At 37.1% G+C, this 60,948-nt stretch overlaps 2 protein-coding genes across 4 annotated transcripts; both read right to left on the bottom strand.

Moving 5' to 3' along the window:
* Positions 1 to 204: 204 nt before the first annotated feature.
* On the bottom strand, positions 205 to 985 carry LOC126618040 (NAD-capped RNA hydrolase DXO1-like). Its single transcript, XM_050286114.1, has 3 exons — positions 707 to 985; positions 399 to 587; positions 205 to 300 (listed from the first exon to the last, which is right to left on the bottom strand). Exons 1-3 carry the CDS (start codon positions 824 to 826, stop codon positions 220 to 222), a joined length of 390 nt encoding a protein of 129 aa, XP_050142071.1. The 5' UTR covers positions 827 to 985; the 3' UTR covers positions 205 to 219.
* Positions 986 to 26,256: 25,271 nt separating this feature from the next.
* LOC126619880 (DNA-directed RNA polymerase IV subunit 1) lies at positions 26,257 to 38,293 on the bottom strand. Of its 3 annotated transcripts, none has more exons than XM_050288299.1 (20): positions 38,118 to 38,293; positions 37,457 to 37,522; positions 36,437 to 36,563; positions 35,542 to 35,668; positions 35,334 to 35,458; positions 35,031 to 35,102; positions 34,767 to 34,952; positions 33,719 to 33,874; positions 33,508 to 33,603; positions 31,496 to 33,424; positions 31,184 to 31,353; positions 31,012 to 31,078; positions 30,816 to 30,934; positions 30,338 to 30,486; positions 29,348 to 29,607; positions 29,091 to 29,264; positions 28,848 to 28,985; positions 28,089 to 28,351; positions 27,299 to 27,410; positions 26,257 to 26,994 (listed from the first exon to the last, which is right to left on the bottom strand). In XM_050288299.1, the coding sequence occupies exons 3-20, from the start codon at positions 36,521 to 36,523 to the stop codon at positions 26,824 to 26,826; spliced, it is 4,401 nt and encodes a 1,466-aa protein (XP_050144256.1). In that variant the 5' UTR covers positions 36,524 to 36,563; positions 37,457 to 37,522; positions 38,118 to 38,293; the 3' UTR covers positions 26,257 to 26,823. The 3 variants fall into 3 exon arrangements, with proteins under 3 accessions (XP_050144256.1, XP_050144257.1, XP_050144254.1); XM_050288300.1 differs by lacking the exon at positions 37,457 to 37,522 and adding an exon at positions 36,717 to 36,804; XM_050288297.1 differs by lacking the exon at positions 37,457 to 37,522.
* Positions 38,294 to 60,948: the final 22,655 nt, after the last annotated feature.

The raw sequence follows: 60,948 nt of genomic DNA, 5'->3' as shown, positions 1-60,948 counted from the left end.
GTGTCAACTCTTTTTACAATTACAGATTTTACAGAAGCCTGATGAAAATATAAAAGACGGGTTAACTCTTTTAAAGCAATATAAATAGGAAATGGACTATAGACAATGACAACCAATTCCTTGAGAAAACCAGACAAGACTGAGGTACAATCTAAATTCTGCAACTATGCATGTCAATCTCTAACAAAAGCTATTGAAGACCCTGTGTGTTTTTACTTTTTAGGTAATAAAACAGTAATGTACCCAAAATTTGAGGAGCTTCTCTTTCTCAAACTCGTACTCTATCTTATGGTTGTCCAACTGCACAATTGAATGAGAAATTACAGTAAGTTACATAAGAAAACTCAGAAAAGAAAAAAATTGCATGTAACGGAAAGTGAAGAAAAACATATCTCAACCTCATGGCTTGTCTTTAATTCCACATAAAACCTCCTTCCATCATCAGTTGAATCACAGCAATCCATTTCAGCACCCATCAGAATACGATGAACCCCTAATTTTGTTTTGATCACAGAACAGTATTCAACATTGGCATCAACATTATGTATCGGTCCATCGCCTCTTCCTGGATCTCTCACCCAAGCTATCTGATAATCAACAAACAAACAGACGAAAGCTCACATTTTTCTTTCTGTTTATCTATTTTCTCAGCAACAAAAGAGAACCCAGAAAATTCACGAGAGAAATTACGGAGATGAGTCAATACCTGGAGGACTTTGGGGCCGAGGAGGTGAGAGGACTTTCGGAGGGTATGCGGGTCGGGCAAGGACCTGGAAGAGATGGATTTGAGGTCCATGTTGGTGAGCTCCACTTGGATCAGGATCATCGCCTTCACTTGTTCGAGGTCGCCGAAGCACACGGCGAGGGCGAGGTGTGAGAGATTGAGAGTAAGAAGGGTCGCGCCGTCGCGGGTCGCCTGGATTCAAGACCAAGAGAGACAGAGAGTTTGAGAAAGACAGAGAGGAGGCTCGGCTGCGCGAGAATGTTACTAGGTTAGTTAGGGTTACACTGGCGGTAGGGAAGGGAACGAGAGAGAGAAGAGGAGAATGAATAAAAGGTGTGGCTGCTAGTAGCTAGGGTTAACTTAAAGGGTTTTGTTGATTTCTCAAAAAAATTAAAAAACGTTTTTGAAATGTTGAAGGCATGAGGGTTCGAACCCTTGCGCTGCAACTTGAAAATTTTCCCTGAAACCAACTTGGCAACAGGTTTTGTTTTGTTATGATTGTATGACTAAACTATTTATAATATTGAAAAAAATAATTAAATATATATATATCGGTTCGGTTCGATTTGGTTCGGTTTCCAAACCTCAAAAATCGAAACCGAACTGACCAGATTTGGTTCGGTTTGGTTTGACAGTTTCGGTTCGGTTTTTTTCGGCCTCAGTCTGGTTTGGTTTTCAGTTTTTTTCGGTTTTCGGTTTTTTGAACCCACCCCTAGATTTAATTGATATTTAATGGATTAATTGGGTAATTAATCCATTAATGAACCAAGTAACATTATTTTGGAGGTTACCTTGCAAAAAGGGATTTGATTAGATAGACTTTGAATTGTTTACCTCTATTTTGGAGCATTTTTTACTTGGTTGAGGATGATTGCCCGCTGCTCGCGCGTAGGAATCCCAGTATTTTTTTCAAGGGAATTTTTGTCCTCTTTTGTCCAAAAATCCACGTGTTGCCTAGTGAATATTTTTGGCTCCACACACATCGTCTCTTCAATTCATCCATCTTCAATCCTTGAGCTCTATGTTTTTAGCCTTGCAACCTATTTGTGTAGTTATTTTATCAATCATGTTGTCATTGCATAAGTCTTTAAATAGTGGAAACCCTTGGAAAACAAAAAATCTCGTTGCGTAACATTATTTGATTTATCTCTTCGAATATGCCTTTTACGAAAATTGAACCCCTTCCTCAAAGCATAAGCTTTGCATACCTGAAAAGCTTCAACGTCTGAATGCACCACCATTCCAATTTTCAGATCTTCTTCAAACTCCATTGCCTCAGCAACATATCAATTGAAAAAAAAAATTCAAAGATTAGACTAACATATTAATTAAAGATTCATAATAAAGAAGGTAGTAAACATAGCATATACCCTAATTCATATTATAAATATAAAAAACCAAACACCCGAACCCAAAAACCCCCAATTAAAAGTAAAGAAAATAACCCTAATACAGCTATATATGTGGGTTATTCATGTCACATGATCAAAGCAACTATTGTATAAAGAAAGAAAATAAACTTACATATTCTTGGTTGCTTTCCATGATAAAATTGGAGTGGGTGCATAACCTGTTTTTTTTTAAAGAAAGAAACGAAACTAGGAAAGAAAGAAAGGGTATGGAGTACTGAAACCTAAGACCTACGGAAAAACAAAGTGGGGTAGGGTGGGGGGGGGGGAAGATTTGGGAAGAAAAAAAAATAGGGGGAAAGAAATAAAAAAAAGAAACATAACATTAACATATATAATATATTAATTAGTTAAAAAAATAATTATAAAAATTTTAAATATAAAATAATGATAAAAGATTATATTTAAGACTTGCCATGTAGCGAGTTTTGAGTGGATTGTAGTGCCACTTAGCGAAGTCTAGTGGCAAGTCAAGCCCCACACAAATTTTTCTCCTCTAAATGAGTGATCTATTAAAACAAAAACAAAAAAACAAAAAAAACAAAAAACTAAAACCCCTTCTATAAATCCTTAAAAATGCACATCCTTATCCTTGGCTGGAAAGGGATAATAAATAAATAGAAAAATAAAAGTGGCAACATTTTTTCTGGCTAGTGTCAACATTTTTGGATTACACAAACACAAACTAGTATCGCAAAAACCCCACAAATTATTAATTTTCTTTTTATGTACACTCAAACCTTAACAGGGTCTGGACGTCATGTAAACAAATTCACCATTATGTACCCAGGGTTGGCAGTGGCGAAGCCAGAAATTCTCGAGGGAAGGGCGAAATTTAAAAAGTTCAGGGTAAAATGTGAACATTCATTCCAGGTCTAAGTCTAGGATTTGCAAGAAGATTATTTGCACTACCCATAATATTCATAGGAGAATTTGCTCTAACCAAAATATTCAAAAGAGGATTTGGACTACTCAAAATAGTCGAAGTAGGGTTTAAACAACAATATTATTTGAATGATGATTTAGCACCGTTTCTTGTTGTATTGTCCTATTACTTTTAGTATAATTAGCAAAGTTTTAAAGGATGCTAAGCTCTAGTTAGGTGATGAACATGACTTTACACTTAGGCGAGGACCTAGGCAAATTTGAATAAATTTATTATATACCGTATAAATAATTGGCTATTTATTATTTACCATATAATATCCGAAAAACATTGATTATAAAACATATAATATAAAAATATTGACAAATTTTCTTTATTACTTTGTTGAATTTGATGGTAAGAGAAAAAAAAACAAATAATTACGAGTTTGTAATATTTGACAAATTATTTTTTAAAGCTCATATAAATTTATAGTGAATTTTAAGATAAATAACGGTATCAAACAAGTGGCTTAAAAAATATTGAAAGAGTGGTCAAATTAATTGGACAATAATTAAAAAACAAAACAAATTCTAATATAAATAAGTAATAGCAAGTTAGGTGGTACAAATTGATTGGCCAATAGTTTAAAAAATTGTAATTGCACATGGGTGAGATGGGGGAGAGAGAAAGTCTCTCTTTTTCCTTTCTCTTCTTCTTTGTCAGACAGAACCTCTCCATTTGCAGAAGCTGCGAATTGTAGATCTTTGTTCCTCCCTTCTTTGGCCTAGGTTTTTTTTTTCTTGGAAAAAAAGAGAGCTCGCGATCAGCCCGTGGTGCGATAGAGCAAGGAAACTCAAAACGCCAGAAATCACACGAAATTTCATCACTTCCGACGAGACCGAAGGGACGGAAACACTGATTCTGAGCTTGATTTCCGGAAAGGGGAGTGGCGGCCGCCATTCCTCGCCCTCATGTAGCTTCGCCACTGAGGGTTGGTCCTAAGTTTTTAAATGTTCGGAGCAAAATTTTAAATGGTGTTCTTTGTAGGTTGATTAATAGACATTATTCTTTTTACAAACTAGTTAATTTGATTAAGAATGATGATTAAAAAATAATATGTGGACCAAAAAAGAATTATTGCCGAAACTTATGCGATCTAGAGAGCACACTTGAATACATAAATGATGTCAAGATTAAAAGTCAAATTAAAATAAATTACAGAGCCATATATGAGAGATGAATACCTTCTAACACTCAAAACCCTAAAAATGTACCAAAGATATAAGCATTTGTGCAGATTGCACTTTGTTTAAATGTTGAATTTATGGGTTTATTTGTTCTTATGTTCATGTTTGTATGAATGGCTAAGATTAGAACTAGCTCATAGGCTTGATGAATGACGATTGTTGTAGCATTTGTGTCATATGTTGTACACGTGTTGTGCACATGAGTTGAGTCATGTTGTAGGCGTGATTGGGTTTGCAACGGTCACCTTGCTCATTCCTCTTTGATGAGTAATTGAATCCAAGAGGAGCAACACACTCCATATTCTCACTTCATTCATCAGCTTAAATAATTCCTCATTGATTTTCAATTTTCAATTTATAAAATCAAAGCCTAATTCGAATACAAAATACTAACACCTTTTGGCGGCAACACGATTGCAAAAATCAAAATGAATTTTTTTGAGTTTGGATGTTAATTTGATGATTTGTGAAAAAAGTTTGACGTTAAATCACTAATGAGATGAAGAAAGAGAGTTTAAAATTTTTACTAATTTTTTTTGAAAAAGGGAAGACTATTCATTTGCTAGTTTTCCTTTTCATTTTTAACATATATATATATATATGTGAACTACAAATAATTGTGAAATAATTTGGTTTCCGTTGTAAAAGAAAAATGCTCACGTGTCTGCCAAATCATTTAAAAAATAAAGAAATGAGAGGCATAATGAGTGATCAAGCACACAAACTCATACATACTACAAGACAACAATTATCACTGTTGCTAAAGAAACATTTTGACGATAGATCGATCAAACTATTTACTATTTATACAAATATAACATATACTCATATAAAGTACCATAACATATACTCACGTTTAGTATGCTGAGATTATGTTGAAAATTTTTGTTGCCTTGTAAAAGAGGGTTCAAGTTTGAATCTCCTCGTCTCTAATGTATATTTTTAGTTTTAGTTCATTTCCTAGCTTTCATTTCTTCTCATTTTAGGCAACTTAGAGAAAAGAGGAAAAATGAAAGGAAATTCGGGACTTGCTATTGGTTGAGATGACATTGGAACAATCAGCAAGTGTGAAAATGAGGAGGCCAGTGATTGTAAAGGTTAAGTCATTAGCATTACCATTACTTTCAAATCTTTATATCTTTATATGAGTTAACATACTTTCAAAGGTACTTTCATTTCCTTGATTGAAAGTTTTTAGCATAAATTGAAAAGTACTTTTTTCTGCCAGGCGTTTTTAGAATTGTTTGTTGTTATCAAAAGACACTTTTATTCTCTAAAAGTAAGAGTGATGTTATTTAATTTTTATATATGTTCCTACGGAAATGATTTTGACACGTCATTTTCCTCCTTTGATACTCCTTTTCTTGTAGCTTTTGAGTAGAATAAATCATCAAGTCATGAAAACATGAGAATGAGCGTAGCAGGTAATAACGAGAATGTGAAAACCACTACCTTTTCACTATATCACCTTTTAATAGACCTACTTTTGTCGATGTGTCCCCCGAACTTGTATTGAGTTGTCAATTTTCTTCTTAAACTTTAATTTTAGCCATTACCCCTCTAAACTTTTATAATTAGTCAATTTTCCTCTCATACTTTAATTTTAGCCAATTACCCCCCTAAAATGTTATAAATAGCTAATTTTCTCCTGACGCTAGATTTTAAAAAATTTCATCCAATTTTTCATTCATTTTGATCACGAGAACAACACATGACAAGTGGATGTGGACGAAAAGAATGAAAAATTGGATAAGTGAAAATTGGACGAAGAATTTGAAAATCTAACGTTTGGGGGGAATGACTATTTATAAAACTTTAGGGGGGGTAATAAGCTAAAGTTAAAGTTCAATGGGGAAATAAGTTCAGGGGTTAATCGGCTAAAAATTAAAGTTCTAGGAGAAAATTGACAGCTCTGTACAAGTTCAGATGGCAAACTGACAAATACCTCTTTAATAAAAGTAGATGACAAGTTTACCTATTGGGCAATGACATGTTTATCCAAAATCTTATATGAGATCTAAAAGCAATACCTAATTTGTTTATATATGTTAATTGAAAACAAGTGTCCTCCTTTAATTCTTGACATAGATACTTTCTAGTGATGTATATCACTACTACAATATTAGTTTTAGGTGTCGGACAATTCTGGCGGTTAATAAGTCATTCTGACGGATAAAAAATATCCGACACATAATTTATTTACTGTCGGATTAAAGTTACTTTCTGTCGGATATATCCGACATAAATTACTGGCGGATTTAACCGCCATAAAATTATTATAACCCTCAGTATTTTTGAATTCTTTTCTTTTTTAATATTTTTAACATATTCTGGCGGTTTTTAAGTTAATGGTGACGGTTATAACCGACATAAATTGACTATTTTATTATTTTAAAATGTTATATTGATTAAAAATAAATACATAAATAAACAAATGGTTTAAATCTTTTTCTTTTCACTCACGGTCTCGTTACCTAATCTCTGAATGTTTTTTTTTTCTGCGACTTTTTACACATGCTATCTCGGAGTATATACAAACATATTTGACAGTTGGATCGTTGAAACTAGTTTCGTAGAATACATATCCTATCAAATTGATAGATTTAACAAACACTTAAGAGTTAATGGTATACTTCCATTAAGTATAAAAAATTATCCACTAGTGTAAATATTTTAAATTGAAGATCGAATTTGTTCAATGCATTCTTATAGGGTCGAGGAGTGTAGCTATAAAAAAAATCATCAAAATCGGAGCTAAAATAATCATTAAATTGTGATTTTTCATATATAACCGTTGAAAACTATTGTTTTATTACCTAATATCTGAATGTTTGTTTTTTTGTGATTTTTTAGGTATGCGATCTTGGAGTATATACAAACATATTTGACGGTTGGATCGTTGAAACTAGTTTCGTAGAATGCATATCCTATCAAATTGATAGATTTAACAAACACTTAAGAGTTAATGTTATACTTCCATTAAGTATAAAAAATTATCCACTAGTGTAAATATTTTAAATTGAAGATCGAATTTGTTCAATACATTCTTATAGGGTTGAGGAGTGTAGCTGTAAAAAATCATCAAAATTGGAGTAAAAATAACCGTTAAATTATGATTTTTCGTTTATAACCATCGAAAACTTTTGTTCTGTTACCTAATCTCTGAATGTTTTTTTTTTGTGATTTTTTATGTATACGATCTCGGAGTATATACAAACAAATTTGACGGTTGGATCGTTGAAACTAGTTTCGTAGAATGCATATCCTATCAAATTGATAGATTTAACAAACACTAAGAGTTAATGTTATACTGTAAATATTTTAAATTGAAGATCGAATTTGTTCAATGCATTCTTATAGGGTCGAGGAGTGTAGCTGTAAAAAATAATCAAAATCGGAGCTAAATTAACCGTTAAATTATGACTTTTCGTTTATAATCGTCGAAAACTTTTGTTCTATTACCTAATCTCTGAATGTTTTTATTTTTTTTTATTTTTTAGGTATACGATCTCGGAGTATATATAAACATATTTGACGGTTGGATCGTTGAAACTAGTTTCGTAGAATGCATATCCTATCAAATTGATAGATTTAACAAACACTAAGAGTTAATGTTATACTGTGAAGATCAAATTTTTTCAATGCATTCTTATAGGGTCGAGGAGTGTAGCTGTAAAAAATAATCAAAATCGGAGCTAAAATAACCGTTCAATTATGACTTTTCATTTATAACCGTAAAAAACTTTTGTTCTGTAACCTAATCTCTGAATGTTTGTTTTTTGTGATTTTTTAGGTATGCGATCTCAGAGTATATACAAACATATTTGACGGTTGGATCGTTGAAACTAGTTTCGTAGAATGCATATCCTATCAAATTGATAGATTTAACAAACACTTAAGAGTTAATGTTATACTTCCATTAAGTATAAAAAATTATCCACTAGTGTAAATATTTTAAATTGAAGATTGAATTTGTTCAATGCATTCTTATAGGATCGATGAGTGTAGCTGTAAAAAATTGTCTAAATTGGAGCAAAAATAACCGTTAAATTATGATTTTTCGTTTATAACTGTTGAAAACTTTTGTTCTGTTACCTAATATCTGAATGTTTGTTTTTTGTGATTTTTTAGGTATGCAATCTCGGAGTATATACAAATATATTTGACGGTTGGATCGTTGAAACTAGTTTCGTAGAATGCATATCCTATCAAATTGATAGATTTAACAAACACTTAGAGTTAATGTTATACTTCAATTAAGTATAAAAAATTATCCACTAGTGTAAATATTTTAAATTGAAGATCGAATTTGTTCAATACATTCTTATAGGGTCGAGGAGTGTAACTGTAAAAAAATCATCAAAATCGGAGCTAAAATAACCGTTAAATTGTGATTTTTCGTTTATAACCGTCGAAAACTTTTGTTCCATTACCTAATCTCTAAACGTTTGTTTTTTGTGATTTTTTACGTATGTGATCTTGGAGTGTGTACAAACAAGTTTGACGATTAGATCATTGAAAAAAGTTTCGTACAATGTGTATCACATCAAAACGGTAGATTAAATAAACACTTACGAGTTAATGTTATACTTCCATTAAGTATAAAGTAACATTTTGTGGTATCCAATAGTGTAAATATTTTAAATTGAAGATCAAATTTATTCATTGCATTCTTATAGGGTTGAGGTGTAACATCCCACATCGCCCAGGGGAGCGATCCTTAAATGTATATTCCCATCCCTACCTAGCAAGAGGCCTTTTGGGAGCTCACTGACTTCGGGTTTCGTCGGAACTCCGAAGTTAAGCGAGAAGGGGGCTAGAGCACTCCCATGATGGGTGACCCACTGGGAAGTTGCTCGTGAGTTCCCAGAAACAAAACCGTGAAGGCATGGTCGGGGCCCAAAGCGGACAATATCGTGCTACGGTGGTAGAGCGGGCCCGGGAAGTAGTCTGCCCCGGGCCGGGATGTGACAATTCGTATCAGAGCCAATCCCTGGCCGGAAGTGTGCCGACGAGGACGTCGGGCCCCTAAGGGGGGGTGGATTGTAACATCCCACATCGCCCAGGGGAGCGATCCTTAAATGTATATTCCCATCCCTACCTAGCACGAGGCCTTTTGGGAGCTCACTGGCTTCGGGTTCCGTCGGAACTTCGAAGTTGAGCGAGAAGGGGGCTAGAGTACTCCCATGATGGGTGACCCACTGGGAAGTTGCTCGTGAGTTCTCAAAAACAAAACCGTGAGGGCATGGTCGGGGCCCAAAGCGGACAATATCGTGCTACGGTGGTGGAGCGGGCCCGGGAAGTAGTCCGCCCCGGGCCGGGATGTGACACGAGGAGTGTCGCAAAAAAAATTGAGTGGTGTTCTATTATTTATATAATTGATTTATTTTAGTAAGATAAGACTTCATTTTGTTGTTGTTGTATGGCAACAGTAGGGTGATTTCCAAACAGATTCCATAATAAATAAGGTTTTTTTATTTTATAAAGAACATGGGAAAATATAAAAAAACGTTTACAAGATACAAACAATTAGTAAATAACAGCAAAATGTTCAATTTTTTTTGGAATATTTTAATTGGATTATCCAAATTAACAATGAATATGACCAAAAAAAAAAGTTTACAAGATGTAGTTAATAGTTATCTATTAAACCAAATAATTATTTATTTTCGACAAAAAAAACAATTATTTATTTAATTTTTAAAAACTTATTCTACTTAAATACATTTTATTTATTTATTTATTAAACTAAACAATTATTTTTTTATTTTTTTTAAATAGTAACACAATTTTGGGAGGAATTTAAAATTTTGGGAGGGAATTTTGGGGGGAATATTGCTAGCATTTTTTGTTCTGTCGGTTTTAACCGACATGAATGAAAATTGTCCGTCGGTTTATATTTTAAAAAATGATTCTATCGATTTTAACCGACAGTAATGAAATTTTTTTTATACCCACATCCGGCCCCTTTTGGTTCATTTCTTTTTATACCCACATCCGCCCAATTTCTTAAATCCCTTTCACTGTGCTCCCAAAATCCCCCACCACAAATTACAAACCCTAGATCTCCCGATCCCTAGTCCGGCCGCAGACTAACACACATTCGCCGCTTCAATCCCTCTCGGAGATGTCGCACTTCGGTCGATCCGAACCTCCGGACATCAGAGACACCTACTTCCTCCTCGTCCTCAACATCACTTTCTGTAATTCCCCTTTTACCCTTCTCCTCATTCTCCATCCCTTTACTGAAAGCCCTAACTCTATTTCTCTCTCTTTGTTTGGTTTGTGTTTACCAGGAACCACCGCGGATGACCTCTTCCCGCTCTTCGACAAGTACGGCAAGGTCGTCGATGTCTTCATTCCCCGAGACCGGAGGATTGGCGATTCTCGCGGATTTGCTTTTGTCCGATATAAGTATCAGGACGAGGCGCATAAAGCAGTGGAGAAGCTCGATGGTTCATCTCTCTCTCTCTCATAGGCCTCTTATGAGCTTAATTAGAAGATAGGGTTTTGTAATGAATTAATTGAATTTGATTTCAGGGAGAGTTGTTGATGGAAGAGAGATTATGGTTCAGTTTGCTTGATATTATGGGTATTGTGTATTTGGTATTTTCTCTCTTGATTTGAAGCTCTACCTCCATCACTTGCATTCTTTGCTTGATTTGAATTTTCAAATCTGTCTTTCCTCTTACCAGTTCGAGTATTGTCCAAATTAAAGCTTCCTTTTTTGATATCTTTATCTTTACTTTCACTATCTGTAACACGTTCCTCTGACTCTGTGGACTTAACATCCTTGGAATTTTTACCGTGGGCATCTGGAGCGACAGTAGAAAAGCCGTCTTTCAATGGTAAATCATATTCATCTCTGGCATGCACTATTTTAATTCTGGTATCATCTTTAGTTGCTGAAACATCTGGTTCACTAACACCAAGTCTTTTTTTACTCTGAACATGATCAATGTGTTTTGTTTTTCTTTCATGTGCTTCCTTTGCACTTCGAACATATTTCCTTGCATGCGGACTTGCATCTTTAACCTTTTGGACATGTTGTGGCTCCAATGAACGATTACCAGAATTTTGCTCGGAAGCTGTTTTGAACATGTCCTTGTACGGCCCCAATGAGGAGCGGATGTAAGCTGTTTGTTTGATATTATGGGTATTGTGTATTTGGTATTTTCTCTCTTACTGTTGCTTCTTCTTCTTCTTCCCCCTCTTGCTTCATTTCTTCTGATATTTTCGCTCTCTCTCGCTCTCTTCAAAATCCCACAACAGGTTTCCAAGATTGAGCTCCGGCGAGGTACCGAATGGTGAATGCAGGGGATAAGGAAAATGCCAAAATATTTTTTTATTATTATTAACATATTTTCTGTTGGTTTTATCTGACAGGAATTCATTTATTTATTTATTATAAATAAAAATCCTGTCGGTTTCTGTCGGTTTTAGAGTATTTTCTATCGGAAAATTCATTTCCTGACGCATGCAATTCTGTCGCTTATTATATCCGTCACTGCATCTATTTTCTGTCGGATTTTGCTTAAAATCCGACAGTAATATACGTTTTTTGTCGGTTTTTGAACCGCCAGTTATAGATAATTTTGTAGTAGTATATATAGTTAGACAGGTATGTATGATTAGCATTAAAGGGGAGATTGATGAATCCATATCATGATCTAAAATATCCATAATATCCCGACATTTCCATCTAAATTTCTGTGTTTTTGGACTATCGATATTTCCGATATCATCGATATTTTAGACCTTGCTAAGTCACTCATGTATCTTACCATGCAATGTATAAAGTGTAAAATATTGTACTAATTCATTATATATAAATGATTATGGTGTGTTTAAACTTCTTTCATTAATTACTACATATTTTCTACACTCACAATGTTTGCCAGCTCACTATATAATCAACTTAAATCAGTTATATCTATCATGCAATGCATTTCCTTCCAATTTTTTGTGATAAACTAATAGATAATTGACTAAATAAACATCCTGCAAAGTTTCAATAAAAATTTCCAAGTTTTTCTTACAATTTTCGTGGTTTTTATTCAATTTTTATCGATATCGATAATATCCCGATATTTCCATCGAAATTTCCGTGTTTTTGGACTATCGATATTTCCGATATCATCGATATTTTATACATTGATCCATATATAGTGAGATAGACAAAGATGATGGTAATACATTCACGATGAACCATGGTGGGAGAATATTCCTTAAGATCAGACTCTCTCTGCGACGTATATAGAAAATTTGGGGTGCATGTTTATAAATGTATATTTTTTTAAATATAGAAAGTTTCAATGCAAAATTGACTCTATATCTTTTGAAAAAATATTGTGATGACCCGTCCCGAAATATTTATTTTCAATGGCGTGAAATTACTTATATACATTTGGATGTTTTGTGTGGTGGTGTGGTAGGTTAGATTTTGGACCAATTAGTGCTAAGTCCTATTATTATGGAACCAATTAGGACTTAGATGGTATTCTCTTTGATTTTGGTCACGTGGACCACACACACACATACACTCACTCCCTCTCCCATGTACTCTTTTTCTCCTCCCTCACGGATTTTTCTGAAAATCCGTACAATTGTACAAATGATCTCCAAACCAACCATACACGTACATATCGACATCAAGAAGGTAAGATTCGAACTCCTTGCAAGTCTCTGAGTTCATATATGCCATTTTTAGATCATGAAACCCTCAAAACCCCTAGAAACCATCACCCCCGATTTGAGTATTGGTCATGTGATCGTAATTATGGATGTTTCAGGGGATTTTAAGCTTGTAGGAAGCTTTAGGATGTTCTTACGAAGCTCGGAGAAGAAAAACCAAGCAAATTGGGCATCAGGAACTCGAGTTTGGCGAGTTTGAAATTTGGCCGGAATTATCGTGCCTTCTCCGGCGAGATTCCGTGATTTTTGGAGCTTGAAATTGGTAAGAATGTGTCCTACTCGTTGTAAGCTTCAATTTGGTATAAGTCATGAGTTTTGGTTGCAAAAATGAAGAAGTTATAAAGATTTTAAGATTTTTCCAGTTTTCGACGACGGCAACAGTCGCTGGAGTTCGAAGGTAGAAGACGAAGAATATTCCGTCAAACTTGACGGAATATTCTAACACCGTCAGGTAGATTTAACGGTTTCTGTTGCTTTTTAACATAATATTCCTAACGGCAGTTAAGGATTCCGTTAGGATTCCCTGAGCGTGGCCACGCGTAGAGCCGTGCCCTTGCCGGTGAGTGACGGAGCGTGAGGGCTCTAAAATTATTTTAAAAATTTGGACGTGTTCGTGGAGTTATGTAGGTCACGATGGTATATTTAAATACCTCATTTGAGTAATGTATGAGAAGTTATTAGCTAGTATTGGTTATGTGCTTTAACGTTTATTCAGTAATTTCGCATATAGGTGAGACCTATCCCGAGGATGAGCGCAGTCAAGGGCAACTCGGGGGCTACGACTCTTCGACATACCAGTAAGTAGGCTTTTGGTTTTCAGTATATATTTATATACTTGATATTTTCCCAGGAAATGTGTTTAAATGAAAGTATGTTTTGAAATTCCATGCATATAAATTTATATTCAGCATATGAATTAGTATATGATGTTTGCATATATATATATAATTGTGGTGCTGTGGACGCTCAGGTAAGCCCAGGTGAGTTATTGAATTATGAATGTGAATAACGGTTGTGATTAATTGAGAAGCATAGAGCTCATAAACTTGCACCTCGGGTGATTGTGATTCAATCAAAGATATAGTACAAGCCTGTTTATGATGTCACCTCCCGCACCATATGCTCATATTGGATCCAATTTAGGTGAACAGTCTTGTCGTACAGACCATCATAGGTGGTTTCGACTCGTAGGTGACTAGCAATTTATTACACAGCTATCATGAGACCGTAGCATTGAGCATAACTATATTACACCCAGTCTTGCCGTACAGACCTTTACAGTGGTTCCAACTCATGTGCAGTGTAGTGCCGTATAAGTCACTTGCGGGGACTCCGGCTAGATTGACTAATGAGCTATGAATTCAGTCGTACAGACCTTTGCAGGGGTTCCGGCTAATATGTTATTTTCCATGAATCTATTTTTACCTGAGTTACTTATTCTGTTTTATATTTTTGGCCTGGCATACCTTTGATTATGCATATGTGAAGCATGAATTAATATATATATATATATATATATATATATATATTTCATTTATGGGAAAGTTATACATGTTTTACGGGGTTTTGAAAAGCTTTGTTTTTGCCCGCTCACTCTTTCTGTTTTGCGCCCCTCCAGGTTTTAGATAAGCTTGTTCGTTGGTGGCTCACGAGGATTGATTGGAGGTTTTGACAGACTATCACAAATGTAGGACATCTTTGGGTGTCGTTTAATTTGTACTTGTTTTTTAGACTGAACTTAGGCTACTTACGCTCTGGTTGTGTATTCACTCATATTCTAGCACTTGTTTTATCTAGTACTCTTATGAGTTGGTTTTCATTTATTCGTATTCTCTATCATCATTATTGCTTCCGCACTGTGCACATGGCTATGTCACCCTCACGCGGGTCTGGGTGTGTCAAATATCATATAATAGTTTAGAGTTACAGACAACATAAAATAGTTCTATTTATTTTTATTTTTACACAAGCGTTTGAAAGAGGAGAATTAGACTTTAAATGCAAAAGATAAATTATAATTTTAACTAACTAAGTTACAAATTATAAAATTAAATGGGATAAGGCCATTAGAAGATAATCATTATTTACATGACAATACTTTAAACTAGTTTTAGTCTATATGCATGAAGATTGGCACTTGCAAGAGGGGACCGGAGGGTGGCAGGCAACATTATTCCACATTACTTTTAACCCTCATTACCTAACTCAGTTGATCAAATTCAAGACCAAAATAGATTATGGCAACCCCTGGCCAATGTCCTGAACATTATTCACAGATGGACCTGTATCCAAATAATTGAAATTATAAACACAAATTAGACACATATCCATCTGTGATTAAGTAGAAGTAGGAGCTGCTGAATATACAGCAGCTAAGTAGTGTTCATGACAAAATAAGGTAGTTGGATAGGGATTATCATCGCGCCGGGACAAATACTATGTATAGGAGACAATGTTGACGGTGTACTTGTCCATGTTAATTAAATATGCATCACGTAGTTAATTGTTAATTAAGACATGGTTATAATAAGACTAAATTGTTTAAGATCCGCTAGAAGATCAAAGATTTGCTGCAAAATAAAAACCAAAAAATAAGATATGTATATGGACAGTGACAAAATCATTAAGTAGTCATCAACTACTGTCACTTTTAGAAAATAGTAAGAGCCAGCCATGTTCTTGTTTTACAAATGGATAGTATAATACTCTATTACGTATTGTCGTCAGATCTGAAAAGGCCACGGGTCTCTTGTCCTTATTTTTCGCTCTGTATTGTGTCTCGGAATTGGATCCACTCCGGACTTTGGTGTTTGAAGTTTAAGGATCAATCCATCTGAATCACTGATTAGTGTCTAAAAAAAATTAAGACTGTTAGTTTGTGTGTGGTGAGCCAACATAATGAGTTAATAGAGAATGTTGGATTTAATTTGTGCAGCCCAGATAAGTTGATCCTTAGGCTCCAGACACTAAGGTCCGAGAGCGGATCCAATTCCTTGTGTCACCTTGACACTTATCCTATTATTATTATTTTTTTTAAAAGACGATTGCATGTATGCTACGCTAAGGGGTGGGGAGTGGGCTAGGCCTCATAATGGGTTAGCAATAATATGGTTCAAATTCATCTTTGGCGAGAATCGAACCTAAAACCTCTCATTTACAAGTAAACAATAGTACTAAGTGGCTATTATTTATTGAAAGAAAAAATTAGTTAACTATTGTAGGCCTATTTAATTGAGCGATCTAAGGTTTAGAGAGAGAGAGGGAGGCCGGCCACTTTAGAGAGAAGAGAGATTGATTTAATTGTGAGGTGTATTTGATTCACCCCATTGTGTCTTTATTTATAGTAGTTGGAAGGGTAAATACCTTTCCCTTTATGATTACAACATTTAATAGGTAATCTAATCCTAATAGGAATATATAATACTTTTCCATATTCTCTAGGATTTACACAATCACATTCCTATTCTAAATAGAATTGCAACACTCCCCCTTGAGTGTGTAAATACTCAACAATCCATCGCATCAGATCTTCAGCAGAGAAGGTAGAATAGTTGATGAAGTCATCGGCACAACGGGTCATCACGAGTCTCAAATTTAATTTGAAGTATGCATTTGTAAAAACTCACAAAACCTCACTATGGTAAAACCCAAGGAATGGGGAAAACCCATAGACTAAGGAGAAAAGTAAGAAAATATGCATAATGTCTAAAACAATCGTCAAACTGGACGAATGTAGTGAACTCAACGGAGTATGATCATCCCAGAATGAGTGCCTCGTTAAAACCTAGTTAGATAGCAAAAACCCAGTGGGAAAAATGCTCTTAATCGTAGGGAAAAAGAGTACATTAAGATCATGTGAGTATGCTTCTAGATACTCCCCCCTGAGTTAGACATAACTTCTTAAATAAGAGAACTACAAGCGATTTAATTCTGATAATTTATGCATACCGATTCCTTAGATGAGCTTTTGAAATGTAGACTTGGGCAATGACTTGGTGAAGAGATCGGCCAGGTTGTCCTGGGAACAGATTTGCTTGACTTCAATGTTCTGATGCTGCTGCTTCTGGTATGAGTAAAAGAACTTTGGCGCTATGTGCTTGGTGTTGTCTCCCTTGATGTATCCCTTCTTTAACTGCTCGATACATGCTGCATTGTCTTCAAAGATCGTCGTAGGAAGGTCAACGACTGATGTAAGACCACTAGTGCTTCGAATATGTCTCATCACTTCTCTCAGCCAAAAGCATTCACGCAATGCTTCATGTAAGGCGAGAATCTCAGCATGGTTAAACGAAGTCGCAACTAGCGTTTGCTTGGTAAACCTCCAAGAAATAGCGGTGTTTCCAACGGTAAAAACATAACCTGTTTGAGAATGTGCTCTATGTGGGTCAAACAGATATCTAGCATCTGCGTAACCAACAAGGCAAGAATCAATCCTAGATTCATAGGGGGCGGCAACACTAGGAGATTTGTAGGTATAGAACAAGCCCAAATCCGTAGTACCCTTGAGGTAGCGGAAAATGTCTTTGACACCATTCCAATGTCTGCGTGTAGGCGCATTGTTGTATCTAGCCAATAGATTCACAGCTAAGGAGATGTCGGGTCTAGTGCACTGAGCCAAGTACAATAAAGCACCAATTGCACTTAGGTAAGGAACTTCGGGTTCCAAAATCTCTTCCTCATCCTCCTTTGGACGGAAGGGATCTCGTTTAGCATCTAGAGTCCGAACGTTCATGGGTGTGCTCGAAGGCTTAGCTTTATCCTCATTAAAGCGACGTAACACCGTTTGGGTGTAGTTCGATTGATGTACTAAGATTCCATCTGAACAATGCTCGATCTCCAGGCCTAGGCAATATCGAGTTTTTCCAAGATCCTTCATCTCAAATTCCGATTTCAAGTGTGCAGCAATTTCCTCAAGCTCTTCGGGAGTACCAATGAGGTTCATGTCATCGACATAAACTGCAACAATTGCAAATCCAGAATGTGACTTCTTTATGAACACGCATGTGCATAGTTCGTTGTTCACATAGCCCTGACTTGTCAAATATTCACTCAGACGGTTATACCACATCCGCCCGAATTGTTTCAATCCATAGAGTGACCTCCTCAACCTAATTGAGAGAGTGTTCCGTGGTCTAGAACTATTTGAGCCAGTCAATGGAAGTCCTTCTAGAACTTTCATGTATATTTCCGTATCTAGATCCCCATAGAGATACGCGGTTACCACGTCCATAAGCTGCATATTCAGTTTTTCGGAAACTACCAAACTGATAAGGTAACGGAACGTTATAACGTCTATTACGGGGGAATATGTCTCGTCGTAATCAATTCCAGGGCGTTGAGAGAAGCCTTGCACTACGAGGCGTGCTTTGTATCGCACTATTTCATTCTTCTCATTACGCTTCCTCACGAAAACCTAATTGTAGCCAACAGGCTTCACACATGGTGGTGTAGGGACGACAGGTCCAAACACTTTACATTTCGCGAGCGAATCAAGTTCGACCTGGATTGCTTGTTTCCAGTTTGACCAATCGGTTCTACGTCGGCATTCATCGACGGAACGTGGTTCAATGTCATCGCTAAGCATAATGTCAGTAGCTACTGAGTACGAGAATACGTCATCGACGATCATCTCATTCCTATTCTAAACCTTATCCAATACTGTGAAATGGACCGAAATCTCACGATTCTCGAGAGGCCATCATGTTTCATCTGAAGCATCACCGTAATCTAGAATAACCTCATGCGTTGGAACGAATGAGTCAGTGATGGTCGGATTCAAGCTAGGGTCACTAGTTGGTGCCATTTTCCTCTTCCAGGGTTGTGAATCCTTTGAACCAGGGGGTCTGCCACGCTTCAGGGTCGGAACAGATGATTAGCTAGCCGCCAATGTACCATGCCGTGTGAAGGGTGCGGCCTCCCCACCTTCGGGGACAGCTCGACCTTCCCAGACGGGCTGTTGATGTACACGGGGTACATCTATCCTTGCAGGTGTGTTTACAGCGGGTATATATGATCTTGTCACCTTTGCTAGATCATTAAAAGCATCCGGCATGCTTTGAGCAATGCTCTGAAGATCTATAATTCGTCGCACCTCAGTTTCAGACTGAGCAGTGTGGGATCTAAATGAGACATAGTGGGAGCATACCACGACAATTCGCGGCGTTCTACAAGAACGTTAGCATGCTTATCTCCCCCTAACGACGGGAAGACTGTCTCATCAAAGTGACAATCTGCAAAACGTGCGGTAAAGAGATCTCCTGTCAAGGGTTCTAAGTATCGAACAATTGATGGCGAATCATAACCGACATAGATTCCCATTTTTCTCTGAGGACCCATTTTGGTACGTAGCGGCGGTGTTATTGGCACATAAATGGCGCACCCAAACACCCGTAAATGCGAGATGTCAGGCTCGTATTCAGTGACCAACTGTAACGGTGAATGTGGTTGGGTAGCGATGGGCCTCAGGCGGACCAACATAGCTGCGTGTAATATTGCATAGCCCTAGGCAGATACCGGTAATTTGGTTTTCATAACCAAAGGCCGAGCTATCAATTGAAGGCGCTTTATGAAAGCTTCTGCCAGGCCGTTTTGGGTGTGAACATGGGGCACATGATGTTCTACATTAATCCTTACTGACATGCAATAATCGTCAAAAGTCTGTGACGTAAACTCTCCAGCATTATCCAGTCGAATCGACTTAATCGGATAATCAGGGTGGTGAGCCCTTAGCTTAATGATTTGAGCTAGGAGTTTAGCAAACTCGGCATTGCGTGTGGACAACAAGCAAACATGTGACCATCTTGTCGATGCATCAACCAACACCATAAAGTATCTAAATGGTCCGCAGGTTGGTTGGATAGGTCCAAAAATGTCCCCTTGAATCCTTTGAAGAAATTTAGGAGGGTCTTGATTAATCTTTGTATGGGAGGGTTGAGTATTCAACTTCCCTAAAGAACACGTTATGCATGGCGAGACTGCAACGTGTGGATGTAACTTATGCCCGTGTGAAGATTTGAGGATATGGCGCATCATGTCACGTCCAGGATGTCCCAAACGGTCATGCCAAAGCAACAAAGTGTCCTGGAATTCAGGCATAGAGCCGGCCACACTGTGGGCCTCTATGTTGCGAATGGTTGTGATGTACAACCCACTCGACATACGTTCCAACTTCTCGTGAATATGCTTCTAGCCATATTTGTATGAAGTGATATAAAGAAATTCAGAACCATGATCTTCAGTGGTTTCAAGATGATATTTATTATCTCGAATATCTTTAAAACTCAGCAACATTCTTCCGGAACGTGGAGAATAGAGTGCCTCCTTAATGGTCAATATTGTACCATTAGACAACATGATATGTGCCTTTCCGTATCCTTCAAACAAGTTAGATGAGCCTGAGAGAGTTGTCAAATGAGCTTTCTTGGGTATGAAGTTAGTAAAATAACGTCGTTCACACAAAATGGTGTGCGTAGTTGCACTATCTGCCAGACAACTAACTTCCCCACTAGACATACCTAGAAATAAATTGATTGAATTGGTCACATGCATAAATATAAGTACATTCATTCAATTAAGCAATTTGAGAAAATAATATCCATTCCAATAACAATCCATAATTCAAAACAAACCAAAACCAAACAAATGATTCCAAATACATAGAAAAATTGTTCAAAATTAAACCATAAACCTAGCAAAATAGGGGGTAGGGGCCGGCCACTCTTAGTGGGTTCAGCCACTAGGGGCTAATGCCCTAAAACATGTCTAATTTAGTCTTCCATAGGTGCTGATGCTTCATGGAAGTCTGATATCTCCATTGATGTGGTTGCATCGTCCAGATGATCCACATGTGCAAAGTTAGACTCACAACGGGAATGATACTTGGCAATAGCCTCAGGGGAAGCTCGGTATACGCGTGACCAATGATCATTTGATCCACAGCGATAGCACATATCCAGTTCAATAAAAGCGGCCTGAACGGGAGCTTTGCCCTTGTTCTTGAAGTTTGAGACCTTAGGTGTGAGTGGTGGACGTTGCTGGGTCGCAATTCTTCCTTTAGGTGTGGCACTCTATTGACCTTGGGCCCGTGGTTGGGCTTGCCGCCCATTTCCAGGGCCACGACGGTTCTTTCATCATTTATGGCTGCTAAAATTGGTCGCATATGCTTCAGGCGCAGCGTTTGAGCCAGTGGGTCGAGCTGGATGATTCCTCATCAAAAGCTGGTTCTGCTTTTCAGCAAGAAGTAAAACAGAGATCAAATCCGAAAACTTGGTGAATTTATGTGCCCTATATTGTTGCTGCAGGACAATATTGGTGGCATGGAAGGTCAAATAGGTCTTCTCAATGAGATATGATTCGGTTAGTTCCCCTTTGCAGAATTTCAACAAAGAACGAATTCTACAAACTTCAGAGTTGTATTCATTCACGGACTTAAAATCTTGGAAGCAAAGATGCTGCCAGTCGTGTCTTGCTTCAGGCAAGTATATGTCTTTCTGGTGATCGAAACGGTTAGCCAGAGCAAGCCAGAGGGTGCGTGGGTCTTCCTCAGTGAGGTACTCAGTCTGCAATGCATCATGGATGTGTCTTCGAATGAAGATCATTGCAGTAGCCTTCTGAGCTTCGTCAACAGGTTTGTCGGGGAATATGTGTCTTAATGGTGGCTCTAATACCCTTTGCAGTGAGATGGAGCTTCACGTCTTGAACCCACTTTAGATAGTTTCTTCCAGAGACTTCGAGAGCGGAGAAATCGAGCTTGTTCAAGTTCGACATGTCCCTAAAACAAAGGGGAAAACGTGTGGTAAGCCATAGACATATATCGTAGAACATACTAGTTCTATAGACATGTATTAGTTTAATTTATGCATGAAAACTTTAGGTTTCATGTGGTATGTTTTGAATGAAAACTTCAGGTTTCAAAGGCACTAATTTTGAAACTACAGGTTCAAATTAGTTTTATGAATGATTAGTTCATAATGAGAGGTTCCTGCAAGAAACACAGAATGCAATATACTAACTAAGTGTAGTGGATTTGAGTTGGCTTCGGGAACTTAAGTGTGAGAGCTTCGGTACTACGAAAGTATGTGACGATTCAAAGTATAAAAATAAATTATTGAATCGTTAATGTCCAAAAGTGATATTTAGGTCAATAATTTTGGATTCATTATCAGATTAGTGGACTGCAAGTCACTTTTAATTAATTCAATCAATCGGGCAATACAGGGTTGATTGTAGAAGCAAATAATATTATCATACTGGTTAAATTATTTAAAATGCTAAAATAATAGCTTGTGGGTGGAAAAATGCCCTAAAATAATTTGGGCATAGGTGCCGTGGGTAAGGGAAGGCACGGGGTGCCTTGAGTAAAAACGGCAGGGCCTAATAGGGCCTAGGGTATGGCTGCAGGCCACGGGAGGGACAAAACCCCCAGCCGTAGCTGGTTTAGGTGTTTTGGTCCAAGGGGTCACGGGGGCAAGCCCAAGGCTTGTGAGTTGGTCACGCAGGGAGCCCAGCGAAGCTGGGGCCTTGATTTTGTGGCGCAAGAGGCCCAACCCGAGGGCTGGCTTTGTGTGCCTTGTGTGCATAAGGCGCCCAGCCGAGGGCTGGCAGGTTTTTGATGTAGGCCGAGAAAGGCCATGGGCTGCAGGCCCAGCAAAGAAACCAAAATCAGGCCGAAGCCTGTTTTCCTTTTTGGCACAGGGATGGTGCGATGCACCAAATCCCATTCCCCCTTTTTCTTTTCTTTTTTCAATTCCCTTTAGGTTTTAGGAAAAACCTAATATGCTTCTAATTTAATTTTATACATTGACTCACAAATTCCACGTAACAATTCAATTGTGCGATGCATGAAACAAATATATATAGTGACAAATATATGAACATATACAATATATATATCGGAAGGAAAATATAAATATAGGGGGTTCATGCATCATGGGAATGTTTTCATGCTTCATGGGTCGTTTCAAATATCTTCCTTTATTTTAAGCGTACCTGAGCAGCAGAAAACGAATAAGCCTTTGAATGTGGTGGATGATAGCCTCCTCCTATGATGCTTCAGTTCCTCAGCTTCTGGCAAGAGCGTGCTGATAACGTGTTGTAGGCCTATTTAATTGAGCGATCTAAGGTTTAGAGAGAGAGAGAGGGAGGCCGGCCACTTTAGAGAGAAGAGAGATTGATTTAATTGTGAGGTGTATTTGATTCACCCCATTGTGCCTTAATTTATAGTAGTTGGAAGGGTAAATACCTTTCCCTCTATGATTACAACATTTAATAGGTAATCTAATCCTAATAGGAATATATAATACTTTCCCATATTCTCTAGGATTTAACAATTACATTCATATTCTAAATAGAACTGCAACATTAACCTTTTTCTTTGATTATTTAAAAATTAAAATAAAAAACTAAAATATACAAGCGTATTCTTAATCGGAGCCAATCTCCTTCTCGGTTATCATCTCTCAAACCCTATCCGAGCAAGGAAGAATATTATGGCGGAGGTGAAGAGTCAGAGTTCCTGCAATTCATACAATTGCAATCGACGGATGGACACAATAGAGACACAAAGGAGGGAACAAGAATCAGAATATTAACAAAGAGACATAATAGAGAAAAAAAATAAGGACTTCAGAAATGTGGCCATCTGAAAAAAGGTATGACGTAAAAGCTAACCCATTAATTTACTCAGATTAATGGATTATTAGATGGCTTCAACTAAGTATTAAATTAAAGATCTTAAAGATACGAAGGATGCGTTGCCATTTTCTTGTTTTATAAAAATATAACTAAAAAATAAAAGGAATTGTGGCAATGATGGTTGATTGAGTTGGTAATGATAGTTTTCTTCACTAAATCAAAATCTAGGTAATCAGTATAAAAAAAAAAAAAAAAAAAGAAGATAATTTGTAAATACCAAAATATGGGCTAAGACCCCATCTCTGAGTCCTCAAATAGGCTTGTGGTCTGTCCTGGTCTAGAGATTTTAACAACATTAATCAAAAGTAAACAGTTTTTAATTTGGTTGACTTTTTGCATAGTTAATTTTCAGATTATGACCTAAAATTATATAGTTCCGAATATCATGCAACATTGCAAGACAAAAATAAGAATCGAGAGGTAAAACAAGAAGATATGAATGAGAAGGTTACTACAACATCATACAACCCATCTCAATTTATCGTGCGCCTTGATGCATTGCATCATATATGTGTGCGTGGAATCCATTCCATAAGTTCAACTTTTACATCTTTTGTGTGAGAGTTGTGTTAAAGGTTCTGAAGAGTCAACGGCTCACTATTAATCACATTGATAGTATCAACTAACTTTAGCCAAAAAAAAAATATTATCAACTAACTTAACTACATACACATCTTGAGTTGTATTTTATCACAAAAGATATTAGTGCAATGACGAGTGATATCATTCAATAAAAGTTGTAATTTAGAATAAGAAATGCACACAAAAATAATATTTTTATTATTTTTATTATAATTTGTACTCACGTCAATATTTCAACCATATTACATGGGACAAGGATTGTCTGCCCTCCTAGTTGTGGTGCCCTTCCATGCCCTCCTATTTTATGTGGCCACGGTTAAGCAACGTTAATATTTTATATTTTTATTGTTTTTTGTCTTATTATCTCATTAAAAAATTAATATAAAATATTGACGTGGCTTAACCGTGACCGCACAAAATAGGAGGGCATGGAAGGGCACCACAACTAGGAGGGCAGACAATCCTTGTCCTATTACATGATCAATGGTTCTAGACGACTAGAACTTTTCAAATACTGCCTAAAGGTATGTCCTTCATATAAAGTTTAATCCCAGAGATAATCACAATAAACTTGAGAGGTATCGTTCTTATCATTGTAGCTGGGCCATCGCTGTCATGTCATAAATTTTTGATCCACTATGCGGAGACGTCGCTGTCCGGTCCAAAAAATGCACCTACGTAATTACAAGGAAAGCGACCGTAAGCAGCCGATAACCTTGTAGGCGGCACGGCGAACCTATAGCTCAACCTTTCTTTCATTTTTGGGTTATGATGGGCCCCATATTTTAGAGCGTGTTAGAAGTGCTTGATGATTGAAAGCGTTCTTAGTGAAAGGTTTTTTGGAACAAATTTTTAGTAAAAATGCAGGTGAATTTTGGAAAAGCACTTAAAATGCTTCATATAAAATACACATAACTGGTGAACCCAAAAATACTTGTACTGCAAATGAATTCAATCATTTTAAAAACATTTTCAAACGAGCTCTTAGTGGATGAGTTTCGAGCATTCAAGTTCAAAAAAGAAAATTTTGAACAAGGTCCGCATGTGGGTCTGCTTGATGGGGCAAGGTGGCTTGTACATGTTCTTACACAAGGATTGCCTTCCAGCTCAAGGTGCTCGTGGTAGCTGATTTGGAAATAATTTTCTTAATGAGTTGGAAAGCAAACAATTGAATAGCTACTCGTTTGCTGGCAGATAACATTTTGGTCTAGTGGCATTCGGTTTTGTTTTCTTAGAATTTTTATGTTTGAAATTTAATAGACGAGATTTTGATACATGTTTTTCTTTTACATTAACAGAAAATAGTTGAATTTAAACTGAAAGCGCAGTGAATTGAAGAGAAATAACGTAACCACTGAGACAATTTACCGCTCACAAATTTCGATACACGTTGATGCATTGTGAATGGTATTATTTGTTTGGTTTCCTCTGGTCGACAAGTTGATGAGGAACCCATATGGATGATGGATCCCGCAGGTAGCAGTTGGCAAATCATACACTGCACACAAATCATGCCACCCACAACACCTGTTCATGTCATGGACTCATGTGCCGAAGCTTTGCTCATCATGTGTCGTCGTCTAATTGTTTGACATTCAACTTGGAATATTTGATGGCTCCATGTGGGAATGGCAAAAATATCCGCGGATGCGGATAACGGTGGGGATCTACACCAATGAGCCGGATATGATAATAGCACTCTTAACTACAAAGCAGATCTGCAGGGCCAGTCCTGAAATTTAGGGACCCTAAGCGCCTCAATAATGTTAGTTGTGGCTCGTATCACAATTATGTATCACATGATGCGCACTAGTTTATAATTTTCTCACTTAATGATAACTACGTACAACATATGCCACATCATGCGGTATCAAAATGTGGTACGAAAATGCGGCATGCATGACATGGCACCTTAACTGAGGCAAAATTATGCAGTAATTCGAAAATGTCTAAAAAGGTCGTACCCAGTGCACAAGGCTCCCGCTTTACGCAGGGTCTGGGAGAAGTGAATGTCGGCTAGCCTTAAGTGAATGTCGAAAATGTCTCCAAAAACAAATATTAATAAATACGATTGATTCAGTTGTCAAAATATTACAAGAAGAATAAAGGGGGGCCCAATCCAATGCCAGCTTCCCCTTGCTACTTCCACTAGATCTCTTCCGCCTGTTTCTAAATGTAAGGCAAACAAGTTCCAGTAGAAGTAGCAAAAGGAAGCATAGAGCATTGGAGCCACACAGACTAAGCTTAGACACTTTCATTGAAAACAAAAGCAAAAACGAAAGAAAAATGGCCGACTTCGCCAAGCCCTCTTCAAGCTCAAAATATTCTGTTTCCTTACTAGTTACTCTGGGCCGATGATGGCTCATTTCGTACCCGAGAGCCTATGTATGAACAAGGATTACAGCTTTGATAAAGGTATGAGAACTTCAAAACAGTCTCGTTGAAATGAGTCGCTGCCCTTTTTATGGTTAGATGAGCAAAATTCATGAATACTAACTTTATCCACCGGCGCTGCCCAACAAGCTAACTTTGGATGGAAATTATTTCTTCAGTCTACACCTACTGTACATGCTTGGACACCGGGGAATACACATGATAAGAACCAGTTTACTCAGGTCCGCGGCCAAACCATTTTGCCTGGTAGCTCTTAACCCTCTGAGGTGCTACAATCTCAAGAGCACCCATCACACACTTGTGGTACGAAAAATCTTCAACAGTTCCATCTGTTCGTACCACCATAAAGCAGTGTGCCTCCTCATGTTTAGGGTGAGCGCCGATCTATAAAAGATAGGAAAGAAAATCATCATGAAATTGCATTCTTTCAAGTATTTGTTCATTGGCACTTCAAGATGCATTGCCTGGAAAATGTCAATGCTCTGCATCTTTACGCTTAAACCAGCAACAGCTAAATGCATTGAGCAAGCAATTTTTGTATTATCAAGTTGTTAATATACATAAGATGGCTGAACACACGAACGTACATCTAAATCAAGTTGAAAGCGCAAAGCAGCTATAAAAATACTTTTACCAAGTACCTTGCAACATTTACCAATTTACGAGAGATTCTTTCAAGATAATGTACCTTTATGTCTTGAACTCCAGGTCCAATCTTATCCATTCTATGAGGATGAAAATATAAAGCCGTCATCAATTTTGACTTGTCCTCATCATTTAACGTCTCATTGATTGGATACCTGCATTTACACGAGTTATGTACATGTGAGAAACAATTTTTTATTTCTGTTTTCGTTGGAAACTGCTGGATTCAATGTAATTCAGTGTTAGTATGAGGATGCTCCTAAACATTGTAAGTTGGAAAAAGACTGTTTGCAAGAGAATATCAGCATTCCCAAATGTCTTCACAATGGAGTGCTTAATGTCTCGTTACAACTTTCAAACAAAACAAGCATTTTCAATATAGAATAATTATGCAAGAACTCCTTCAATTCAGTTTGAACTTTGTACAAAAAAAGGGTACTAAAAAATAAAATTTTGAAGAATAATCAAATACGATGTACAAAGGTAGCCAAAATGGAACTTCAAGGATATTACGTAATGCTACAATTTACAAGTGTCTTTTTTTGAAGAACATTACTCTAGAAAAGTACAATTTGGTACAAGTGGAGGTGTAACTGTGCAAGCTCTACCAACAGGTGTGGTAGTGATATAGAAGTCAGATTGAGTATATTTTCTCTGAGTTCTATCTACCAAACAAAGAAAGGGATGGATTTTGATAATACTAATTAGAAAGTGCAAAATGACAACCATACAAAAGCTCAAGATGTGATTAACCTTGACGGAAGATAAGTCAAAGTGGCATCATGCAAGGCAAGAGACAAAATGGACAGGAACATCCTAGGGGGTTAACTTACTTGCGCAGTATGTGCCTCCACGTCTGAGACCACTTGAGGATATCATTGAACTTGAGATACTTTTTAATGACTGATTTGGATATACTCTCAAACTTCTCAAGCCCAACGTGTTTTGCATTTTGGAGCAGATATGGAGAACCACATTTGTCGAGTGAATTGTTCGAAACTTCAGGCATTTTCACTTCATTCTCCTTAATGCAAATGGAACCAATTTGGCATCGAAGCATGTCATAAACATCAAGTGGCTTAGACAAGTTGAGCCCCTGATGATAAAAGAAGAGGATGAGACCTGTAAGTGTCCACTGAAGAAAGTGATAAAATGCCAAACATATTTGAAAAAAAAAAAAAGAAAAAAAAAATTGAGATACCATAGTTCAAACTCTGGAGGATTTTGATAAGTTTACAGATTCAATAAGAATTATAAGTCATCACTAAAATGCGAAGGGACTTGATAATAAAGCTACATGTTACTTTAAAAAACCATTAAGGATTCTGATTAGATTTATAGACAATCTCATCGTTCAAAACCAGTATAATTTCAGCAAAGCGAAGCTCAAGGCATAGGTTGTACTGTGTAGCAAATGCCTTAAATTGGAACCCTATAATCCTCTGCTTTTCTTGAATCGAGGCGAGGAATACTAAATCTCTTTTTACCAAAAGCTTACTCTTGTATCCCTCAAAACACCTTAGTTGGTAGATTAACTTAATTTTCTGCAACTAATTATAGCATAAAATTAGCAAGAACAGTCTAAACTCTACCTTTTGAGAAAATAAAACCTCAAATTGCCTGCCAGTCCCAGAAGGAGGAAGCTTTCCCCATGCCAAGGCTTCCAAACTCCCCGGAAGTTCATCCATGGCTCCAGCCTTGGCTGCTTTTACAAAGCAAGCCCCGGGAGTCTACACGAAGTTTTAGAATGATTACGTGAATTATGACTAAAATAACCTTATTTAAAGGTAAAATGCGATAAAGTAAATAAACCAAAAACTAAGTACGGCACTTACAGAGAAACACGCTTGCATGAATGGAGATGATACAGATGCGTGTTCTTGTTGTTGGGCAATGCCCTTGGCATTTAAGCCCACAAATTCTCCTGTGCATGTGAGGCAATCTGCTACAAGGATCAAATGTTCAGGGAGTATGTTCTTTCCAATGTCATTGCATGTGCTCTCTAAACTCTGCAATTAAAAATGCATTGAATTAGTTAGCATATGAAACATATCTCATTTTGTGAAGGAATAAAAAAACAGAGGAATCTCACATTGAGGAAATAGTTCCACCCAACATCAATTCCATAGGCAAGGCAATACTCATGAACATTATCGGGATGACTTCGTGACCAATCAATCACATTCATAATCTGGATACAACTATCCAAAAGCATACTCCAAAGTCTTTTCTTGCCGCTCTTTCCTACCATAGAAACCTTCAAGTACAGTTCACCGGATGAACCATCAGCTACTTTTGATCGTTTGGGTTGGTCATTCCACAAAATATCCACCTTTTTCACCTCCAATAACCCTAAGAAACATAAGATGAGCACAACGTAAAGGAGGGCATGACTATGCAAAATATGTTTAAGAAAATTTAAACTATCCTCATTCAACAAGTCTCAACAATATTCACAAATAACAAAAAAGGACTGGAGTTGCTAAAAGAAAATTTTACAGAATTTTTATGCTTTTACGATATTTTTTTCCCACCAAATGCTCAATCTAAAACTTCTCTTCAAAAGTAAGGGAAAACAACGTAAAAAGCATCGAATTCATGATCTTATCATACTTATTGGTAAAGTATTCCGAAATTCTAGTGTGGAAATTCTAGTATGGAGAATAGGAAACAGCATGGCCTGGTCAGAGTCAGAGCCAAAGATGGCATTTCCTATCCCCCACTCCATCTTAAAATTTGTCATCCACCTGCAACCTGTATTCTACTTCAACGGGAATCCCATTCCCCATCCCTGCACACACTCTAATTTATTATCCCATCCCGTTCTCGTATAGCCTAAGTGTTCAACGTAAGCCAAGCTTTAAGCAGTGATGCATGCTGAAAAAGGCCTCAAACCCTAAGGATTTGAGATATTTTTCTTTTTCTGCCTACATAAGTTTTCGGTAGGCAAAGGCATTTCCTGTCATTGCGGACACTACAAATTATGCATTCAGAGAAAAATAACTAAATTTCTGCGAGCTATCAAGCCTAAAAATACAAAAATCTAAAGCAGGATGAAAATGATCCTCGGTGCACAACCAACCTTTAACTACTGTTTCAAGCAGGAAAGGTATCACCAAGTCTCGAGCTTTATCCAGCTGTTCAGAAGAACTTTTGTGGTTTTCAGCCATAGTAACAGTGATGCAAAACGTGTCGTTATCTCCCTTGCATGTGTGAGCTTCAGAACAGTCCCTGCCATTTATCAGCCAGGTTAAAAGGGACAGTAAAGACCAACGAGATGGATTCAGTTTAAACTCTAAGACAGAGACATAGCATTAGTGTTGTTGCAAATAGGTGCCGCTGGTGCAACCCAATAATATCATGCCTAGATTCGGTATCCTAAGAGAAATTGGGGCGGGTCCCTGCCTAAGGTGAAGCAAGATGGAGAAGGCCAGTTGCTCATGGCTAATGGGTCGTGATGGGACAGCATAGTAAAACAGAAGGAATTCAGGCCGAAACTTAACCTACTCCTAGACCCAGTTGTAAAATCAAGTAAAAGATCAACAAAGTCGACAGCTTACTTGCTCGTAATCAGCAAACTGCGAAGAATAGCTTTTAGTTCTGGTCTGGCAGAGTTGCACCTAGCATAAAGGGAATTGACAATGGAATGCATCTTCAGTCTCCTCCTCCCCACAATTTCCTGAATGGAAACAAAGTTATACCAGAGAATGGAGCTTGTGTAAACCGAAAAACGCTACACATTACAGCTTGTACTACCTTGCCTATGTGAAAGTGGGTAACCCATGGGCTGAAACGTTTTTTACTCCCGTTTTGGGAGGAGAAGCTGATACCGACAAAAAAAAGAAGTTAAAAAATGTAAATACATGAAAAAATCAAAACAAAAGGGAAGCTAAAATATATGCAGATAAGAAAATGAGTGGTATCTAACATTATCAGGACCGTAGAAACAATATCGGAAAATTTCAGCCCTTCCAAATAGTTCTTAACTTCCAAGGCTGCATACTCGAAACCATGCCTATGTCTTCCAAGCTTCTCAGATAAATATAGAGACATGGTCTGCTTGGCACTGCTTTTCTTTGAACCACATTCCAAGATATTCTGCACAAGTATATCAGCTCAGAAATGCCACAAGTATTTCCAGAACAGTATAGTTGAATCCGTGTTAATTATCGTCAATTTATAAGCATTATTGTCGCATGTAACGAGAAGTAATATAATTGGGACCAGAGAGGGAGAGTACCTTCAGATTTAGAAGTGGAGAAGTTTCGAGAAGACTAACTGGCTGATCTAGAGCGCTGTATGCAGCTTCAGATATGGCACAGGCAGACAATGAGCCAACAGGTTGACCACCTACACCATCACAAGCAGTAATACTCTCGTCATCTCCAGTACTAGCACTATCTGGAGAGGATATGTCATAGGAGAACTGAACAACCTTGTTCCCATATGCATTTCTCACCGTTCCATCATAAGCAGTGCACAAATCCCTCATGAAAAACATAAGCTTTCGTGTCAAAGTCCCAGGAAGATCAGCATTTCCACTAAAAGAACTATCTCGACTTGTTACTGAATGAATGAAACATTCTAATGGATTTAAGCCTGTCAAGAAAGAGTTTTCAACCACGGCAGAGGGGATGTAGGACTCAACACATTCAGAACTTCCCTCAACCTTCTGATCTGAACTGATTGCCTTTTGATTATTCCATGCAGCACACGAGAGCTGGTTGGGAATTCTGAATGATAATGGAACTAGTGAGTTTTGCAAACCAAGGCACATACTGTGCTGCACTAATTTCTGCATATTACCCTTGCTTCCAGCCTTGAGCATATTCATCAAAGAGTTGTCCGTACCGGCATATTTGTAAGCTAAATTTTGAATATCCCGGAAAAATTGCTTGAAAGCATCGTGAACAACCTGACTGAGGGCAGCAGATTTCTGCTTCTCATGACAGAAGTAGTCGACATCCGAAGTCACGGGACTTTGATTCTCTTCAGCACATCCCATAAGAAGTTCCCGACTACTATCCACCAACAACTGTCTAAATATACATGCCTGCTCTGCTTCTCGCAACCCACAGAAAATTTCCTCCATCAAGTTATTCCTTGAACATGAGTCAGAAGCGAGGTATAAGTCCGAGAGAGAGACAGTCAAGCCCCTCATTGACAACCACTCACAAAAAACTTCCTGAGCAGCATGCAGGATGTCAAGTACCGGACCCTGGCAATGTTTAATGAGACTCTGATAAAGATTTCCACTCATATCTCGCAACCATGAAGAACCTTCAGAAGATAGCAGCTCCCCATTTCTAACGCAAACTCCATCTGGAGCAAAATCATAATCAAAACCCAAAGGTAGGAGCATGCTGAAAACTTGCTTTCCGGTCCAAGCAGGGCCATTAAGTGAAGGAGCTTTAATAATTGCCGGTGATGGCAGTTCATTGCAACAGAACCTTTGCAACTGTTGCATTTGAGAACGATTCAAGAGAACACCATCCTCCAGGATCAGATGGGCAGCCGTTAAGCTATCCTGACTAAGTGAAAGTAGGTTGGTACCGCTCTGCCCATTAATCAATTGCTTATCTAAAGCAACAAGCTCCCTAAGCTCAACTTTGGCATCAACTGATTGAGGAACATAGCCATGAAGGCAATCACCATCAAAATCACCACGAAATGGAGAGCAACAGAGTGGGTTTATAGATACAACAGGCGCTGCCGGAAGTATCTTGACGAATAAAGCAATGAGAGAGTGTTGATGTATCGATGGAGGCCTATTTATCAACACAATGTCTCCATCACTCAGAGGCCTGTAAATAGCATCTCCCATCTGCAGTTCATCTGTCTGGTGTACCAGAACGATGCTACCTTTTCTACGAACATGCATCACTTGTTTGAACATTAAAAGTAGATTGCAGGTGGCACCCAACCTTTCTAAGTTCCATCTGTTCAGATTCTCCGCTATATGCATCCTCTCTGCAATATTTGAGGGTATACCAATTTCACTGAGCTTTATGTTTGGATCACCAACCACCACCGTGCGAAAACAGTGATCAGTTCGCTTCCCAAGAAAGACATCTTTGATCCATCTCAAACCAGATGATTTTGAAGGATCGTCTTTGACATTTTTTAGCTGAGCGGCAATCAAATCATTGCCCGGTTTCTCAGAGTTCAACTGCATTTAAGAAGGATGACCATAAGCAAGAACCGTAGTCTTATCTACATAAACATGAAAAAACAAATAACTGACTAGCTTGCCTTGGAAATTTTCAGGCATTCTAAAACACGAGAACCCAGCTCATTAGCTACACCTTTGAAATCAACAAGTTTCCTATAAGCCGTGGTCCGATGATCCTACAAACATTCGTACAAGCAGGCATAGAAGGAAAGCAAAAACAAAAGCAAGGAATTATTTGGTAGTTTACTAACCAAATCAATCAAGACAAGCATAGTAAAGAAAAAGACTTACAAACATCAACCGCTGCCCATTAGCAAAAGCATGCATAAATTCTGTCACGCGATGACAATTTGGAGTTACAAGGAAAGAATCCATAGAAAGTGAATCTGTTATTGGGACAAACTTCGCAACGAAATTTGGATCAACATCCTTCAACAAATGATGAACCTGAAAGCCAGAAAGAGGGCACCATGTTTATGAGTGATCTGCATAAGAACTCGAAAGTGCAGCCCTAATGTTACACCTATCTGCTTAATAAAAAAAAGATGGTAGTTTAGAGAGAGAGAGAGAGATCGGATCAAGCATGGTTTGAAAATGAATGGACAGGAAAGGTAAGAAAACTGAAATGCACTATTTTGATTACACACATCCTTTAACTCAAATGCTGTGAACGCTATGTTGATATCAAAATGCAAAGTCGTAGTCTTGAAGCCACAATGTTAAATAACTATTAACAAACAGTGTGGATGCTACAAAATCAATCAGAGAAACAGCAATCATTTTTGGTATTTATAATCTGGAGATAGATTGGTATGTCTACTTTCACGGTTCATATGGTAACAATTTGTTGTAACAGTTAGTTAAGACACAAATCTCCCATAAATTTGTTTCTTAACCTGCATTCCATATGCAATAAGGAGAAAATGAATGCTTAACTATTCCAGTGTAAAAGCAGGTACAAACAACCTTCGTTTTTTGTTTTCTTACAAGGAATGATGGCTTAAGGAGGAGAACATCATATTTAAAAACAAGTTCATAAACTTCATAATTCCGTCTCCTAATGGCATACCTAAATGCTCTAAAATGTACTCCACTCCACAGAAGCAAAAATGTAGGCGTACGTGCATTCATACATACAGTTATGTAGTGTGCATCACTACACGTCTGTGCATAAGCATGCATCTGACTGATTTAGCAGTTTGATGGATTTATGAATAAGAAAAGTAGTTATGAGTTTGAAGAAATTGTCTCATAGATACCACATAAAAAATATGCACATCAATGTTAATTCTAAAAGATTGTGCAATTAAGACATGCACATATAAGAAGGTCAAGTTACCTGGGCATGAGATAGAATTCTTTTGTTTGGTTTAACGCAACTCTCGTCTTGCTGTGCATCTTTGGGAATAAAATCCCAATAGTCAGAAGGCAATATTCCGCTTGCTTCCACGATAATACAACTTCTTTTAAAGAGTTCTCTCGTAGAAACTCTGAACTTCATTCTTGGGTAGCTTAACGAACTTCCCTATTAATTGAAAAACTCACTGAAGTTACAATGGTGCACACAGAATGAAATTACGCTCAAAGAGACAAACAGACTCACCTTACAATACTTGCAGCCCTTGCGCTCCTTGTGCTCCTGGCGCTTTCTCTTACCACTTAGAGAATCAGCACCCTGATGCATGCATAATAGGAGATAATTAAATAACTAATTCCATCGAATACACACACGAGAGATATAGGTTAATGTGGATAACCGTCAGTAATCACAACAATTTTCAAAACTAAGCAAACATATCGCCTTTTAACCTTTAACCATTAAGGAAAATAAATAGCAACAAAAGTTCAATAGTGCCAAACTGTAAGTCACATCTCAGTGATCAGCACGAATAGCGTGGTAGCTGACCTTGGGCTTTAGATCCTGCTTAACAGATTTACATCCTACACAAATCTTGTTTAAGATTTGAACAACTTCCGGAAGATAATATGGATGGACTATTGAGCATGGAAACTGGATACGCCCATAATGACCTAGAAATTAAAATGATTGATCAAAACCAATTACAATACTGAAGATAACCGCATCAAGAATTATGTTAAATGTTCATCCACACCTTCACAGTTCTGTAACTTGTTTTCGGCACCACAAGTAGAGCACTGACCAGATGGATTTGGAAGTCCGAACCTAGGATCAGTGACCTCACTGGCTGAACTGATTGGTGTTTCTTCAGATATCCTTAGCTGTTACAGAATTATTAAGTATTAATAAATTCTCATCTGATATATCAAACGCATCATGCTAAATTTAAACCACGAAACTATAACCCCTTCACACTTGTACAGTTGTACTGACACACATATTATTGTCACATGATAAAATGTTCAAACACACTCCAGAAGTAGATTTCATACATTAAAAATGCCTATGACTATAAATAACACTGGACAAACGGATGAAGAAGTGGAAGATATCGTCTAATAAGAGTGCCAATACAGCTTAATGAGATGATAAAAGAACATAGTTCAGAAAGACCTATTCATAGTGGCATATATGTAAAGAATGTAGTTCAACTCTGGGGGGGGGGGGGGGGGGGAGAGAGAGAGAGAGAGAGAGAGAAGTGTTTAAGCTTAAAACCAAATACGAAATGATTAAAGAAACAAAATCAAATAAAAGACAGTCTGAGTTGTATAAATTCAAATGCCACACTCATGTTTTATTGTCACGTGCTAGTCAAACAAAAGCTCAAAACAAACGCAAATGCACGCGTGGGCACACATTCATAGGCATCTATTATTACATTATAATGAAATTGGAAGGCATTAAATAAGAGTATGAACTATGAATACAACTTAATGAGATGCCAAAATAACATAACTTGGATACCTATGATACATATGCGGATAAAATGGCTTGAGTCTTATATTAAAAACTTGCTAAAAAAACCAAAAGAGTACCAACTAGACAAAAGAAAATATAAGGAAGCAGACAAGAAAGGGAAAAATACTTACAATATCTTCCCCAGTTGTAACATTTAGACGTATGGCAGTTATAATACCAGATCGAACTGGCTCTTCTTCATACAATTCACTGTCCATGGGGTTTGATTAACCCCTGCTACTCAAAAAATCACACAACCTGCAATGATAGCCAGAGCGTTAAAACAATGAAGAGTAGACAACCATAAAAGCTTACTGTATAAGAAAATAAGGGCTTCCTGTGGAAATCCATAGCGAACACCCCCCAGATATTTGTACACATAGTTTCGGTAATAATGGTGAGTTCACTCACAAGTTTAAGGCCAAAACCAAAAGATGGCCTTTTGGAGAAATTAAAGCTGATGTAAAAATTAATGGTGCTGATCCAATATGAAATTATCCTGTAAGAAACCTATATATGAGAAAACTAAACCAATCCTTGAAACAGGTAACAAGTCAATGTCAATAAATAACTTGATTCGCGTTGCAGACACGTTCTGAAGCATCCATATCAAACACGAAACTGAATGGAATCGGATATAACACACTGAAAATACAAATACAAATACAAATACAAAAAAAAGAACAACAAAAAACAGCTGTGATGAATAGATATTATGTCCACACCAGTATAACAATCACTATGTTTACAAGTTACAAGTTCATGGCTAACGACAGAATTTAGCATTATATCATCAATGCATAGATGCTAATTTATAAAATTTAGCTGGAAACTCTAACTCCTACCGGTACAGAATGTGTGGTGGCACACTCAAACAATGAAATACATGTGGAAATTAGTCGCAAACAGGGATTGTCAGATGAATTACCAAATGGACAACAACCGCACCCACCATAAAACTGACAAAACACACTTCCTGCTTTAGTGATCAAACCGTAATCAATAGACTACAATTCAGCTACAAAAAGACAGGTAAGACATGATTTTTTTTATATGTTCGAAACAATCCATTACAATGGTACCACGGGAATGATCATTGTAAACTGGAAACCTAACAAAACAAAATATTCATCCCAAAATTGACCACATACCATCATTGTTGCTCAATCTCATTAACCCCTAGGCAATAGGAAAACAGAATACCTTGCTTTCACCACCTTATATGTTCATAAATCAAACAAAATTACATCAGATACACCAGAAACCACGATTGTCTCAGACACGCTAAAATTCTAGCATTTCAATCAACATATCTTACAAATAACACAAGATTTCAATCCACATTGTGCAAAGGTCCATTTTTTTTAACCTCCCCAAATGATCAAACCCAACATGCAGACCACCAGAGCCAAATTTTCCCATGCACATTGCCAAAACCATCAAATTCCAACAAACCCACAAACCAGGATGTCAAGAAACACAAGAAAATACACTTATCACCCAAAAGAATCAAACTTTCACAGAAAAATCAATGAAAGCACATAAAAAATATCTTAAAAAATCAACATGATCATACACAAACAACCATGTAGCAGCAATCCCAGGAAACCAAAACACCAAAGTTCTAAAAAGATACCAAATTTCAGACAGGTATCTGCAAAAGCATGTGCCTTTTTCCCAGAAACAGAAAGGTTTGCTGTAAAACTCAAAGAAAAAGGTGACCCAACAGAGGAAAATAGCAAACGGGAAAAAAAGCAGGAGAGAGAGAGAGAGAGAGAGAGAGAGAGAGAGAAAGAGGGAGGTTTTTCTTACTGTGATGAGTAAAGCGACGCCGCCGGGTCGCTGCAGCCAACCAAAAGACAACTCCGATTTCAAGAAGGGGAGTTGGAAGGAGACCAATGCCGAGAAAGACTTGTTTTCTTTGTTGCTTGGGTTTGTGTCAGAAAAAGAATCCCCCAAGGCTTCTGTGTGAATTTATCACTACTGAGTACTGACCATGCTCTTTTATATCTCACTGTACTCGCTACCTGACAACTTAGACTGACCGGAAATTACCATTCGACCCTATTTGATTTGGATTTTCGGGATTTTGAATGAGAGTTTATGATGAAATTTCCGAGTTTTTGTTTAGGGTTTAGGGTTTTCTCTAAGTAAAAAAAAAATTATGAATAGAGTTTAATTTTGGGGTTTAGGGTGTAGGTTTTGTGGAATACAACACTTATGCTAAATGACAATTTTTGAACTTATACTAAAAAATTTACGCTAAAAACTAAAAATGCTAAAATAGGTAGCGATTTTTCGTTATAGCTTTCCTTTTTTTTTTTTTGGCATTCCTCTTTTTGGGTGGGTTTCTCTTTCTAGAGCAGCGTTAAGTTTTGAAACAAGTTTCTGACTATCATGTGAAGTTGAGCAGGATGTCAATTTTTACGGCAGGTATATTCTTTGACCAAATTAAGGTTATGGCACGTGTTTATTGTGCGTAATTAATCAATAGGATCATGATCCTCTCTAGATCTTGAATGTGAGGATCCTAGGAGTATCTTGTAGTTCAAGCGTTCACTACAAATTAAACGGTTATGAATCAATCAATATATTTATTTTATTTATATTTTAACACAAGTTAGATCCCACCAACCCGATAAGCCCTTAGATTTCAGTCTAGGAAACCAAATGCACAGCAGGGCGGCATCATAGGTGCCGCAAATTCTAACGGCTTGGGGGTGCTGAAATAGTGTTGCATGATTTGAATATCTCGCCATACATCTTCGTAGTCCTCCCGGAAGAGAAGCTTGCGTTTGGGGATAGACTTGCAGGGGTAGGGACGTCTAGAGGAAATTTCAATGCAACGGTGGGTGGTACTGAACTGGCCATGGCCAAGGACCCTCCCCAAAGAGTAGAGGTCAGTGAGGTTTTGGGTTTTGTAGGGTAGGAAGAAAGGCCACGAGGAAAAGTATCGGTAGGTGAATCGGAGGTGTTTCCGGTGGCTGGTGAACTTATTGACTTCCACTTCTAAGGAGTTCAAAGTTACCTATCTATATATATGTCATGCTTTAGGCATGCAACAGTTTAATTCATGCTACTTATGAGACAAAAAGTGGATGTATCAACTATGGTTCACAACATTCTTAAAACCGTCATTTCTCCCGCTAACAGTGGAATAATTGTTTCACCATATAGTGATAGTCCACAAAATTACGGTAAATATATATGAGCACAACTAAAAAATACATCTACTTGAATCCCAATTTTAATGGGTGAAACCCATCTTTGTGTACATAATTACTTGTTGGTTAGAAAATTAACTTCAACCGAACTAATCAGGATGATGCAAGTGATCAAGATGCATCTCCCAAGCAGAAAATTATTAGTAAATAGAATGCTTAAAGCTTGTGGTATACCAAGAAAAATTGTGCACTCAAAACTAATCCCAAACGGAAAATTTGGGAATTGCGCTAATAATAGCAAGCAAATAATTTAATGACCATCTTGTAGATATACATCTAGGCCATTGGACAAATAATCCACAATTATATGTTGAATAAGCTCACAAATATGCTTTTATATGAGCGAAGCAATATGAGGATCCAAGGTTAATTTTGACTGAGATGGTCTGAAGACCAATTACTCGTGTCAACAATCCTTGCGAGGACATGCACAATGCACTTTGTTGAGGACTCAAAATATGTTCATACAAATCTGTAATAATCCGACACATTATAATGGATCATGAATAACCATGATAATCATGTCCTCATTTGGTCTATGAACTTTGGGTTCATGATATGTGTCCATTACTTCTATGACTGTGCAATACAACTCTTTAGAGAAAGTAGGAGCTTTTTTGAAAAAATGAATTCGACGAGATTAAAATATTACATCTTGATGTAAAAAGAAATTCAATTAATGAATCCATAGTAACATAACAAAAAGAAATAACTATAATTGAAATCAACCACATGAAAGTGCTAAAAAATAAATAATAAAGAGCCAAGTTATTAGAAGATAACGCAATCGTTAGTTGCTTGCTTAAGCAAAGTGGGAGATAAAAGTCAACCACAAATAATGGAATAAAAATGAGTTTCCATTTGTAGCAGGAAAAACAAGTTAGAATTCTTGACCATCCATTGAGTTCAAAATTAAAGGAGAATTGTCAATTTGTCTCAACCATCTTTTATTTGTCTTTAATAGAAACTTGTCATAAAATCCACCAAATATTTTGGCATGCGATAGAATCATGCCCAATGCCTAATTGCAATAGCATAAATACTACCACAAATTTTTTTTGTTTGGTTTGGTTATTCAATTAAACCAAGGAACTACAGACCCTCAACTTAGAATTAATGAACTCTACATACAAATATGCAATAATTTGACATCTAGGATGTGCAATTCCATTCCTAGTAAAATGGTCAAACTTATTTTCTCACTAGTGTCGAAAAATACTCAAGGCTTGACTATCCACCAAGTTCGACATATCCATATACCCATTTTGATTATGGGTACAACAAGCTATACGCTCCCAATTGCTTTGTACATGAACTTTAAATTTATTTACAGGGATGTAGGTTTCCCACTCAACATTGTGTTGAGAATTAAGGATTCAAGGGACTATCATTGTGATGAGTATTAAGGATTCAACAGACAGAGGTCCGGATCCAATTATATGATGAAAGTTAGAGAGATTGAGGGCCAATTTGGGGTTGACGTGTTTTTTTTCTAAAAAAAAAACAATTGCTTCTCCGTGCTTTAAGAATAATCATTTGTAAAATAAAGCAGTTGAGCGTTTGATAAATTGTATTTTTTTTAAGTGCTTGAATATGAAAAGCAATGTAAAAGTGTTTGGTAAATTTCAATGTAAAAATGATATTGTGATAGAATTATATATAAAGACAAAACTAGACATGGTAGTGGATGTGGTGACAAGGATATCGGTGCTAGGGGTTGTAGCAATCATGGCAGCGCCAATGATGGGGGTGGTGCCAATAATAGGTTGTGGTGGTTAGGGTGTAGAGGTAGCAGTGGTGGCATTAGTAGTGTAGTTGTTTAGGTGTGGAGGTAGAGTGCTGGCAACAGTGGTGGTGGCGATTGTAGCGTTGTTGGTTGTGGTAGGATGGTGGTGGTGATGGCAGCAATGGAGTGATGATGGTAGTTGCAGTCGTAGGTGGTGGCGACGATAGGGATGGCGATAGTAGTGGCAAGAGCAGTGGCAGTAGTGTTGGGGCCGATAATGACGATGGTGATGACAGTAACAATTGTAAGGGTATAGTGGTGGTGCTAATAAACTTTTGTTGCTACTAGTGGCTGTATTGGTTGGGTTGTGGAGGTTACAATGGTGGTGGTGGCAATGGTGCCGTTTGTGGTTGTGGTGGTAGAAGTGGTGACAATTATGGTAACAATTACGACAACGATGGTGAAGATAATGGCAGTTATGGTTGTGGCGCTAGTGATGGCGCTTATGGTTGTGGTGATGGTAGTGATGGTGGTAGTGGTGGTGACGGTTGTAGTAGCAGTGGTATGGTGGTGGTAATGGTAGTGGTGATTTAAGGTTAGTAGTTGTAGTGGTAGGTGGTGGCAGTTATTTTGTTCTCCAAGAGAGAAATGTATGTAGAAGGATAAATAACGTCATTTTTAAAACTTAATAAGGATATTACATGAAAGAAAAATATTCATGAAAGACTGAACTCTATTTTTTTTATTAAAGTAACTTTCAAAAAGAATCTACAAGCTGCTTCTAAAAGCTGATATCTGGAGGTTATTGCTTTAAAAATAAACATGATATTTTATTTTATCAAACACTTTTTTGTTGCTTAAGTTTAAAGTGGCATGTCACTTAGTACTACGATCTAGTGGTATTCATTTTCACTTGTAAGTGAGAGGTCTTATGTTTGATTCTCGACAAAGGCAAATTTGAACCACATTATTGCTAGCTCATTGTAAGGCTTAACCTACTTCCCCACTCCCTTAGTTTAGATAATATCGTTTGTTAAAAAAAAAAAAAATCTTTAAAGTGAAATAATTTTTGGTGAAAAAACAAAACCAAGCAAACCCTGCATGTCCTAGCCTCTTAAAAATTCATCATCATAATATTGATTTAATGACATAGTAATTAAAAGGGTAATACTAGAGAGATCATCTTAAATCATATTTTGTAAACTATATTACGTAGTCATTGATAATTAGATTATTACTTAAAAAATTAGTCTACCTAGCATTACTTATAATTAAATTCATAATCTTGTAGTGGAGTTAGATAATATAGAAAGTCATACGCTTTTAATTGATTAGCAAATATAGGTAATTGAATTGATCTTCCAAATGCACATGCCGTGTAATAGAGAGAAAGTAGAAAGATGAGATTATTGAATTAATAACCAAAGCAAACCAACATCCGTTCATGGTGGATGTCTTACAAGCATATTCCACATCTCCTCTTTTCTACTTTCATCGTCTGGCAACGCAGCAAAGTGTAGAACACTTATTTTTCCTCATCAATTAATGAATCTGCAAGAAAAGCTAAAATATTATAAGAAATGTTGTGAAAGATAAGTAATTAGTATTATCAGTGCAAAAGCTTCAACAAGAAATATAGAGAGCATAATCTCCAAAGAATACTTGTTTTTCTCCCCTCCTTTGATCTTGTAGTTTTGTGTGACTCTCTTTATGTCTGTATTATCTAAAAATCAAAATTAAGAATACATTCGTATGACCGTTGGAAATAAAATATAGAAAAAAATAAAATAAAGAGAAATATACAGAGACGAGAGATTATGAGGAGAAATCAAAATGTGCTTTCGTTCTCATCAGAAGTCTATTATGTTGATAAATTTTATTCCATGTTTGATTGAGCTGATAAATTCGCTTCTCAAACTAACCTTTGTTGCAAATAAAATAAAATAAAATAATTAAATTGAGGGTTAAAGAAAGTTGTTATTTGGAAATCGACCCGCAGGTCCGAGGGTACTTTGGTCATAAAACTTCTTGAGATTTGAGGTTTGCTTTTGCCATGAAAAAGAAAGATAGAAAGAAAGAAAGTTGGCTTCTGAATCGGAAGGAAAGTGGGGCCCACAATCACGTTTCTATTGCTACTCCAACATCATTTTAGGTTTATTACGGGGACAAAAGCATAGAGAATCTAAATATAAAAGTAACTATTCACATCGTTTTCGAAACTACTTAATTTCGAAAATAAAATATTTAATTACTTAATTTAGAATAATGTTAAAAAGATTAAATTTGTAAATAAAATTTATAAATTAAATAATGTGTCACCTAGGAATAAGCACTTTATATTTAATCTCCGTAGCATTATCCTGTTAGTTTATGCACACATTTTTTTTTAGCCTGACCTTTAAGTCTGCTTTTGATTTTTCAATCGAATCATTTAAGAAAAAAAGCGTGCAAAGAATAAAAAGTGTAGAAATTTTCTAATTAAAAACCAAAAGCTGGTATCAATAAAAAGTTTCATAAAAATATTTCAGAAAAAAAAATATTTAAATTGGAAGCATTTGAGTGTGTGGGAGCAGCGAGAAGGATTTATACTTTTATTTATGACTCCAACAGAAAAGGTTGAAACGGCCCACAAGGAATCGAAGAAAGTTTGCCACGTGGCGAGCATGCAATGGGTCTGTTGAGGGAAGGAATCCTGATTTGTGAGAGCTCAGGTAGGAGCGAAACAGTTAAGCTTTTTCTCAGATAGTGAGTGGGGAGTGAGTGCTTTTTCAGCATTTTTGTCAGAATATTTTGGATTATTGGTTTGCTTAAAAAATAAAAGCAATGAATAATTCCAAAACTTTTCTCATCAATAATTGGGGTATTCTTGGGCAGTGCCTTTTTTAGTAATTTTGTCAGATTTTTTTTAGAGTAATTTGATCTGAAGAACAGAAAAGCATTGATATTTTCAAGCCCTTTCTTATTAATACTTGTTAGATTTTTGTGCACAACATTTCTACGTACAGTTGAGATCAATTGTCAAGGACTCAACTTGTTCTTCATTCCACATGTTTAATTTCTTTATCATTGAAATATTGTCCATTTTTTTGTTTCTCTTCCTTTTTGTGTAAGTTTTTTAATCCGAAATGTTAGCGATTTTCATTAAAGGTTAAAACACAATTATAACACGATTACAAAGAGGGTGCCAAATTGAGTACATTTTTTTAGTGACCAAATCATTGATCTGAAAAGAGAAAAACATAGCAAACAAACATAATAAATTCCCTACATGGCCACCACAAGCAACACGATTTACAAGAACTATTAGTGCAAATCTGCCATAATAGATTAGTGGTGGCAAATTCAAGACTGAGGAACCCACAAAGCCATCATGAAGTTGAGGCCACACAATCGCTAGGATGCTTGTGGCTTATCTCTAATAAGAAAAACAGGGCATCTCATTACGAAAACGCGTATTTACGTTAGTTCATTATATATTTACGTAAATGGTTTCGTTTCTAGGTGAAACACATCGCAAGGATCTTCAATGCCTGCGAGGCGGGTTCAACCCGAATACATGTCTTGTGAGTGGGTCTTTGCATTTAAATATATTTAGTTTCCATTTATATATTTAATAAAGAATTTTCTGCACTATGCCTATATTAGATTAACATTATAAGAAATAGCTCATTAACGGAGTATGAAATTATGCTACGTCCTATGGGATGCATATGTATGCAGTGGCGAAGCCAGAAATTCTCGAGGGGAGGGGCAAAATTTAAAAAGTTCAGGGTCCCAAAAAAATGTGAACATTCATTCGAGGTCTAAGTCTAGGATTTGCAAGAAGATTATTTGCACTACCCATAATATTCATAGAAGAATTTGCACTAACCAAAATATTCAAAAGAGGATTTGGACTACTCAAAATAGTCAAAGTAGGGTTTGAACAACAATATTATTTGAATGATGATTTAGCACCGTTTCTTGTTGTATCGTCCTATTACTTAACTGTATAATTAGCAAAGTTTTAAAGGATGTTAAGCTCTAGTCAGGTGAGGAACATGACTTTACACTTAGGCGAGGACCTAGGCAAATTTGAATAAATTTATTATATACCGTATAAATAATTGGCTATTTATTATATACCATATAATATCATAAAAACATCGATTATAAAACATATAATATAAAAATATTGACAAATTTTCTATATTACTTTGTTGAATTTGATGGTAAGAGAAAAAAAAAAAATAATTACGAGTTCGTAATATTTTACAAATTATTTTTTAAAGCTCGTATAAATTTATAGTGAATTTTAAGATAAATAACAGTAGCAAACAAGTGGCTTAAAAAATATTGAAAGAGTGGTCAAATTAATTGGACAATAATTAAAAAACAAAAAAAATTCTAATATAAATAAGTAATAGCAAGTTAGGTGGCACAAATTGATTGGCCAATAGTTAAAAAAATTGTAATTGCACATCGGTGGGATGGGGGAGAGAGAAAGTCTCTCTCTTTTTCCTTTCTCTTCTTCTTCGTCAGACAGAACCTCTCAATTTGCAAAAGCGGCAAATTGTAGATCTTTGTTCCTCCCTTCTTGGAAAAAAGAGAGCTCGCGATCAGCCCGTGGTGCGATAGAGCAAGGAAACTCAAAACACCAGAAACCACACGAAATTTCATCACTTCTGACGAGACCGGAGGGGCGGAAACATTGCTTCTGAGCTTGATTTCCGGCAAGAGGAGTGGCGGCTGCCATTCCTCGCCCTCACGTAGCTTCGCCACTGTATGTATGCGTATTATTATGGGATGCCTTAATAATATTTATGGCCATGAATAGTATTATGTTGACTAGAATTATCGATTTATCGTGCATGATCATACTCATGTCATTGCCCATCGTGCATGCTACATGGTGTTAGTAATCGCCTAGGCTAGAGCCAGTCTTCATGTGTATGTTCACATCTCACCGTACACTCACTTTGGATCCATTATAGGTGCCAATCCTTTCCTAAATTGCTATAGGCAATTAGGACTCGTATAGGACCCATATAGCGCCAGTCTTCACGTGATTGTAGTACTATAGTGTAAATCATTATTACATCGAGTCATGTTCATGCCAGAATACCTCTACATGAACTCTTGTGTCAGTATATGTCGATGAGCACCCGATATTAAATGTTCATTTATGCGAGATATTGTGATTACTAGTTGTTACATGTCTTATATGCGAATATTGTGTTTCATCATATTTATAAAATATTGCTGTTACGGTAAGTGTTTTCATACTATATGTAGTATATTTTTGGAACTATACTTGTTTAACGACAAGGGGTTATACATTTTTGAAAAGGTTTTTACGAAACTTTATTTTCAGGCCCACTCACCCTTATTTTTTGCCTCTCCAAGTTTTAGTGGCAATGCTCTTGTCAACGAGGATTTATGGCAAATGCTATTATAGGAGATTATTTACGATGGTATAATTCTTATTCTAATTTTACTGTACTTTACTTATGTTCTGAAATCACGTGTGAAATGAGTTCAATCTCACTCACATGCGCACTCTTGTACTTAGTCACTTTTAGGTTTAAATTTAGTCACAATTTTCCATAACACCACACTTTATGACTATGTCACCTTCCTGGTGTCGGCCAGCAGAGCTCGATTTAGAGTGCAGGTGAACATTCCGGGTTGGAGTGTGTCAGCTTCGACCTATTAGAGCCATAATATTCACATGTCTTAGTGTTATTTGCATGGGACACCATCGTGACTCTAAACTTGTGCCATACAAGTTGTTCTCTACTCCCCCACCCAATTAGACACACTTGTCTCAACCTTCCAACTTGCTCCAAACCTTGAGCTAAAATGAGTTTTGGGTTAAACTAATTTTTGGGGAAATTTTAACCCAAGAAATCGGCCAAGGTAAAGCCCCTAGCTTACTCCTACGCGTGGACACACCCAGGAAATATGTGAGCCGCAGCTCAACGACGCACGAGATGTAGAGAACACGCCAAGACTGACAATGATAGGGCCTCATGCTGACGTCAATGTCGGCCACAATCAATGAGCCTAACAGCTTTTTTTTCGATCCAACAACTGTGATTTTTGGACAATTTAAAAAATACACTAAATCTAATTGTTGAGATCCAGTATTATCAAATCTAACAGCCCAAATTAAATCCAACAGCTTAAACAATTTAAAAAAAATTATTTAACTCAAATTAAAAAAACTCTATAAATATCTATGTATTTGTTTAACTATCAGAATCTAAATATTTTTAGGTTAAAATGTTCATAAATAAATTAGGATAGTCTAAATAAATTTATTTTTCAAAAGATTATTTTGAAAGAAAAAAAGTCTAAAATCATTCTTTTATAATCTCGGGATAAAATTTTAACCAATAATGGTTGGAGAAGAAAAACTGTTTTTGAGTTAAAATCTAAATTTTATGGATTAAAAATTTTAGGTTTCAACCCAAGGGTTGGAGATGGTCTTAGTGTAGATAATATCGTATGTATTGAAAAATATTATCTATATGTGCATGAAATTAATGTGACATTCCTAATTGACATAAACCTAATTAATGAAATTATCTCATTGATTAGGTTAAAAACAAAAATTGGTCATTGATATTTAGTTAATTAGTGAAGATTCAATGATTTTTAACTTTTCTTACAATGATCTATTTATACTAAGGCTACGTTTGGTATGTGGAAAGAAAGTCAAGAAAGTAAAAATGTTGTCTTTCTCATGTTTGGTAAGTTCGGGTTTGGAAAATGATTTCTTGGCCAATGAAAAATAGGGGAGAAAGTGAAGCCCTCCACCCCCTTTGGTATTCAATTTCCTTCCCAATGGAAAAAAGATATTATCATTAATTGCTATATTTTTATGACAAACATGTCATCATTGACAATTAAATGCCCACTGATCTCGAAAAAAGGGAATGTTCTATCTACTTTCGCATCGTTACCAAATACATGAAAGAAATTTTACATTTTCCTTCTCCAAATAAAAGACATGGGTAATCATTTATCAAGAATTCTTTTCCACGTACTAAACGCAACCTAAGGTGTCGAGAATTGAGTTAGGTCGCAAATTGGGCCAACCATAATAATTGGTAACAAACTCACCATCCATGGGAGTAGATCAAATACCTCACACTTACACGTAGAGAAGAATATCACTAGATTCTAGTATAAGGTGGCAAAAAATGAGTTGAATATGAAGTGTTATTATGGGTGTAATTGGCTTTTAAGTTTTTAATAAGGCCAATGTTGTCCTAAATAAACTTAAGAGCCGTTTTGAGAGTTAAATCAAGCTCTCAATGATAGTAGCAATTTGTGATGGTAAAATTTTATCATCTTCAGATTTGATGAAATTATACATACAAAATAAATTAAAGACATTTCTTACAGCCAAAGCCACACACCCAGTGAGGGGAGGTTGGTCACTAAACCTCCGATGCGTAAATCAGTTTATTTGAAGGGAGAAGGTTGAATTGCGTAATATCAACTTACCAGAGAATGAACTGGGGATGGGGTATTTATAGGAGCTAGGCTGGGCACATGTGTATGGTTTTACATGCCATGTGTCTACGTTTGATTGGCTAAAGTGTGTCATCTGTTGTGTGGTAACAAAAAAAATTCCACCATTTTACATATTTGACAAAATTTGACCTACAAAACAAATTAAACACATTTGGTTAAGGCCAAAGCCACTCACGTAGAGAGGGATGTTTAGTCAATGAACCTCTGATGCCCAAGTCAGTTTCTCTGAAAAGACAGAGAGAAAGATTTAGGTTGAATTTTAGAGAGTTAACTTCAACTTGCTTGAGAAATGTGTAGAATAGGTATTTACAGGGAGCTAAGATCGGCCACATGTGTAGAGTTTTTCATGCCATATGTCTATGTCCGATTAGCCAGAGTGTGATCCGTTGGATGCAGTGGGAAAATATCTTTAAGATGTTGGAATATCTTAAAGATACTTGAGTATAATCCTTGGTGATATTATTAAATAAATAATAATATATAAGAATTATCTTTAGAGAAGAATGTGATTGTGCTTCTTTGAATAAATAAATACTCTTCAATAAGGAAAGTTTGAAAGGTGGAATTAGTTATTAATTCTACCTTTGATTCTCTTACCTTATTTTCGAGAAATTGTAGTCAGCAGCTGGTAGTTAAACTGCACATGGAACAGATGTATGCCTTACCAATTTAATGAAGGACATTATCATTAACTATGAATAAAAGTCCATGTATCAGCTCTAGGATTCTCTGAATTATTTTTGGCTCCATACATTGGATCTAGTATGAAAGTATCTTTAAAATTGTTCTAAATTCGTCCTAGGCGGCCTAGGCGGTTCAGGTTTAGTGTTCCACTATTTTTTAGTTTTTTAATTAAATTAATGGTTTTCTGGGTAACCTACCCAAAAAGAACTCATATTATTTCTCTCGCATTTTTGTGTTTCTCTTCTCCCTATCTCATTGAGTACACGCGTTCTCTCTCTTTCTCTCTCGTCTCCCCTCACGCTGACTCTTACTCTGCCTACACTATCTCTTGCAGTTTCCGTCCCCTAGTATGTGATGTCAAATTTAGTTTAATTTGTTGGGTGTAAGTAGCTTAAGTTTTAACTTTCTTAAATTCTCAATACAAGTATAGTTTTTCTAGAGTGTAAGTAGGCCACAATTTATATGTTATATAATAAATTTAATTAAATTCGTCTAGCCCTCCTAGGCCCCGAATTAACCGCCTAGGCGTTAGGCTCCAGCTCATCGCCCGACTAGCACCCAACATCTTTTAGAATCTTGATCTTTAAGATGTTGAAATATCTTAAAGATGCTTGAGAATAAGGGAGTTTTAATGAAAAAGAGCTTCTAAATTTTTTTTATTTAACCAAAAACCACATAATAACTTTATTTAATGAAAATGACTTAAATTTTAATGAAAAACTAAAAGATTTTATATAATAAAGAAATAAAATTGACGCGTGAGACTTGTACTTCTCCCTTTCTCCCTCTTCCACCCTCCCTGTAACCCCTTTCTTTTCATTCACCCATCACCAACATCTATCCTTTCACACATCACCATCTCTCTCTCCTCTTTCACCCCCCATCATCAACATGTCTCTCCGCTTTCACCCATCACCATTTTCTCTCTCTTTTCTTTCACCCATCACCATCATCTCTTTTTTCTCTCTTTCATGTCATTTCTTCCTTGCTCTCTCATTTTTTAATTTTTTGTTATAAGTTTATTAATAAAAGATATTGTTTCTCAAAAATAATAAATTTCTAAAAAAACTAAAGAAATTCATTCAAGCCATTTTCTTATTATATTTGTCAGCTATTTTATTTTTATTTTTTTTAAATGGTGATACTATTTCTAGAAACAGTTATAACTATTTCTACAAACAGTAACACTATTCTAAACAGTGACACTAATTTCAAAATCGGTGCTACTATTTCTATAACGACGACAATGTTTTTAGAAACAATGACACTATTCTAGAATGGGTGTCAGTATTCTAAACAGTGACACTATTTTTAAAAATAGTGACTCTATTTTTAGAAATATTTTTAGAAAGAGTGACACTATTTTTTGAAAATGTGTCCTTGTTTCTAGAAAAAGTGTCACCGTTATAGATATATCTCTACATATATAAAGGGAGCATGTAACGACCCGTACCTAATTATTATAATTTTTAAAATTTTAAAAAGTGAATTTACGAAAATGCCCTTCAAGGCAAATGCGTTGACTTTTGTTGACTGCCTTGTCGAGTTACGTAAGATTCATTTTCTTCGCGTATCCTCATAGTACTCGTTGTTACGAACACATGGGCGTAAAAGGAACATGATTTGGAGTTATAACGAAAGAGATATTAGCGAATGAAGTTGATGGCAAAATTGTAAATCCATTATTTTATGGAATACTCCAGATTTTTGGAGTAAAGTCTTGAAAGCCACGTGTGTGGCCCAGATTAAAGGAAAAAAATGAGGGGCGGTGGTGATCAAAGATAAAGGAGAGAAAGGAGGAAAGAGCAGGACCAATTAGGAAAGGGAGAAAATGAGAAAACCAATGGGAGATAGGAGAGAAATGAGGGGAAACGAGAGGGAAGAGGTACACTGGATCACCTTGATCCATTTCCAACCCGCCGACCCGATTACTTGACCCGGTCCTATCTCCTCTGTTCGAACTCCGTTTTGGGTGATCTTGGTGTCCATGGAAAGCCCTTAACAAGCCCTACATCTCTGCAGTGCTAGATTACCTAATTTCTTTCCCATTTTTCTAGTTCGAAGCCACAAATCTCACGACCTTTCTAGCGGCTTTAATCTTTTTTTCCGGTGACTCCGGCGAGCTTCATCGTTAATGAACACCACCAAAAGACTTCTCTCAACTCCAGAAGCAAGGCCCAAGCCTTGGTTGAGGTGTCAGAGCTTGTTTGGAGGACAAATCAAGAAATACCCAAATTCTAGGGTCCCAGCGAGTTTATGGCAATTTGAGGCTTTTCACAGCCAAATTGGACTTGGCTACATGAGCCGATCGTTCGTGACGCCTTGATGTTTATGTTAGGGAGTTGTAGCGCGGACTTCAGGTGAGTGGGCTTTTGGTTTTTTTATATATACGTATATATCTTTTCTATTTTCCCAGAAATTGTTTTAAATGGATTTACGTTTTTAAATGCCATGTCAATTGCATTGCATTTTAGTATATGTATATTATTGCATGACGCTGCGGACGCCCATGTAAGCTTCAGGTGAGTACATATTGATGATAGTGATTGCATAGTGTATGGTTATGTTTGAATGCATTTAGTGTTCATTATCCTGCACTCCGGTGTTAGTGCTTTGCCCGAGGCCAGGGCCAGCCTTCACATGATCGTTCACCTCTCGCACCGCACGCTCACCTTGGATCCAAGGCAGGTGCCAGCCTGCTGTACAGACCACATTAGGTGGTTCTGACTTGTAGGTGACTTGCGATATTTCGCACAGCCTTCACATGATCGTAGCACTTGAGCGTATTTATTTACACCCAGCATGTCGTACATACCACATTAGATAGTTCCAACTCGTGTGCAGGAATTGGTTAATGAGCTATAAGTTCAGCTGTACAGGTCACGTTAGGTGACTCCGACTGGTATATCATTTTACATTGATTTATTTCACCTGGCTTAATTATTTCATTGCTGAGATACTTGACATGACATATATTTAGTTTTCATTACTCTTGTTGATGCACAAAATCAGTGAGGACTTTGGTACAAGAGAAAGTGTTAAGTTTGTGACATTCGTTAGATTGCTCCGGTCACTAATGTGGATAAGTATATAAAAGGATAGAGACAGGGAAGCAAACACAAGATGTACATGGTTCACCCAGATTGGCCATGCCCACGGAGTAAAGGAGTTCTCATTAATTGTGAAGGGTTTACACAAGTACATAGGTTCAAGATCTCCTTTAATGAGTACTAGTGAATGATTTAGTACAAATGACATCAGAAAATATTGTGACAGAATGATCTCTATTTATAGAAAAGAGTTTCTAGTTTCATTCTGACATTGACACGTGTTGTGTTGTGATTGGCTTCTGATGTTGACACGTGTCGCGCTATGATTGGCTTCTGATGTCGATACGTGTCGCACTGTGATTGGCCTCCTGGTTAGAGGGAATCTCTTCTGGGTCATTGACGGTATAATGTTGACCGGTGCTAAGTAGTTTCGGGATTGGTCAAGTATGGTATAAACAGTACTCCCCTAAGTTCCCAAGTGATGGAAGCTCATCAGTTGGGGACTTGTAAGATCCAAGCCATTGAGTAATCACGAAACTTCTAAGTACCGAAGTGTGGTATCATTTTCACTTGCCTTATTTGTCTCATATGTAGATGTGGCATCTTCTCTGGAAGTACTTTTCCTCCATCCAGGGGTGGTATCTTTAACCGATGAAGATGCACAAGGTAATGTATCAATTTCACTTGAAGCTTACTTGTAGTTTCGAGTTTGGTCAAGTGCGATACAAACCTATAGTAGGAATCCCCTAAGTCGTCGAGCTAGGAGATTTGCTGAAGGCGGTAACAGACAAGGTAAGTAATCAGACTTCCAAGCAAGCAACCTGGATCGGAGGTTTGACTTTGGCTTCCGATTGGTTGTTCTCATTCTCTCTGTGTCGTAAATAGCAACAAGGATAAGAAGAAGCAAATGGAGAAGAGATGATATGAGATACTTTTGCTTTTGAAGAAGTAACTTTCCACAGACTTATTCTTGAACTGGGCTGGAGGGTTTTCTGGTTTCCTCCAGAGTATAAGGTCGACTCAAGAATTTGAGGATCAAATCAAGTCCATCAAATCTAGAGTATGTTCGACCCTAATGATATGGGATACTTTTGTTGTTGACAAAGTAATGGATTTATCGGCACATGTTATGTTACGCTTGTCTCCACATGCTTCCTTGTATCCTTCTCACTTGCCCTATCTGTTCCTCAGGCAGATGTGGCATCTTCTCTGGAAGCATAAGATGTTAAAGATGAATACTCAAGAGCAATGCCAGGTAAGTAATTAGGCCAAGGGTTCCAAGCAATCAGTTCCTGACTGGAAGCTTGATTCCAAGTGCTGACTGATTGCTCTCTTTCTCCTTATCTTGCAGGTAAGAACAAGGCCAAAGGAAAGGACAAGGAAAAAGCATGATATGGGATACTCTTGCTTTTAACCTTGATGATATGAGATACTCTTTCTCTGGTGTGGCTTGTTTGCAGAGGTATTATTAGAAGGAAAATAAGCTAAGTATTTCGAAAGACTCTGCTCTGAGTGTCATCTCGGATGTGAAGAAAAGTTGAGCATTTGTTTTATTTGCAAGTCTGCCTGGCTGTGGAGGATGAAGGTCGACATATATAGGAATTGTCCCAACAGCGAGTGGTAACGCTGTTCCTTTACCTTCTCGGTCATAGCAATGTAGTGGGAGCTGCAAGATTCATGTGTTTTAACTTTATCAGAGCACTTTGAAAAAGTGGTATGTGGTATCTGGAAAGCTGATGTTGCATGTGAAGATTACAGACAAGCTTTATCCAAGGAAATCTAGCTCTCAAAGTTCGGAGAGTGATGCCTCTTCGGTTTTTGAACAAGCAATCCTGTTGGGGATCTGGCTCTCGAGATTCGAAGAACGGTGCCTCTTCGATTTTTGAGAAAGCAATCCTGTTGGGAGTCTGGCTCTTAAGATTCGGAGAACGGTGCCTCTTCAATTTTTGAGCAAGTAATCATATTGGGAGTCTGGCTCTTGAGATTTGGAGGGCGGTGCCTCTTCGATTTTTGAGCAAGTAATCATGTTGGGAGTTTGGCTCTCGAGATTCGGAGAGCTATGCCTCTTCGATTTTTAAGCAAGCAATCTTGTTGGGAATGTTTTCTCGAATGTGAGTAAAGGTTGGGCATTTTTGCCAATCTGCCTTGCCACGGAGCACGGAGGTTGACACACATAAGGACTTTCCAGTTATCAAGCAGTGGTGTTGTTCCTTTACCCTTATGGGTAATAGTAGGGTAGCTGGACCTTCAAAATTTATATGTCTAAAATTTGTCAGATATCTTTGGCAAAGTTATCTGTGGTATTCGAGGGGCTGATGTTGTGTGTGGGGATTGTCGACATATTTTACTCAGGAAAATCTTATTCTCGAAATCCGGAGAGTGGTGCCTCTTCGATTTTTAAACCAACGGCCATGTTGCCCTTTCTTTTATAGGGGCACCAATTGTGTGCAAGAAGTACGTTCAGAGAGTTATTACTTCTAGGAATTTTCCCCTTATTTTTGTACTTCAGAGATTTATAGCACCTCATTTCTCCTTCATCATTTCTGAGAATGTCTGGCCCATCTGACCGTTGTTTTGACTTGAACTTTGGTGAAGAGGTAGCCATGCCCTCTCAAGGCAACATATGGCGCCCATCCTTCTTATCCCCTACTAGTCCTCTTACCGTTGGGGACTCTGTGATGAAGAATGATATGACAGCTGCGGTGGTGGCTAGGAACCTTCTCACTTCTAAAGATAACAGACTATTTTCCAAACGGTCTGATGAGTTGGCTGTTAAGGATTCTCTGGCTCTCAGTGTTCAGTGTGCAGGTTCTGTGTCTAATATGGCCCAACGCCTATTTGCTCGAACCCGCCAAGTTGAATCATTGGCGGCTAAGGTGATAAGTCTCAAACAGGAGATCAGAGGGCTTAAGCATGAGAATAAACAGTTGCACAGGCTCACACATGACTATGCTACAAACATGAAGAGGAAGCTCGACTAGCTGTAGGAATCTGATGGTCAGATTTAACTTAATCATCAGAGGGTTGTTGGTTTGTTCCAAAGGCATTTATTGCCTTCGTCTTCTAGGGCTGTACTATTGGAAGTATGCCCACAGAGCCACTCATTTGATGTAATAGCTTTTGGAATACTTATTGTATTAAACGTTTATATGTTTAATGAAGGGCAAAGCTTATTGTTAATCACTATTTATTGTATCATGTGTTTAAGCAATAAGGGAATCCAATGAATGTATTTGATCTAAGAAAGAAGTGATTTAAGTAAGTTAGATTAACGAGACATTTCTCTTATGTTCATTCCTAAAACGTTCCTAGCCATAGGATTGCCAATTGGACATTGACAATCCGCTAAGGTTAGTATGTGTTATGTCAACTCAAGCGTGAGTATGACTAGTCTCAAGTCATTTAGTGTTGGACACTAAGACAAACACATAGGTGCTTGAAAGAGTAATCGAGTACACTGAACAACGATCAAAAGAGAGTTCGAACATACATGTCATGTAAGAACTCGTTAGTTGCAATATGCAAAGTAGTCCTTTGACCTGAGGCATCATAGATGTCTAATGGTTAGGTCCTTGATCTTTGATCATGTCAAAGGCATTCCATCGAGAGTGTCCACGGCATTGTTGGGGTCAAGCTATCTAGTCATGTAGGCATATGAATGCACAACAAGGGATCTCTAACCTTCCATGGTGGAAGGAGAATACTCTAAGATATGATTCGGGAGTCTTTAGCCAAAGCATACGAATATGACTTAGGAAGTATGTTCCAAATCATATTCAATTGAATCATATAAAGAAGTATCACATTTAATAGTAGACATGAAACAAACTATCATTCAAACAATGTGATTAAGAGTATTGTATTATAGAAGGACCGTATTGCATTGTAATTGTAACTGGATAGGTTCTCCAACCACTTCTACTTAGCTTAGGTAGCCATGATATACTGCTAGGTGTCACTCATGGTTTGTGGAAGCCTGAAGATTAGCAAACACTAATCTTCAACAAAGGGAGAATTGAAATGTTATTTCAATTCACAATCGATTGTTAAGAGTAACAATCGCCCACTGCCTCGCTAATTGGAACCTAATGGATCGTACACCGAGTAAGGGTGAAAGTGAAGAAATATAAATGAGATGGATAAGTGATTAAATGGTTTAATTGAGAATGGTCAAGATTAATTAATTAGTTAATTAATTTTACGAAAGGTTCGTATTGGGCTTTTAAGTTGGTTTTGGGTTTCGGGGCCCAAAAGTGTTTTGGTCCACAAGGCCCATTATGTTTAAGTTGTATGACAACTAAAACAAAATGGGCAATTAGCCCAATAACAAAGACAAGGCCCCCCATAAGGGTGAGTGGATGCAAACTTGAATTAATTACAAGTTTGCCACTCAAATGTGATGTAGTATAAAGTCAACTTTATAACTATTTCTCATTAGGGTTTTCTTGAGACAAAGAAGAGAAACATTTTCTCTATTTTTCTCTACAAGGAGGCCGGCCACATAGAGAAGATATAGCTAGCAATCTTTTCTTCTCTAAGTCATCCATTTTATCTTCACACCTCATCCTTGGTGTAGAGACTTAGAGACACCAAATCTTTGGTGTTTTGGAGATCCTTTCCTCACATCCTTAAGGAGCAAAGGAGCATCAAAAGGAAGAAAATCACAAGGAAGATCCAAGGAGCTAGGAAGTGACTTGAAGGCCCTCCACTTGGGTGAATCCCTTGTGTAAACAAGGATGAGCTTCAAGGGTAATGAATCTCTAAAACCTTCTTTCTCTTTAATGTTGTTAAAGAGTCTTGTGGTTCACCATTCATTAGGCTTTGAAAGTCATGGGTTTTAGAATTGTTTTTTAATGCATGCCTACTTTAATGTGTTAATAGTTTGCATATGTGTTCAAATATTCTCACATGTTCTTAGCTAGGACAAAATTTTTCCTTCATGTACCGCGTAATGAAGCTCCAAATGATCAACCTTTGGTGCCTCCTCCTTCTGGGGTTCTGCCTAGTACTGAGGCTTCGAATAATCACCATACGGTACCTCCTCTTTCTGGGGCTCTGCAGACTGTTGAGACTTCTTCTGAGCAACCTTTGTGAAGGCTCTCTCTTGTTTTTTTATTTTGATTCATGTATATGTACATATTTGTAACTTAGCGGAGATATCAATAAACAAGCTTTGCTTCATTTCAACGTATTGCGTTAAATACACCAAGGCCTTCTTCACTAAGTTCTTTGAGTTTTTTCTTTTGTTGAAGCTTGTATGTTGAAGATTTGTGAATGAAGCATGTTTGTTGAGGTAGTGCTCCCTTAATTTCCTGAGTGGGGAAAACTTCTCGGTTGGAGACTTGAAAAATCCAAGTCACTGAGTGGTCGTGAGACTTCCAAGTATCAATGTGTTGTAGCATTGGTAGGAGTCCCCCAAGTCTCCGGTCGAGGGAGTTGACGAATGAGGCATTTCCTTTCTGAGTGGTAGCCCAAAACTCCTCCTTCATAAATATTTGTTATGAAAGTTGTTAGGCCCAAATAAGAGGAGGCCTAGATATTTTTTATTTTTTATTTTTTCGAATTTTCGAATTTTCGAATTTCCAAAAAAAAAAAATATATATATATATATATATATATTTTAAAAGCTTTGGAAGTGAAGCTTTGAGGTTGAAGCTTTGTTGGGTACCATGAATTAATTTTGCTTCACACTATATTGATCAAGATAGTGTGAAGCTTTTGTGTTGAAGCTTTGTAAGTGAAGCTTTTGTAGGTGAAGCTTTTGTAGGTGAAGCTTTTGTGGGTGAAGCTTTAGTGGTGGGTGAAGCTTTTGTTGGTGAAGCTTTTATGGGTGAAGCTTTTGTGGTGGGTGAAGCTTTTGTAGGTGAAGCTTTTGTTGGTGAAACTTTTGTAGGTGAAGCTTTTGTGGTGGGTGAAGCTTTTGTAGGTGAAGTTTTTGTGGGTGAAGCTTTTATGGTGGGTGAAGCTTTTGTTGGTGAAGCTTTTAAGGGTGAAGCTTTTGTAGGTGAAGCTTTTGTGTTGAAGCTTTTGTATGTGAAGCTTTGGAGTTGAAGCTTTGTAGGTGAAGCTTTAGAGTTGAAGCTTTTGTTGGGTACCATGAATTGATTTTGCTTCACACTATCTTGATCAAGATAGTATCAAGATAGTGTGAAGCTTTTAAGAATTTGTAGTTGTCATCCATTGATGAAGCTTTGTTGAATTTCCCTTTTTTTTTTTTGTTTGGGAAAACTAGAAATTTGTTGAATTTCCCAATTTCTTTTTCTTTTTCTTTTTTTTGGCAAAACTAGAAATTTGTTGAATTTCCCAATTTCCTCTTCTTTTTTTTTGGGAAACTAGAAATTTGAAAATGTGGGAGAGACAACATATACAAATTTTGCTTCCACACTGTTGAGCAAGAGATTGTGATGCAAGCCACACTTTGTAGTAGTTGAAGGTTTGGATGAACCATATAAATTGAATTTGCTTTGAACAGTCTTGATCAAGAGTGTGTAACTTTCTATAAGTTGTAGTTGCCCTTCATTGATGAAGCTTTTGTTGGCACCATAAATTGGTTTTGCTTCACACTGTCTTGATTAAGAGTGTGTGAAGCTTTTGAGAATTGTGGTTGAACTCTTTTGATGAAGCTCTTGTTGGCACCATAAATTGGTTTTACTTCACACTGTCTTGATCAAGAGTGTGTGAAGCTTTTGAGAATTGTGGTTGCCCTTCATTGATGAAGCTTTTGTTGGCACCACAAATTGGTTTTGCTTCACACTGTCTTGATCAAGAGTGTGTGAAGCTTTTGAGAATTGTGGTTGAACTCCTTTGATCTTGTTGGCACCATAAATTGGTTTTGATTCACATTGTCTTGATCAAGAGTGTGTGAAGCTTTTAAGAATTGTGGTTGCCCTCCATTGATGAAGCTCTTGTTAGTACCATAAATTGGTTTTGCTTCACACTGTCTTGATCAAGAGTGTGTGAAGCTTTCTACGAGTTGTAGTGTTTGCATTGTTACAGAGGAGAAATGTCTGAAGCAGATGTAAGAGGGTTGAATAGCTTAATCTTCTTATGTCATGCACTGAAGTTGTTGTTGGCTTGCAATAAGACTTTGTTGGTGACTATAACTCTTGTTAGGCATAAGTGCACCCCTAGTTGAGTTGTCAAGCTTGATGGTTTTTGATTATTTGTAAATGCTAGGAGTTCACATGTACAAGTTGTAACACTCTTCTTCTGGTAGGTGCAATGAATGGTGAGTTGCTTTCATCACTTGGTTGGTGGTACGAAGATGAGTTTCTTCATCACCTTTCATCACATTTCATCACCTGGTTGGTGGCACGAAGATGAGTTCCTTCTTCACCTAGTTGGTGGCATGAATGGCAAGTTGCCAAATGATATTAGAGTAAGGGTTGTACATTTCATCACCTGGTTGGTGGCATGAAGATGAGTTCCTTATTCACCTAGTTGATGGTATGAGTGGCAAGTTGCCAAATGATATTAGAGTACGGGTTGTACATTTCATCACCTGGTTTGTGGCATGAAATAGAGTACAAGTTGTATATTTCATCACCTAGTTGGTGGCATGAAGATGAGTTCATTCTTTACATTTCATCACCTGGTTGGTGAGAATAAGGGCAAGGTGTCGAGGCACATTGTAGCAAGTGTCGAATGACACAAAGTATGTTGAACCCTTTCGAAGCACAGTTGGCTTATGTATGAATGTGTTGGAATGTATGATTGAATGAATATACTGTGAAGCTGTTCGTTTATTTGTATAGTCTTGTTGACATAGACTTTGTTTCATGTTGGAAACATTTATGTTGAAGCTTTGAACCCGAGTGTTTCATTGCTAGGAATGTAAGAGGATTAGGACCGAGTCGTCTAAATCACCTCTTTATTGAATTCATGCCAAATAGTCTTCGTTACATAGGATGCCGAACGGCTGCAGCTTAACATTTGTACAATGTGAGTTTACTTGTAATAGTACTTCAAGTGATCAGCATTCCATAGATGGCCAAGGGTCTTGCCATCGGAGCTTCTAAGCTTGTAGGAGCCAGGTGACTGATGCCAACAACTTCAAACGGTCCATCCCAGTTTGGACTAAGTGTTCCTTCACTCGGGACTCTGTCGCAGAGTAATCTTTTCCTCAATACCCAGTCCCTCACTTTGAAAGAACGAGGTTTGACTCTTGAGTCATAGTAGTTGGAGATGCGTTGCTTGTAGGCGACATTCCTCAAGTGAGCCTAGTTTCTGTGTTCCTCGACTAAATCTAAGTTGAGGGTAAGTTGTTTGTAATTTTCACTTTGCACGTAGTTCTGGATTCGGAACGTTGCTTGCTCAAGCTCAACTAGGACAACTGCCTCTGTACCAAAGGTAAGTGAGAATGGGGTTTCTCCTGTTGATGTCTGATACGAAATGCGGTATGACCAAAGAACTTAGGGTACAAATTTTGGCCAACA

The sequence above is a fragment of the Malus sylvestris genome, chromosome 4 (assembly GCF_916048215.2).
Source record: "Malus sylvestris chromosome 4, drMalSylv7.2, whole genome shotgun sequence".
NCBI lineage: Eukaryota > Viridiplantae > Streptophyta > Magnoliopsida > Rosales > Rosaceae > Malus > Malus sylvestris.
Note: the sequence above shows the minus strand (reverse complement) of the source record. Positions and strands in the feature narration are given on the sequence as shown.

Coding starts and splice junctions, on each gene's coding strand:
- LOC126618040 (XM_050286114.1), bottom strand. CDS start 826: ATGATCCTGATCCAAGTGGAGCTCACCAACATGGACCTCAAATCCATC. Junction 588..706: donor TCGGCCCCAAAGTCCTCCAG/GTATTGACTCAT, acceptor GTTGATTATCAG/ATAGCTTGGGTGAGAGATCC. Junction 301..398: donor AATTAAAGACAAGCCATGAG/GTTGAGATATGT, acceptor TCAATTGTGCAG/TTGGACAACCATAAGATAGA.
- LOC126619880 (XM_050288299.1), bottom strand. CDS start 36,523: ATGGACAGTGAATTGTATGAAGAAGAGCCAGTTCGATCTGGTATTATA. Junction 35,459..35,541: donor CAAGTTACAGAACTGTGAAG/GTGTGGATGAAC, acceptor TTTAATTTCTAG/GTCATTATGGGCGTATCCAG. Junction 29,608..30,337: donor GCTTGAAACAGTAGTTAAAG/GTTGGTTGTGCA, acceptor TATGTTTCTTAG/GGTTATTGGAGGTGAAAAAG.